We start from the raw sequence: 72,089 nt of genomic DNA, 5'->3' as shown, positions 1-72,089 counted from the left end.
CCTTAAAAGGGAAACATAGAGCCTGAGAAGCCAAGCTCCTGCGCTTTGCCGCAGCTCTCGGGGAGCTGGTTATTTTCCTCCTGAAAGAGGATGCTTCCACAATTATTCATACACTGGGAGGGATTACCAAAGACAGGAGTCCAGTTTCACCACAGGGCATGGGCCAGGCTCTGCAGACTTCATGCCAACATAGTTGAGACTGTTTAAGCTACCAGTCATTGCAAGGCGCCCAAGCCTACACTTCTCAACCATCTCAAGCAGGATGACTCAGCCAAAAACACATGGCTCCTACCTTGTGGTAATGTGGTGGCCACCTCATGCCCGGCACAAGACTCAACGAGAAGAGACAGCTATGTCTGTAGGCAGGGGGCAGGGAAGACCAGGTATTTTAAGAACGCCAAAACAAGTTCATCCTGTGTCAGTATTTGAGGCTTCCTGAAAGTGTGTTTGCCCTGGCTGTAGCGAGGCAGAAGTACACAAATGCTCTTGTGCAAATATCCATAGTCCCGTCTGGCAGAGGCAGCTGGGCAGGATGTGACATATGTTTGGCGAGGCGGCTCAAGTGGAGACGGCAGAGACATCCGACTGGTTTAAAAAAATACACACACCCATGAGGTAATTTACTACTTGCTGACGTTGAGCTGGACTAGAAGTCACCCGTTCACACACACAGAGGCAGTGCAGGGAGCTGCCAGTCCAATGTGTCCAGGAATTGTACATTTATGACTGGGGAAGTAGTAAAGTCTAACAGGACCAAACTGGACCTTTAATCTCTACCACATGGGTGGACAGACTGCTGGGAGCACCGACACGCCACCATAGATTTGGCCATTCACAGTCAAACCCAGAAATCCTAGTTACTTAGACTTAACTGAAGGGTTGCAGGGCATGTGGGGAGCCTGAGCTATTTCAGGCCCATTTTAAGAGCCTCTTTGCAGGGGCAGTGAGGCTTGAGTGAGGCCTGTCTGCAGAGAGAAGAAGGGCGATGCTGTAGTTATATTAATTTTCTTTCCCTTTTGGTTCTGTGCTACAGCTTGGTGCCCCTCCAGGGTCTCCCACCAAAGAGTGTGTGTGTTTGGCATACAGTGGCCATCCAGGCGCAACATCTCCAGGTTACTACTCCAATTTATTTCTGTGTGCTAATATACATGTTTAGCAGGGTTCTCTGGTGAATGAGACCGGTTCCCCAAAACAAGCCGTGTTTACAAAACGTGTGTTGAGCCACACTGAGGCACTGAAGTGCTCATTTGTAATGGCTGCATCTATCCTGGCTAATTAGGTTTGACTCAGCACAACGGGAGATTGAGAAGGCAGGCAACAAGTAAAAACTGCCGATTGAGGCACAAAACCTGGCACAAAAATTTCACAAATATCCAGAGATACTAATCAGCATGGCTTTTAGGTGAGCCTACCAGAAAGACCAGGGTTAGAGAGCACTGTCAGCACACAACTAGCCTGTAGCTTCACATCCAAACACGCTGCAGGACATAGGCCTACAAGTACTAGCTAGTTCTCTCCCCTTCTGGCTAACATCCCTGTTCTGCTCCTCCAGGGGTAAGGTTTTATGATATGGCCAAGTTGATGAGAAGAAATACAAGTAAAGCAGGACATATAGGAGTTGACCTAAACATGCAGAAGGTCAGAGGTGAGAGTTCAAGCCTCCCCTCCCTTACCCCCATCCCGACAGTAAGCAGTCGCAGCTCAGGACAAAGGTGTTCTTTCGCATGTTTGGCTATTTGAAGTGAAAATACTAACACTGTGTTCTAAAACCAATCCCTACTAGATATGGGGTATTTCAACATCAACAGGGGAATGCCAAATACTGGACTTTGTTCATGAGGAGTGGTGTGCACATACGTGCATGATAAGGCAAGTCATACCTCTGACAAGTTTGAGAACCTGGCCAGTGTTGATTTCAACTACGGTCTCTGTACACTCATGAGTCCAGCTTTGAGGCCCAACGTTCAGGGTTTTGGAGTTGGGAGAGCAGTCATGGCCAATCCTAAGACCTAGCCTCAACAACAGACAATGGCTGCCAGGGCTGCTCTGTTAAAACCATACTACACTGTGTCCAGATAACTGCCTGGAAATAAGACAGAGGGAACACACACACACACACACAACAACGTTAAAACTCAGACCCTCGATCTCAAACACAAAACAATTACACATGCCATAGAGCCATAGCTATTTTTAAAAAGTGTATATTTCCGGTGATTAGTCTATGTTGCAATGGTGATACGGCTAAAAACACTGGCTGTGTCTGCAGGAGAGGAGGGGGGATACTGGACGCAAGAGTGTAGACACATGTTATTCTGAAGCTCAAAGCAAAGACTGGAAAATATGGAAGAGAGAGCCGAGCTACTGAGAGGAGAGGTCAGTCCCATTTGAGCTTTAGTAATATGGCTGGGGGAGGGTAAAGTGAGTGGGGCTCTAAAAACAACAGGCTGGACTGTGTTGTTTCAGTCCGGGCTGCCACTGTGTGTCTGCGGCCTGGCCCGTGGCTTGTGCGAACATGCAGGCTTATGTGGAGCACCAGTGCATTGTGGGATTACAGCGGAGGCAGGAGGTCTAATGGTCGCCCGAGGGCTTGCACAGCCATCCTTTATCGTGCCTCTTTTCTGCCCCCCCCCCCCCCTCCCCCTCTATTCTGCTCCCCAGGGCATCGGATTAGAGGAAGCGCCACCATTTTCACAATCTGGTCAGCTCCATTTATCTGGGAAATCTGAACGATGAGGCAGACCCACCCCCTTCCCTTCTTTCCCTGTGTACCTGGGTTACAGAGCACCTCTCCAGTTCTCTCTGGCTGCCCTATCGAGAACACATCTGACGGAGCTGACAGCAGCCTGGGACTGGGACACTAGCTCCGACCTTTGTCTGAACACTGAACAAGCATCACAGAGCAGACACGGACACAGGGGGACAGGGAGAGTCTGCACTGCTCACCTACAGAGCAGCATGCACACAGACAGCATTTCCCTTAGTTCCATTTTTTTGTGGGCGGGGCACCAAGCTGTTCAGGGTGGCGTTGTTATTCAACACTTGTTTGAAGAGTGCATTTCAAATCTGTCCCAAAATACAAGTATTACTAAATAGAATACAGGAATAGACCTACTGTTGTGAATTATTCTTGAAAACAATATGTTAACCAAGTTACCCAAATAGCTGGAGTGTTGTGTACCAGGGAAGAATATTACACATTTCCAGTAGGATCTAAAACAGCAGGAGCTCTGTAAACCCAAACTGAAAACAATGAGACTAAATGGCAATTCGGGTTTCCGTTATTTGGATCAGTTGTGTTAATACCGTGAATGATTCACTAGACCAAACACACAACAAGCTCTTACAGTTTCACTTCAGAATTGGACGTTCAGCCATGTTTCTCAAACGTCAAATTTCAAAGTGTAAGGTTAAGTTTTGGCATTAACGCCGAATGGTTAAGGGTTAAGGTTTGGGGTAGGCTTGACTACAATCTCAAAAACAACTTTCTATCTGGATTTGAACATGCAAACTCTGGATTCAGAGGCAAATGCTTACATGCATCCGCCATCCCAGTCCACAACGACCTAGCTAAACCCACTTGAAGGTAACAGCGCCGAAGGCTGCCCCCGTGGCCGAGTTACATGTAACCTCCTGACGTCCTCAGACATGGAGAGACGTCTTATACTGGTTTGTATTACGTGTGAGCTGGCTGCAAAAACGAGTAGGAGTTCAAAGCAATTCAAAACATGATAAATAAGTAGTACGGCATGGGTGTGTGAAAGGAATCATTTGTGTGTTGGCAGCCTGCTATCCTAGCAATCCTCATTTTTTAACATTGGTGCACACAGCGCCGTGTCTTGGCTTCCATTCGTTCACAAAAGCTTAGCCTCCATCTACCCCCTTTGACGAGACACAGGCACTTACTATCGAGACAGGGGTCGCGTAAGAGATCAGAAAGCAGCATTTTTGATAGGCAGACCAAAAAAAAAAAAAAAGTTGAACCCATTTCAACCTGCATTTTATATTGAAAGTCAGTGGGGTTTTTTGCTGATCAGGGGGGTGCAACTAAACTTTTCCACAGAAAATACATCAGTGCAGCACATTCAGAAAACAGCTTCATTTTCATCAGATGACAGAAGCGCACCGCTATTTGGCCAGGAGACACACAAGTAAATGAGCATAAAATGAAAAAGCAAGGTCTTTTTTGCAAAAACTATGCATGGTCATCATATTTTTTTAAAGAAATCATCATAGAAGAAAATGCAGCCAGCTATATTTCTTAATGTTTTGCTTTAAGTTAATCTAGCATTTTACCAGAGAAAAGTAGACGACTTCACCGAGAAAAGTACAGGAGAAAATTAGCTACACACATCTGTGTGCAGTCTCGTGATCGAATACTCATTAGTGAATTCTCAGAGTCCCGTTATAGAATACTCATTAGTAAATTCTCAAGAGTGGAGCACAAGATGCGTCTGATACCGAACAGATATTACAATAAGCATTTTAGATCTGCGTTTACAAAACGCAGCAAGACATTTCTGCGTGACAAATGACCCCTGTGAGAGCTGATATGTAAACAAGGGGTGCATGTTATTTTCCACCTTATCCAATATCTCACCCTGTCCGCCTCTCAAAGCCCCACTAACAATAACAGCTCTGAACAACCGCAGCTTAATATGACTGACGCGAGAGTCCAGTGGCAGCCTGCAATATTTCAAGCATCAAGTATCAGCTGCACGCTTATTTTAATATCTTACAGAGGAAAATTAGATTCAGCCATCCCATCTGTCCTCCATTGGAGAGGAACCTGACACTGCCACCTGAGGGGGGAGGGGTAGAGGGAAGGAGGGATGTGTGCGGCATGTGAGAGAGACCTGCACACTGCCCCTCTTCAAAAACATCTACATTATTGATCAGGCTGGCTCCTGCATGCCAAACCACCTCACTGCCAGCCCAGGCAGGCGAGGCTGCAGAGAAGCAGTCAGGCAGGCAGGGGGACTGAGAACAGAGCCAACACCACAGGCACAAACACTCCTTGCTGTTTTTCACTCATGTGCACATCCATGTTTTGTATTCTAAAGACTGCAGTGAACTGGGAAATGACTTAACATTTACTGATTATTCATGAACAATAACATATGCCCCATCGTTTCTTACATCATGGCCTTCAACAAGGTACTTAAAGCTACACACTGAAATAGGGCTAACTTTTAGTCCTGAACATGATATTGATGACAGAGTTTGACTACTGAAAAAAAATATATTATATACAATCATTTTTAAAAAGCTATTTGCATATGGAAAAGATAAGCTTGTGCCTTCAACTAGGCCCCCATAACAGGCATTCCTGCAAAATGAACATTGCACTTTGACCACAGTTCAGACATATGGATCTCATTGACTTCTAAACTGGAATCCAATTCAATACAATTTTGAACCTCCCCAAAACAAGCGATGTCATAAGAAATGCCAATGTCCATCTGAAGGGATGTGCATTATTACCCCAGGCCCACGTAGAGAAGGCCTCTAACATGGCCAGGGTAGGTTAAGGATAGTCCTACGGGACAACCACATCCCCTCTGCATTCTATCTTAAGACGAATGCTCGAACTGTAAGTCGCTCTGGATAAGAGCGTTTGCTAAATCACCAGAATGTAAAATGGGATGAGGAACAATTATGAAGGAAAGATGGGCAGAGTGATGCAACCAGATGGTGAGGAGAAGAAGTTAGAAAATAAAAAAGGACGAAATTAAGAGATTTTATCAAATGAAGGAAGAGAGCCAGGAAGGAGAGGGGAGGGTTGACTTGAGAATCAGCACCATTCCTGACACAGTGACCAGTACTTGTTTGTTCAGCACAGCCATACCGGGCTCACACACTCGATCAGCAAAACACCCAACATTCTGCTGTTGTCAAGGTAACCATTTCTCCATACTGCGAAACCCACATTCCCACTGGCCCGAATCCAAAACGTGTGCTTTTAACGTATGTGTGCTTTCTCCTGGAGAGTTTCTGCTTCCTTTTTAAAGAAATAAGAAAACCCTTCACAGAATTCAAGAGGAAACATGAGTATGATAAATGAGTGCGTTGTGGACGAGGAGGTCAAAAGGAAATCCAACCTCACCTATGGGGGGGCAGACATCCCTGGTCTCCTGTTGATACGGTCTTCTGAAATAACAGACAATAAAACTGCCATTTCAAAATGGCCCCTAATTAAACCATAAAGACTTTCTAAATGTCAGGCAGGCAGCAGACATGCACACACATCTTCACTACCATGGCTGAGTGCTTGTTTGTGACTGACTAGCTCACAGACACGATGGGAGGGGTTGATGCCCCGCCCCCGACTGTCTACCACATACACATGCCCTAGTGCAACAGCAGAGGTGGATTAAGGGTCAGCCTGAGAACACAGATTTAACAACCACCCCCCCACCCCCCCATTACGTTTTAGAAGACCCAAAAATGGAGACGTCAGAAAACGCACAAAAAAAAAATTCTAAACCAACCCCATAGTCTTCCCTAATCTAAAACGAATTTCTCAGTACCAAGACCAACCCCATCTCATTCTACAGCCCATCATCGCCATCACCACGGTGATGTGTACATTGATATTACATTTACACTCCTCTGCAGAAGCAAATCGGAGGCTGAATGCCAGGTTGTCAGAATGCCTGCGCAGATTTAGCCATGACATTTAAGAAATATTATTTTCCGATTTTACCGTATTATTCATTGGAGAACAGCAGTAGATAGGAAGATGGTTTTAATTTTTATTTCACCTTTATTTAAACAAGGTAGGCCAGCTGTAAATGAGAACTTGTTCTCAGTATTTACAATGCTAGTTTAGATTGCTAATATACTTGTTCTCATTTACAACTGTGACTTGGCTACGATAAAACAAAGCAGTCTGAGAAAAACAAAAGTTACACATGGGATAAACAAATGTACAGTCAATGGGTGTTGCTATGGTGACCAGTGAGCTGAGATAAGGCGGGGCTTTACCTAGCAAAGACTTATAGATGACCTGGAGCCAGTGGGTTTGGCAACAAATATGAAGCGAGGGCCAGCCAATGAGAGCATACAGTTTGCAGTGTTGGGTAGCATATGGGGCTTTGGTGACAAAATGGATGGCACTGTGATAGACTACATCCAATTTATTGAGTAGGGAATTGGAGGCTATTTTGTAAATGATATCGCTGAAGTCAAGGATCGGTAGGATAGTCAGTTTTACGAGGGTATGTTTGGCAGCATGGGTGAAAGAGGCTTTGTTGTGAAATAGGAAGCCAAATCTAAATTTGGATTATAGATGCTTAATGTGAGTCTGGAAGGAGAGTTTACAGTCTAGCCAGACACCTAGGTATTTGTAGTTGTCCATATATTCTAAGTTAAAACCGTCCAGAGTAGTGATGCTAGCCGGGCGGCCGGGTGAGGGTAGAGATCGGTTGAAACGCATGCATTTAGTTTAACTAGCATTTAAGAGCAGACGGAGGCCACGGAAGGAGTGCTGTATGGCATTGAAGCTCATTTGGAGGTTTGTTACACAGTGTCCAAAGAAGGATCAGAAGTATACAGAATGGTGTCGTCTGCATGGAGGTGGATCAGAGAATCACCAGCAGCAAGAACGACGTCATTGATATATACAGAGAAAAGAGTCTATTCGATGCTAATGCATTATGCCACAGGATGTTTTTGTGCTGGTCAAGGGCAGTCAGGTCTGGAGTGAACCAAGGGCTATCTGCTCTTATTTTTTTTTTAAATAAAAATGAATAGGGCATGCTTATTTAAGATGAGGGAGAGCACTTTTGAAGAATAACCAGGCATCCTCTACTGACAGGATGAGTTCAATATTCTTCCAGGATACCCGGGCCAGATCGATTAGAAAGGCCTGCTAGCAGAAGTGTTTTAGGGAGCGTTTGACAGTGATTAGGGGTGGTCGTTTGACCACGGACCCATTACGGATGCAGGCAATGAGGCAGTGATCGCCGAGATTCTGGTTGAAGACAGAAGAGGTGTATTTAGAGGGCAGGTTGGTCGGGATGATATCTATGAGGGTGCCCGTATTTACGGATTTGGCGTTGTACCTGATAGGTTCCTTGATCATTTGTGTGAGATTGAGGGCATCTGGCTTAGATTGTAGGATGGCCGGGGTGTTAAGCATGTCCCACATTTAGGCCACCTAACAGTACGAACCATAAATGGGGGGGAAATCAATACGCATATGGAGTCCAGGGCACAACTGGGGGTGAGGGGGGGGTCTGTAGCAAGCAGCAACAGTGAGAGACTTATTTCTGGAAAGGTGGATTTGTAGAAGTAGAAGCTCGAATTGTTTGGGCACAGACCTGGATAGCATGACATAACTCTGCAGGAGATTGCAACCCCTTTGGCAGTTCTATCTTGGAGGAGAATGTTGTAGTTGGAAATGTTTGAATTTTTGGTGGCCTTCCTAAGCCAGGATTCAGACATGGCTAGGTCATCCGGGTTGGCGGAGTGTGCTAAAGCAGTGAAATCAATAAAACAAACTTAGGGAAGAGGCGTCTTATGTTAACATGCATGAAACAAAGGCTTTTACGGTTACAGAAGTCAACAAATGATAGTGCCTGGGGAATAGGTGTGGTACCCGGGGTCCACAGGGCATGGGTTAACCTCTACATCACCAGAGGAACAGACGAGGAGTAGGATAAGGGTATGGCTAAAGGCTATAAGAACTGGTCGTCTAATGCTTTGGGAACAGAGAATAAAAGATTTCTGGGAGTGGTAGAATAAATTCAGGGCATAACGTACAGACAAGGGTTTGGTAGGATGGGAGTGCAGTGAAGGTAAACCTAGGCTTTGAGTGACAGAGGTTTCGCCTCTGGTGGGACCAGTTAAGCCAGGTGAGGTCTCTGCATGTGTGGGGGGTGGGACAAAAGAGATCTACGGCAAGGTGAGGGGGACTGAGGGCTCTACAGCGAAATAAAACAATAAGGACTAGCCGAGACAGCAGTAGACAAGCCATGATGACATTAGGGAGAGGCATAAAGCAGTCACATATGCTGATCGGGAGAGCTAAGACAACAACAAGTAAATGGCAATGAACGGCAGAGCGGGTCAGTTAGGTACATACAGGACCTGAGTTAGAGGCTGGGGCCGACAGAAACAAAATTAGGTACTGTGTTATTGAAACAGTCAAGGGGGCATCAGCTGTGTAGCCGAGTGATCATCGGGTCCAAAGAACAGCAATAGGTGAGTTAGGGAGCTGTTCAGTAGTCAGTACTACGCTAGGCGAGTGGGAGACACTGCGCGTAGAAAGATAGCGGGCCGGGCAAGAAGATGGTCGCCCATTGAGACGACATCGGGCGACCACGTTGGCGGACCAGTTGTGATGGATCGGCAGGTGAAGACCGCTAGCCGTGGCTAACAAAGACTAGTAGTTAGTTAGCTGGCTAGCTCCTGACAGAGGTTCCAGTTATAAGGAATAAAAACAGCAGATCTGTACCACATTGGGTGAGGCGGGTTGCAGGAAAGTATATTTAGTTCATAGATAGAAAGTGAGATTAAAATGTATACAAGATTATTTTTTTTTTAAGTGGCTACTTACACGGGATAAGAAACACACGACCGACTGTTACGCCATCTTGGAACGAAAAGTTGACTAATAATCCAAAGGGCACTTCTCCCATAGAAAAATATTCAATGTCTTGACAGGATGGATGGGTAGCTCTTTACATTAACAATTAAGGGGTTTAAATCCATTTGAACCCCAGGAAAGAGAGAGGTGTATCAGAATAATTAACACTACCATTACCACCAACATTTCTTCATTTGACATTGATATGCCCAGAGGAAACCAATAGGTAGAACACACCTGGTAAGAGAGGCTACATGTGTGTGAGAAAACATTTTAAAATGAGCATTATCCTCCACCCATCTCCAGCCCCCTCATGTTGGAGCTGTGATGGCTGCACTGAAATAATGAAGTAAACAACATCTGACTGAGTCACAGCAGAAATGGAGGCAGGGAAGGGAACAGCGCTGTGTTTCTGTGGAGCAGCTCACTGCATAAGCAGCCTCACGCACTTAACATTCTGAGACGAACAGGGCTGCAGGAGCCTTGGCTGGTGCACTGACACGGTCTTCGAATGCAGAGAGAAATGGCAGCGAGAGACCAAGAGAGAAACAGAAAGAGCGGTGATTAAAAATGGAATGGAAAACATGGTTGAGGAGATTTACTAGAGGACGAGCCCTGGGGGGGTAAAGGCATCAGCATGCTTCAATTCGGCTGGTACCTAGCCGAACTGTGCTTGCATTCTCCCTTAAAAGACCTTTGCTTGAAAAACAAGAAAAGGGCGGCTAGGATGTTTGATGCAGTATTTCTCAAGTTAAAACATTTGCATGAGGACGAGTTGTCTCTCGTTGAATGACTACACACACTTTGCTGAAGACTCCCTACAGAGTATAGCTTGCATCGAGAAAAATGTGACCGAACAGCCGGAAAAAAACCCCTATCGAAGTCCAAAACGAAGAAAAACATTGAAATGTAGTCGTAATATATGCAAACTCTTCTGAACAGTATCGGCTGGGAAGCATGCGGACGGACGCCTTAAGAGTGACATTATGATGAGAAAGAAAAGTGACGGAGGGAAACTGTGACAAGCTTCTCAGAAACCCATAAGATGACCTCAGTATCGTAGGTTATATTAGCAGCAACGACTCCCCTCACCCAAGTATATAAGAACTAAGGTGGCCAATTACCCTAGAGACAGCAAAGTAAAAAAAAAAAAAAAAATGTTTTTAAAGAAGATTATTCCTCAAAGTCAAAGATGTCATTTTCTCACTGATGTAAGATCTGCTGCTAGAGAGCCTACCTGACCGTTTCAAGGACCATTTTGTTAGTCATTTCCTGTTCCCATGGCAGCAAAGGCAGAGGGGTTTCAATGATGGCGAGTGAATCTGAAGATGGGAGGGAGGGAGGTGCAGGAAGCAGCCCATGGCACATCATCCCCCATACAGCCACCCTAAATCAATTCTGCATTAAGACGGCCCATAGCCATCCACCCACTCACTCACCAGCTCGCTCTCAGCCTGGCAGCCAGACACAACCGATTCATCTAATCTGCTGCTACACCAGCTGACTTACAGGACATGGACATAATACCTGTGGTGCAGAAACCAATGACTGTTATGGTTGTTTAAGCACAGTCAACACTCTTCTCCCTCATCAAGGCAGTATGGGTCATGTGGTAATGTGCTCTGAAGGGGATTTCCATTCCCATAGCTTTGAGAGGCACGCCGTCCCTGAACAGGGGCCTTCACTGTAACGGTAGCTGACCACCATGGCTATTGGCTAGCTGTCAGGTGTGTGTGGGGCGGAGGTGGTATTTCAGAGGATCTCTGTCCTCTGTCACTTCCAATCCTCCCCCATCAGCCAGGAGCCAAACTACCAGCCACCAACCCCCCACCCTCCACCTCTAACAGACACAGTCCCTCTGATTTCTCATTTTCTCCTCATCGGAAACCTGTCTGCCCAGGAGAAGTGGATATGCATGAATTAAGGCTGGGCAGAAATGACTGCCAAGTCCACAGAGGGGATGGGGAACATTTGTGTGGCAGTATGCGTGTACATGCTTGTGTGTGAAAGTCTGTGTGTGGTCACTAGTGAAGGGTATATTTAGTTCTGCTTCCCAAATACCACCTGGAAGATGAAGCATTGAAAACATCACAGATTGCAGCTATAGCCAGCCTTAACTTCTATGGGGTAGGGGGCAGTATTTTCATGTCCGGATGAAAAGAGTAAACGGCCTGCTACAAAGCCATAAAAGCTAGAAAAGGAATATTATTAGTAGATTTGGATAGAAACTCTAAAGTTTCTAAAAAACGGTTTGAATGATGTCTGAGTATAACAGAAATCATATGCCAGGCAAAAACCTGAGAAAAATATCCAGCCAGGAAGTGGGAAATCTGAGGATGCTCGATTTTCTACTCAGCTCCAATTGAAGATAGTGGGATATTGGTAATGTTGCACTTCCTAAGGCTTCCACTAGATGTCAACAGTCTAAAACCTTGTGTGATGCTTCTACTGTGAAGTGGGGCCAAAGGAGAAGGGAATGAGTAAGGTCTGCCATGAGCTGACCATGCGCGTTCACATGAGAGGGAGCTCTGTTCCATCGCACTTCTGAAGACAATGGAATTCTCCGGTTGGAACATTATTGAAGGTTTATGTTAAAAACATCCTAAAGATGGATTCAATACATCGTTTGACATGTTTTTACTGACTGTTACGGAACTTTGACATTTCGTCTGCTTTTAGTGAACGCGCTTCGTGACTTTGGATTTGTTTACCAAACGCGCTAACAAAAGTAACTATTTGGACATAAATGATGGACATTACCAAACATTTCTTGTGGGAGTCCTGGGAGTGCATTCCGACGAGGATCAGCAAAGGTAAGTGAAGATTTATAATGCTATTTATGACTTTTGTTGACTGCATAGTATGGCGGATATATGCGTGTCTTGATTGGGCTCTGAGCGCCGACTCAGATTATTGCATGGTTAGCTTTTTCCGTTATTTTTTAAAATATTTTTTTAATTTTAAAATCTGACACAGCGGTTGCATTAAGGAGAAGTGGATCTAAAATTCCATGCATAACAGTTGTATCTTTTAACAATGTTTATTATGAGTATTCCTGTAAATTGATGTGGCTCTCCGCAAAATCAAAGGATGTTTTGGAACTTCTGGACGTAAGGCGCCAATGTAAACTCTGATTTTTAGATATAAATATGAACTTTACCGAACAAAACATACATGTATTGTGTAACATGAAGTCTTCTGTAATATGAGTGTCATCTCATGAAGAGCATCAAAGGTTAGTGATTCATTTGATCTATATTTCTGCTTTTTGTGAATCCTCTCTTTGGCTGGAAAAATGGCTGTGTTATTCTGTGAATAGGCACTCACCTAACAATCGTTTGGTTTGCTTTCGTCGTAAAGCCTTTTTGAAATCAGACACCGTGGCTGGATTTACAACAAGTGTATCTTTAAAACGGTGTAAAATACATGTTTGAGGAATTTTAATTATGGGATTTCTGTTGTTTTGAATTTGACGCCCTGCAGTTTTACTGGCTGTTGAAGAGGTGGGACGCTACCATCTCACGTACCCTAGAGAGGTTAACAGAGCTCAGAACAACACGATGTGCGGAGGTGTTACCAAACAAACACTCATTCACACACAGACATAGAATCATACAGGATTCTAACAGGTAGAGGCCACGCTTAAGGCTGTGGTGGTCACTCTCACTTCACCACTAGAGCACTGATGGTGCTGGGCATGGGGCCTGGTTGTGGGAAAGATGCATCAACTTCCTGTTCTTACAGGCAGGGCTGGCATGCAGCGCTGTACAAAACACTACAGCTAGGTCGGACAGGTTGTCATTAGGGAACGCAATAACCCTTCATAACAACCCTCTCCACTATCATTCTGTACTCATACTGCCTCGCTCTCTCTTTTAAGGGCACACGCACATTCAGATTAATACACGTTTAAGCTTGAATCGTATGTCAACATGATGTTCCTTTTTTAGATTAGAGAGAAATCAGTGGTGACAAAAAAGGCAGGAGAACAGCATGTCTACTCCTGTAAAAAAAGAGCTTTAGCCTATTTAAAATCTTGGCAATGTTGCAGTGGATCTGTCTTTTTAAGTGGTAAGAATCAGTATCACACGACAGTGTCAAATGAAAAGCGAAGAGCTCACAGCAGCTAGCAGGCCGACCATTCTGCCCTGAAGAGTCATTTGATTCAGAATCCAAGTCCATGCATATGTTATCAGCATTACCATTAGCCCTTCTTCTAACCTTCCACTGCCAGGAAACACACACACACCGAGAATCACCCCCCCGAGCACAGATGAATCTGAAGTTGGAGCATGTTGGCTAAAAAAGCACTTAAAGGAGTGCTTAATGAAGTGCATGCTGCAGAGGCTTTGATCACACAGATTAAAAAAGAGCGATGTCTCTCCACCTCCTGCCTTACATTCGAGGTACTGCATACCTGGCATTCTCTCACTGAAGGAGAAGTGAACTTCCACAACAGCCTTCATTCACTCAGAATTGACATGTTGCAGAGACACTGTAGGAAACCTATGACTTGGCAAACAAACTTTGCAGAAACAGTGGGGATGGGAAAACCGCTGGTACCGCATAGCCCCTCTCCCAAACACAGACACGCTAAAATGTGTCAGTGATTTACTCAATGAAGGAAACGAGGCAAACAGTTAGCTCCAACGCCCTTTACTTCCGGTGAACAGCGTTTCCTGAAGAACTCGAGCTATGCATAGGTAGAGTGCCTTGCCAACTGTGTGAGGAAGTATAGCAGCACTTTAAGCAGAGACACAATCTAGCGAGACCATCCTGAGCAGAAAAGTTGTTTGCAGTGATGTGACTCCAAGTATCGATTTGTAAAAAGCTATTTGGTAGCTTTAGTCAGCTGTACCTGTGTCAAGAGTGTCAAGAGTGCAGTAGCTTTCATCCTATAACTAGTTTTTTTTAATAGTAAGCCAACATGTCTCCAGAACTTATTTCCATGACTGTTCAAAACTAATTTTCTCATTCTCTCTCGTGCCTATATAGCAGCCATGCACTACTGGTCACCTACTCATTCAAGAGAGTCTCTTTATTTTTACTAATTTCTACATTGTAGAACACTAATAGACTTCAAAACTATGAAATAACACAATCATGTACTAACCAACAACAACAACAAAAAGTGTTGAACAAATAGCCACCATTTGCCTTGACGACAACTCTTGGCATTCTCTCAACCAGCTTCATGAGGTAGTCACCTGGAACGCATTTCAATTAACATGTGTGCCTTGTTAAAAAGTTAGTGTTGGACAAGGTAGAGGGGACATTGAGGATAGCCCTATTTGATAGTTCATTAGAGTTACCAGCCTCAGAAATTGCAGCCCAAATAAATGCTTCAGAGTTCATGTAACATCAACTGTTCAGAGACTGCGTGAATCAGGCCTTCATGGTCAAATTGCTGCCAAGAAACCACTACTAAAGGACACCAATAAGAAAAAGACTTGCTTGGGCCAAGAAACACAAGCAATGGACATTAAACCAGTAGAAATTTGAGATGTTTGATTCCAACCGTGTTGTCTTGTGTGGGTGAACGGATGATCTCCGCATGTGTATTTCCCAACGTGAAGCATGGCGGTGGTGGTGCTTTGCTGGTGACACTGATTTATTTAGAATTCAGGGCACACTTAACCAGCATGGCTACCACAGCATTCTGCAGCGATACGCCATCCCATCTGGTTTACGTGACTATCATTTGTTTTTCAACAGGACAATGACCCAAAACACATCTCCAGGGTGTGTAAGAGCTATTTGACCAAGAAGAAGAGTGATGGAGTGATGGAGTGCTGCATAAGATGACCTAGCCTCCACAATCACCCGACCTCAACCAAAATTGAGATGGTTTGGGATGAGTCGGACCGCAGAGTGAAGGAAAAGCAGCCAACAAGTGCTCAACATATGTGGAAACTCCTTCAAGACAGTTGGAAAAGCATTCCAGGTGAAGCTGGTTGAGAAAATGCCAAGAGTGTGGAAAGCGGTCATCAAGGCAAAGAGTGGCTATATGAAGAATCTCTAATATAAAATATATTTTGATTTGTTGAACACGTTTTGGGTTACTACATGATTCCATAGTTTTGATGTCTTCACTATTAGTCTACAATGTAGAACAGTCAAACTCAAAACCCTTGAATGAGTAGGTGTACTAAAACTTTTGACCGGTAGTCTATAGTGAGCAATACATTTGGAAGATCAAATCACCATTTTTTTTTTTAGTTTTTTTTACGTTTTTTTGATATTGCAGAATCGAAATACATATAGAATCATGAGAATCGCAATATCTTATTGTGAGGTCCCTGGCAATTCCCAGCCCTAGTTGTTTGTGTGGGTGTATGTGTGGTTCAGGAGGGTGTTTGTTTAGCTAGCATGACTGTGCATGACATGGCCACACCTGGCTGTGCTGGGGCCAGCCAGGAATGCAGATAAGCATGACTGACTGACAGTAGCAAGAAGGGGCACAGCAGGCCTCAACCCTGTGAAGTTTCTCAGCGTGTGGCTGGTCAGCGCTCTTACTTGCACTTTCAAGTGCTCCAAAAATAACCCTGTTACACACAATTGAATAATTCATAATGTAAAACATTCATAATAGAACAGCAATAGCCTTAAATAGATTTCAATGTGGACCCTGCAACTGGAATGGTTCTCTGAAAGTGCACCGCAAGTTCCACATGAAATTGAAAACCGGCACCTTCAGACCATAGGATTAGCCAAGATTTTCAAAATCTCCTGTGCTACGTTGAAAACGAGACATCATTCCGGGAAATTAGCGTGGAATTTCAAACCTACGGCAGAGTACAGGCACGTTAGGCTTTCAACATGGAAAATAACATCTGTGCCATAATTGTAGGTGAAAAATGGCGTTGGAAGCATACGTAATTAGCAAGTAATAAATTGTTCTGTCCTACTTACATACTCACTCAAGCAAGATAAGGCTGGCGTGTTTCTATAAAAAGCAACACTACCGAGTGGAGTTTGACACACGTAGGACAAATAATGAAAGTAGGCCAACATTTGGCAGTAGGATGATTAACATTCTCAACATCAAAACAGCTTAAGGACTAGCATGATAAGTAGCTAAACTGGTGTTTAGGTTATCTGAATATTATATTGATACTTTGACTCCCAAGTACCAATTTTGCTAGGTAGCATTAGCTAGCGCTAGTTGGCTGTTTAACACAGCTGTAGTAGTGATCAGCTCCACTCAAGGTTTTGCCTTTAGAATGAGAAAATTAACAACTAAGGACATCGTTTTTTTTTTTTACTTCTCCCATTGACTTACCAAACACCAATTTGGTTTGTCGAGTCGATGTTGCGCCTGAGAGTATGAAAACACCTTCAACACTGAGTTTTCCCCCAAGCGGACCATTCCAGTTAACTGCAGGAGGTACAGTGCATTCGGAAAGTATTCAGACTCCTTCCCTTCCCAATTTGTGTTACGTTACAGCCTTACTCTAAAATGTATTAAAACACATGTTTTTCCTCATTCATTTACACACACACACACACACACACACACACAATGCCACATAATGACAAAGAAAAAAACATGTTTAGAATTTACATAAGTATTCGAACCCTTTGCTATGAGACTCGAAATTGAGCTCAGGTTAATCCCGTTTCAATTGATCATCCTTCAGATATTTCTACAACTGGATTGGAGTCCACCTGTGGTAAATTCAATTGATTGGACATCATTTGGAAAGGCACACACTATATAAGGTCCCACAAAGCCATGAGGTTGAAGGAATAGTCTGTAGAGACAGATCTGGGGAAGGGTACCAAAACATTTCTGCAGCATTGAAGGTCCCCAACGACACAGTGGCCTCCATCATTGTTAAATGGAAATAGTTTAGAACCACCAAGACTCTTCCTAGAGCAGGCCGCCCGGACAAACTGAGCAATCGGGGGAGAAGGGCCTTTGTCAGGGAGGTGACCAAGAACCCAATGGTCACTGTGGAGATGGGAGAACCTTCCAGAAGGACAACCATCTCTGCAGCACTGGCCAAATGGAAGTCACTCCTCAGTAAAAGGCACAACAGCCCTCTGGGAGTTTGCCAAGTAACCTAAAGGACTCAGACCATGATAAACAAGATCCTTTGGTCTGATGAAACCAAGACTGAACTCTTTGGCCTAAATGCCAAGCGTCACATCTGGAGGAAACCAGGCACAGCTCATCACCTGGCCAACACCATCCTTAAGGTGAAGCATTATGGTGGCAGCATCATGCTGTTGGGAACCTTTTCAGCTGCAGGAAACTAGGAGACTAGTCATGATTGAGACAATGATGAACGAAGCAAAGTACATAGAGATCCTTGATGAAAACCTGCTCCGGAGACATCAGGACCTCAGACTGAAGCAAAGGTTTCCCTTCCAACAGGACAACGACCCTAAGCATACAGCCAAGACAACACATGAGTGGCTTCGAGACAAGTCTCTGAATGTCCTTGAGGGGCCAAGATCAAAACATCTCTGGAGAGATCTGAAAATAGCTGTGTAGCAACGCTCTCCATCCAACCTGACAGAGCTTGAGAGGATCTGCAGAGAAGCTCCCCAAATACAGGTGTGCCAAGCTTGTAGCGTCATACCCAAGAATACGCTGGCTGTAATCGCTGCCAAAAAAGGTGCTCCAACACAGTACTGAGAAAAGAGTCTGAATACTTATGCAAGTGTGATATGTTTTTAATATGTGCAACATTTTCTACAAACCTGTTTTTTCTTTGTCATTATGGGGTATTGACGAGGAAAAGTTTAAACAATTTTAGGAAAAGGCTGTAACTTAACAAAATGTGGAAAAGATCATGGGGTCTGAAAACTTTCCGAATGCACGGTATGAGACACTTTAGGAAAAGCAGGTGTCAACCAGCCAGCAGGAGTTGACTATCTATAGTCTCAAACACCACAAACTAGTTTGAAGGGCAGTTGGCTTGGCTTCAAGAGGAAACAGTATTTGGGTGCAAAACAAACTGAAGCATGCTTTAACCTTAGAATGAACTATGCAAGGCCATCCCAACAGTTAGGTGAAGGTGCCCACAGGGTAAGTACGACAAACATAAACCTGTCCAAATGAACAGCATGTAGAATAACAACCCACCGCCCCACCAGACAGAGCCTCTAAATCAGTGTCACACTTCACAAAGGAGCTTCAAGCAATCCTGGAAAGCTAGCTAAACGAACCTAGCCATGACACAGTGGCCTCATTTGTCTGAAACACAGTTGTCTATCAAGCCCTAATGAGTAACAGAAAGTTCCTGTGTGCAGGCTTAGTTTAACATCCAAGATCACAGTGTGACACCCATTAGACCTGGCAACGAGAAGGTCTGAATGCAATGCATAATAACAACCAGAGTATAGGCTAGTGGAAACAAGCCAGGGAATATGGTGGAAACAATGTGATGAAAGAATCCTAACTAATGTGTGGTTAAAATACATTGGCAATGTGCAAAGCGCAAAAGCAAACAAAAACTTCAGCTGCTAATTGTTGGAAAGAGAATGACCAACAAACAAACTCCACAAATCAAAGCGTGGTTGTATATAAAAAAAAAATGTAAAAAAAGAATAGCTGAGTGGTGAAAATGTCCTTGGTGGTCAAAGGAGGGTGCTTACGGCCTTTGTGTGATGTATATGGCACCACGGCTGATGAAAACAAAGCGTCATAGCCCCGTGGTGGACGTCCTCTTTGGTTAGGTCTGCTTTTCTGTCACGCACTGCCCCACCCCCCCACCCCCTTCCTGTCGCTGCATTTCAATGTAAATGGCCCAATTGAATGGCTGCAGCTGCCCCGTCAAAAGGACAGCAGAGCTGAAGGCCCCAGTGATTGAGATTCAGCCAGTTCAAGCTCCCCCACCAACCCCATCACAGGGGACATACGAGCCCACGACAACCCACAGGAAATTCAACTGGCTACTGCTCTAATTCTCTGGCACATCTCTAGCCGGTAGCCTAAACCCATTTCTAAAATGGCAGTCCTCCTCTTCCCAAGCATATTTTTTTGTATGTGATCGAGAGGCATTTCAAATCTATGGATAAAACTCTGCTCACTTAGAACTCGAGCAACAGAGGGAGAGGAGAAAAAAAGAAAGACTAAAACATTTACGAGTGTGGAGGAGTGATTGAAGCAAGGCAAGCAAGTCCATGTGAGCTGAGCTCGGCCTCTTTCGGCCCAGACAGCAGTAGAGGACACATCAGAGCTCTCCTCTTTCAGGGGCTCACAGGCAGTGTCTGAAGAACTGGCCGGACAGGCCAGCTACAAAAGGACATTCTCAGTGCCACGTATGGATAAAACACCACGCAGTGCTCTACACATCCAATCAAAACACCAACTGTTGTCTTCAGGTTTACATGACCACCCCCCCCACTCCCCCCTATGATCCTTCCCAGCTCACATCTGCCCACGTTAGCAACGCTGTAGTCTCCCCCACACGCGACAGTAACTGCTCTCTCATACGCAAACAACTTCTTGAACATAAAGTGCTGGACTTTTTGGGAGGAAATACACAAAAGTACAACAGTAACCATCTGTAAACAAGGAAGCAAAAGCCCATCATTAAAGCATTTGCGTCATGACTTTTGGAAAACAATGTATTGGTCTCTGAAAAATAACACTGCGTGCCTCTCACCTAAAAGCAATAACAAAATGTTCTACTTCAAGTGTCCCCTTACCAAAAGATCAAAAACAAAACTGTTAAAAGTTATGTTTTAAAAATGCAGCAAACCAGAAGATGGGAGACCCGTTCCCTTTAATCTAAGAGTCAGGGAAGACATTATCAAAAGTGCTGCAGTGGAAGACGTGAGCAAAACCTGTGACCAGTAGAGGAGGCATCAGACACAGGACTACCCAAACCCCAAATGAGGCTTCCCCAGAGCAAGGAGAATGGGACACAGCCATGTTGTTATGTGTGTGTGTGTGTGTGTGTGAGAGAGAGATGGGAACCAATTTCAAAGAGGTTTAAATGGCATTTGACGGTCCAGGGATTGCACTAGCTGGGAGAAAGCTATAAAAGATTGACACTGCCAAGAAAAAAGGGAAGCAAAAGAGAAGCAGGAGCAGACATCCTTGTTTGCAACAGACCAACACTCAACACTGGGAGAGAGTTTGGTAGAAAGAAGCCAGACCGTGTGAGGACTTTCGGCTGTATTCTCCCTGTGCCTACACACGATGGGTTCTTCTTTCCCATTTCAACTAGAATAAGTAGGTTACCGCAACACACGCACCCCTACTGCTGCTTGGTAAGCATTTCACTGTTGTATTCGGCACACGTGACAAATAAAATTTGATCAACAAATGTAAAAGCTCCATTCGGTGGGCACAGAAGCTTTTGATAGCCAGTGTTCCACATTGGCCATACCTAAATGCTGTCCACAGTATTGGTGGGGCCAGCTAAATGACTGGGTTTCTCATCATAACAAAACCTTCCTTCCCACATTCAAACATGTGGCCTGGAACCAGAGTAAACAGAAATAAAAAACATTGTGATTCAAGAGCCAAAACCTTGTCAGAGCTATGACCCAAGTCAATGGAAACGGTTGCCTGTGTACAAACATTGTTAATCTTTAGGTGAGCAGTTTCTCAGCCCTGCATGCCACAACAAGTGTGGGGGCAATGCAGCTACTGCACACTGACCCCAGGGCAAAAGCATAGAGAGGATGTGGTGGGACGAACCACAGACAGTCGCAGTTCTGATGTTTTGCTGTGTCTTTCCTGCACTGCAGGTTTAGATAGTCGCACAGAGCAACAACGTAAACACAGTAGAGGGCTGCAAGACAGAGGAAGTACAGACTTGCGGAAGCCACGCCACTCTCCTCTACACAAGATATAACATGCCAAACTGAGCAAGGCCATCCAATCCAGACTGCCAGAGGGGCATTGTGAGGTACACTCATTGTTCCCCACTGCGATTTGTATTTGTGCCCATTATTAGCCTGCCTGATAGTGCTGAAGGTGTCACGTTACACACTGTAGGCAGGAGAGGGCACAGTGGGACCATGTCAAATAGTGGCACTGCCATGACCACAAACAGGCTAAACGCTCAGAAGACTTGGGCCAGGACACAACAGGAATCACGGTCTCTGAACCTGAGTAAAAGAAGAGGTTCACTTAGGCAGCTGAAGACGGGGCACACAGGACGGCACAGAATGGCTGCCTTGAACAGGAAATCGTTCTGAGAAATCCCAGCTCTCAACACAGCTCCTGACCTCACTGACCCAGGCAGGACACAATTTCCTGTCTTAGGCTTACACACTACAACAGGAGACACTGGTGAAAATCTAGGCTATAAAGTTCTCCAAAAGGGGAGTGTACCAAGCGTATACATCAAGTAACGTGTGTTGGACAAGGGTACTAGGGCTACATATTGCAGAAAGTTGATTTAATACATCCAACACAGAGCCTTGGTGTATTTACATCAAAAATGAAGGGGGAAGAAGTTGCAAAATAACAACAGAAACTTAGAGACATGAAATTGGCGCTTCCAACATCTTGACAAAGGTGGTGGGGGATTACATGCATTGCTGTGTCTGCAATGAATTTCAATGTGAACGCCCAACAAGCTGAAGAGCTCAGAGAATCTCTGTAAGAAAATACAGCCAGCAGCTCCACTGCAGTGTTTTCAACAGAACTGATACTGCACCAAAACGTTATCAACCACAGTCTACTCCAAGTAGAGTGGTTGTTCGTTAGGAACCTTGCCCTTCTTTTCATGCTCTCCCACAACCAGAAGTCAAAGCCTTACTGTTGTGACTTATTGTTGACTTGAAATATTCATACCATTCCACAGCCTCTCAAATGATAGAGCCTGTCAAGCAATGGAATGATATTGGCACTAATATAGGAACTAATTTGAAAACACTGCACACCTGTGTTACTTTAACGACAACCATAATGACGTTCTTGTTAGGACAGAGTAAATGACACATTTCACAGTAACTGTGTTAATACATTACAGTAAAATATTCTAATCAAAATACCAATCCTGGATCCATGGACCCATGAGTCGAACAGGAAAATGGCAAAATCGAGGAGAAGTCAAGCAACTTCGGAGAGCACGTCTTAGTTGATCTCACCACTGCATTACACATCAACATAACCAATTATTTCATCCCATCTGTGTCTTTTCCAAAAATAAATAAGCAGTTGAGTTGTATGAAATAACGTCACTGGCAGTGATACAACATCCCCTTGAACACATGGTGTTATTCTTTTTTTTACAAAATACATCAGCCTCTTCGCCTGAAGGATGGCACTGAAGCCTTTCAAATACATTTGTGAGTATATCCTAAACACCTATGCAACTAAATATCTAGCTATAACATTAACAGGATCTGTAGGTCAACAAACGACTCGCAGGCTAGTTTTTAGCTAGTATGCCACACTTTTCGCCTAAATTAAGTCCTTATACCTGTCATCTTGCTAGTTAAACGCGTACGCAGTTAGAATGCTGGGTCGGGGGGAGGGTCAGCTAGCTTCATAACACATTTATTCGACTCGAGCATGAAGCCATGTTATCTAGTTAGCTTAACAGCTAAGGCTAACGGTATAACAAGCTAAGCATATCTAGTTCGTTAACGTTTTTCGCCTAACAAACACAGCCAGCTAGCCAACTAATGTTATTTCGTCTTACCTTCAACAGAATCTGAGTTACGTCGACAAGCTTATCCCAGATATTCCTGTCCGATGCTTGTTTTTCCCATTTGAGGCCCTCTGGTTCAGCAATCTGCCGTCCGTAGACATTCGATAAATGCTGCAAACATCTCAGTTGATAATCAGACTATTGGAAGCTAACGTTAGCAAGCTAGGCTGGCTAGTATTTCTAGGCTAGTGCTAACTAGCTTGCTAATTCCTGAACACCAACAACCGACAGAGAACGCTTAAAATCTCCTCGAAAACGTCCGTGTACACTTTTTATTTTGTCACCATGGTCTAAATTGAAGATTTGTATGCTCAGTAATCAAAACTGGAGCCTTGAAAGGTAAACTTAATGTAGCTAAAAACGATATTTTGTTACCGGCTTAATCTTATTTAACGACCCCTTGCAAACTGTTTCCAGACGGGCTTTAGCTTCGATATGCGTCTGAAGGAAAGAGGCCAAATGAAACACTGATTGTGGTTGGCTCTTGAATGTGGGCGGGTACTATTTGTGCACCGACGAAACTGGCGCCATTATGGATCAAATCAAAGTACTAAATCTACATTGTACAATAATATGAAGGCGCGAACATGGTTGACCGAGTACTTCAGTTTCCATGGTTGGGGACCCATCTCCATTACACAGTTGGGAGAGCAAGCAAAGGAAATGGAGTACGAAAGGTTGGGTGCACTTGACTTACCTCGCTCAGCGTGATGGAGTGAGACACCTCATATCGTATTATTATTATTCACGTGAACAAACATATTATTGCATACTTGAATATTATCGTAGTCCAACTCATGATGTCAGTATAACCAAAGCACCTTTACAGGTAACTAGCACCCTAGTTTGACCCAAATGTCCAGATCACAGGTAGGTCCGAATAGCCTATTTCACTTCCAAAACACTTTTACTCGGTGCTTTCATCAATACATGATTTCCTACCGTTGACAACTACAGTCTCAATATCATAATGTTGTTGATGGTGATCTCTGCACACTTTGAAAGTCAGACGGGGGCCTGTTGCACAAAACTAGGATAAGGGATTAAGCCAGGATATCTTGGTGATCCTGGCTCAATTGATCCGTAATCCGGTTGCACTAAAGATGGATAGGGGGCAGGAGGATATGTTATGGTATAAATTACCATGGAGATTTATTCTGTGGAGCTAGCCTGCTCCAGACCAGGCTAAATTCCAGGATCTATTTAATCTCATCCCTAATGTCAGTCAGCAGTCACCACAAATGGAAACCAATAGTTATTTCACTGCTCACTATACATTGTTATCACATATAACTAGACCCACTGTTATTTAAACGTTTGTGATCATTAATTTCAATGATTTTGGATAAAAAATGATTTTTAGATGATGTTGCTATCATTAGATAATTTACAGTTTCCCATAGACTATAAGGCTATATATAAAATGCTAGAATATTAGGGCCACAGAGGGGAAAAAAACACAAGTCATAATATTGTAACCAGTTGTTTTAAAGGAGGACAGTTGTTAAAATGACAGATGTGGGGCATTTCGTGAAATTGTACTTCAGTATGGTTTCATAAACAAAGACATGCTGATGTGCCAGAATATTAAGTATCACATTGTCATAAGTATCAAAACTGTAAAAACAATATGTAGCTTTTCTGCAGAAAGAACCAGCCTCATAAATTTATGACTTTATCCTTTTTCTTCAGTGTGGCCCTAGTACTCTGTCATATAAACAAATACACATTCCATATGAATATAAAAACACAATGTGTAACATTATGTTCCTTTATTGAATAAGGACAAAACAAAGCAGGTAAACCATCAGCTCCTTTCAAAACTGAAGTCACAGTGACTCTACAAGATGGAAAGCACAGAATCTAAGCATATTATACAAAATGATACATATACAGACCTTTGAATGTGTATAACACACCCTGCATGTCTGCACACTAAAATAAATGCAGGACAAATCCATACACATCAACTGAACAGACAAATGAATGGATGCAGTAGCCTCCCTGCAGCCTTGTATTACACACAGTATACCGCACAAACATCATAAGAGGCCAAATTCGTCAAAAAACGAACCCAAAAAAAACCAAATTCCTCTGCCACCGCAGGACATATTTAACCAAAATTGAAAGCACACATACTAACTAAAATAATTCAACACATATTGGTCCCTCAGCAGCCGACCACTGTCGTCATCAGGGAAGATTGCCGGATTGTCCCAGTCCATGGCTGGTGAAGACCCCACAATATATGCTTGTGCTTTGTTAAATATTAGTCAGGGACCATACCATTCTGCAGAATGTTCTTGTATTTGATTTTGACCTGCTGCCATGTCCGTTTTGGCCCGTTCATGTTTAACACACACACACACACACACACACACACACACACACACACATTTAATGGAGTCACACTGCAAAAAAATTACTTGGTATTTTTGTCTTGTTTTCAGTAAAAATATCAAAAAATGTATCATAGCTTTATACAGTGTGATGGAGTTACTTTACACAATTTCACTCATATCTGCAGTGCATTTCAATAAAAAATTTAACCGTTTCATAATTACAGTACAACTGCATTTTTGGAGATGTGAATTAAATATTTGAATTGTAATTGTGATGTTTCAGCGGAGCGGTGAGTGTGTAATTGTGCACTACTTACGCATTCAGGCGGTCTGCAATACTTTGCCACGCTTTTTCTCTTTGCTTTATCACATTGGCGGTGTTGCCTTTCTTCTTAATTATATCTTTTACCTCCTCGTATGCCTCCATGAGGATTTGTGCTTCCGACGGGGAAAAGTACGCGGCTCTAGTTGCCATGGTAAATCAGTTAATCTGTGATCTGTGGCGGGGTCTATTTGAGTGAGCCGTGAGCGCGCACCTATCCAGGATTGGTTTCACCTGGTTTAATGAATCCGTGTCTGCTCATCCTGGCTTGGTCTTTGTGCAACCAATTAAGCCTGGACGCACATGTTTTGGCTTCATTGAGCTCAGCTGAGTCATTTATCCCGGATGTCTTAATTCTACTTTTGTGCAACAGGCCCCGGGTTTGGGTTGTTTGGTAATGCATATCGATTGCACCCATGACTAGCGGCCTCTGCTGGGCGACAAAATGACATGCACGGAGATGTAAGAAGAGCTATTATTGGTTAAGATAGTATTTTTTTATTGAATCTGTTTCCTCATTGGCTTATTTAAATGTTCGTCACGGTGATGGGATGGGCCTTTATTTGGACTTTCTAAACATTATTTGTTTTGAGGTCCTCTACCATATTAAATGGACATAAACGTTGTACTGCATGCTTTCAGGATATTTTTTTTGTGTGTGACATGCTTCGTAAACAACAGGTGTGGACTAACAGTGAAATGCTTACTTTACGGGCCCTTCCCAACAATGCAGAGAGAAAGAACATGGAAAAATAATTGTAAATAGTAAAGTAAAACACATAATAATATTAGATACACAATAAGTAACAACAAAAAATAACTTGGCTATATAGAAGTGGTACCAGTACTGAGTCCATGTGCAGGGGTACAAGGTAATTGAGGTAGATATGTACATATAACTAGAAATAAAGTGACAGATAATAAACAATAGCAGCAGTGTATGTAAATCAAAAAAGTTTGTGCAAAATGGGTAAATGCAGATATTTGGTTAACTATTTAACGAATCTGTACCTCTATATGGTTAACTATTTAACTAATTGTTACCGCTTGCCATGCGGTAGCAGGAGAGAACACTTTGACAATTTTCAGGGCTTTCCTCTGACACCACCTAGTATAGAGGTCCTGGATGGCAGGGAGCTTGACTCCAGTGATGTACTGGGCCACACGCACTACCCTCTGTAACACCTTGCGGACAGATGCCTAGCAGTTGCCATACCAAGCAGTGATGGAGCTATGGAACTTTTTGAGGATCTGAAAGGCCCATTGCAAATTATTTTCAGCCTCCTGGGGGGGGAGAGGTGTTGTCGTGACCTCTTCACAATTGTGTTGGGAAGCACTCAAACTGCTCCACTTCAGTCTTGTACCAGAGAGTATATCATTTTTGGTATTGTCTACCAGGTTACTTTTTATTTATTTAACCTACATTTAAGGACAAATTCTTATTTACAATGACGGCCTGCACCAGCCAAACCCGGACGACGCTGGGCCAATTGCGCGCCTCCCTATGGGACTCCCAATCACAGCCAGTTTGATACAGCCTGGAATCGAACCAGGGTGTCTGTAGTGACACCTCAAGCACTGAGATGCAGTTCCTTAGACCGCTGCTCCACTCAGGAGCCTCCAAACAATCAGATTTTCTCTGATATTTTTTAGGCAGGGCAGCTTTTACAATCACAATGTCATGCACAAACCTTTATGAACAAGAAAACAAGAAAACTTTCCAAGCTGTTTTTCACCATGATTTTACGGATAAAAGTATTAGAAATTATTTTGTTTTTTTCAAAATATAAACACAATGAATGCTCGATGCCATAGCTACCTCTGGTGGCTACTTTTGTAACTACAGCAAAGAAGTCCATAGAGACATTATTTAGCATACACAAGAGGCAGATACAGTAAAATACAATGATGTTATAGCGCACAAGCACATTGTCAATAATACGTGTATTTTAGTATTTTATTACAGTTAGCATCTATTCTATGTGCCATTTTTATCTCAAGGAACGTGTTTCCTGGATGTGAAAATCCTGCGCAGATAGAACGCTCATGAAGCAACATCGTGACGTAATCCGACAAGGGTCAAAGGGCCGTGCAGTACTGAATATTCTCTTTTGTGTACTGTAGCTACTGTAACTGTGAGCAACCGGAAAAGGTCCTAGTCTAATATTAGTTTATTGACAATAAATTATATATTTTCCGCAATTTGAAAGTTATGTCTATCTCAGCGTGAACATAGAATCAAATCAAATATATAGATAATCTTTGGTCAAGGGACACGTATCTCTTGGGGTTAAAGTTCGGGGTTCAGCAAACACTTTTTAAGTGCGTCAGGATATGTATGTGCTTATTTGCTCTCGTGGTCAGCTTAACAAGGGATTGTACCTATTTAATTCACTGACCTTGCTTCAATTATACAAATTCGTTACCAAAACAGAATGATGGGTACATTACATTTCAGAGCATATCAAAGGATTTGTGAACGAAATCTTGTTGTTTACGATACATAGACAGTTGTACATGTACTGAGGACTTTTCGTTGTAAGGAGTGAAATGTCTTTAATGTAGCATACCATCTTTATTATTCTTGTCATGTTGAATAACAACAGCTAACGATGTAGTTCGCTTTTTTTTATAACAAAATACCGCGCTGACCACTGCTGCAATCTCAAGGTCGAAGCCTATTGTCATTACTGACGTTTGCTAGCCAGGTAGTGAATGCACTGTTAATGGTGACCATGTCAGTTTTATTAGCTAGCCAGCTGTACTGTATTTGTATCTAACCTGTGCGAATGTTCGGTAGTCTAGCAGGCAGGGAAATGGCAGCTCTGCGACGTGCCAGTTCTTGTAGAAAGTACAAGACCATAATATGGACCGCGTCGGGACGCAACAACTGTCAATTTGTCAACAAGCGTCCAAACAACGATGGCGCCAAACTGCAGCAATCGACATGTATGAACTGTAAAATATTATCATGCTCACTTCGTCCTTTTGTGACTCAACCACATAATGGCCTCAACCATGGGCTCATTCAGGTTAGTTGCCTGTCTTTGTTTCCACCATGACAATAGCTGACCGTCATTCAAATCACAATGGTCACGCCACTCCTCTGTTATGTACTTAGCTCCTGTAACTGTGAGCAACAGGAAAAGGTCCTGGTCTAATATTATACTACCACTTCTTTCTCCAGCAACTGCTACACAGACCCATGAGTCCCAGATTGACTGCAATAAGTAAGCTAATGATCAAGAACAGCTTGTTCAAAAACCCTGTTGACCTGTGGAATATTTTAGGTAAGCAGTCACTTCCCCCCCCACCCACTAATTTGAAGATGATCTAATATTTCCCAGTCTGACACTGACTCGTACCCTATCATTGCAGGTTCCACAAATTATTTCAGCACATCTCAGTCTAAACAACAAGATCAAAAGAACAGTGATGGACCCAAGGGAAAAACTCCAGAGGAAGATGAAGGTCAGTAAGAAACCTCAACACAGCTTTGCATTCAGGCTACAGTCCTTTTATACTAGCTATCTTGTGCCATGAATACACAGGTGAGCTGTTAGCTGCACCTCTTAATTCCCCATTGTCTTTCAGAGGAGAAGAAGCGGCGGGAGCAAGAGGATCAGATGTACAGGGAACGTCTGCGCACTCTCTTCATCATCGCCCTGGTCATGAGCCTCCTCAACTCCATCAATACCAGCGGGGGAAACATCTCCTGGAATGACTTTGTCAATGAGATGCTGGCCAAGGGTGAGGTGTCTCGTGTGCAGGTGGTCCCGGAGAGCGACATCGTGGAAATCTACCTCCACCCTGGAGCAGTCATCTTCGGAAGGCCTGTACGTTCCTTTTCCTCATTCTAGAATCTGGACACTGATGTACAGTATACTACAAAGCAGAAACTGGTTAACCCCTTGATGACTTGCCTAAATATTCAGTTATTTTTTTTGAAAGATGAGCTTGGTCTAATTGATTCAACAAATGAAAACACGTATCTACATTTAGCTTTTTAATGAACCAGAAAATCAATAGTTATTTTGGGTTGCTTATCAATGTTAGCTGGCTAACTCATTGATCCTACTTTGTAGTATGCCCCTCAGCTTTTAGTGTTGATACATTCCATCCCCACTTATGTTGTGATGGCCATGTCACCTATTTATAAGCACAGGAATCTAGATGATGTTCAGTGAAATATGCCCCCCTTCACACGCTTCCTCCGTCCGTCTGTGTGCAGAGGCTGGCTCTGATGTACCGTATGCAGGTGGCCAACATTGACAAATTTGAGGAGAAGCTCAGAGCTGCAGAAGAGGAGCTGAACATTGACGCCAAGGACAGGATCCCAGTCTCCTACAAGCGCACTGGCTTCTTTGGAAAGTGAGTACCTGACTCTCAACCAACAGCTGTATCTGTGATGTGATCATGCAAGAATGAATATCACATGGATGCCATGGTTAGGTAATATGATTATACCTCAATAACATGTCATATGTTTATACCTCAACATGTAATATGTGTTTCCATGACATTGGTACAATATTGCTTTTGTCTCTTTCTGTCACAGTGCACTTTATGCCCTTGGAATGGCTGCCATTGGGGTGGCAATCCTGTGGTATATTTTCCGCCTGGCTGGCATGGGTGGAAAAGAGGGTGGCTTCAGTGCATTTGTAAGTAGAACTGTTTTCCCTTTACTAGTCTTAGCCATTTTGTTGTGTTTCTCATGCTCGTCTGTGATGTGCTCAACAGAACCAGCTGAAAATGGCCAAGTTCACTATTGTGAATGGCAAGTCTGGGAAGGGTGTGAGTTTCAAAGATGTGGCGGGCATGCACGAGGCAAAGATGGAGGTGAAGGAGTTTGTTGACTATTTGAAGGTAAGAGGGCAAATGTAAAGAGGTGATTTGTGTGACAGTTATTAGCAATGTCAACAGATGTCTTGCTGACTCCTGATTTCTCTTGGCAGTGCCCAGACAGGTACCTCAACCTGGGGGCCAAAGTCCCTAAGGGCTCCCTGCTGCTGGGGCCCCCAGGCTGTGGAAAGACTCTGCTGGCCAAGGCTGTGGCCACAGAGGCACAGGTGCCCTTCCTGGCCATGGCAGGCTCCGAGTTTGTGGAAGTCATTGGGGGTAAGATTTGCACTGTTTCCAATCAGAAGTCCTATCCGTTAAGTTGTCCAAAGAAGACTGCAAGGTGGACAGCAAGTCAAAGCAATAATAATGTATATTTTGTCTGTAAGTGCAGGTCTTGGTGCTGCCAGGGTGAGGAGTCTGTTCAAAGAGGCGCGTGCTCGAGCCCCCTGCATCGTCTACATAGATGAGATTGATGCTGTGGGAAAGAAGCGTTCCAATAACATGTCTGGCTTCTCGAACACCGAGGAAGAGCAGACCCTCAATCAACTGCTGGTGGAGATGGACGGTGAGGAGGGGGTTTGTTTTGAGTTAACCGAGATTAGGGTTACACAAATAATAGCTTTCCGTTACTTCGTCACGGTTATCAATCTCTTTATCATAACTGACGTGAAGGTTTTAAGTATTTTTTGGGGGAACATAATACATGTATCTCGTGTCTTTTTTTGGCTATTCAGCAACATTGTTTGCACTTATATACTGTTCATTACCGTTCTCCCAATAGGAATGGGCACTACTGACCATGTGATAGTCCTGGCCTCCACAAACCGGGCGGACATTTTGGACAATGCTCTCATGAGACCAGGGAGACTGGACAGGCACATATTTATCGACTTCCCCACTCTGCAGGTACAGTGCCCTGTCCTCTGAAAGTATCTATGTCCTGAAGATCTCCAATGTATTAAGTGTGCATGAGCTGTTTCCTTCTTGTGCATTTCAGGAGAGGAAGGAGATCTACGAGCAGCACCTGAAGATACTCAAGCTCACCCACCCAGCCAGCAGCTATTCCCTGCGTCTGGCAGAGCTCACCCCAGGGTTCAGTGGTATGTACACACATGGCTGAAGTTACTCAGTGGTTCGAGCCCTGAATGCTTATTTGGCTGACAGCCATGGTATATCAGACTGTATACCACAGGTATGACAAAACCTTTACGTTGGTAACCAATTTGTAACAGCAATAAGGCACCTTGGGGGTTTGTGATATATGGCCAATATACCATGGCTAAGGGCTGTGTCCAGACCCTTAGCCGTGGTATATTGGCCATATGCCACACCTCCTCGGGCCTTATTGCTTAAATAGCACCCCTCTAAAACAACTGTATATTCACCTTCTTGTATGCTGTCACTGAACATAGTAAACCAGTGTATTCTAAAAACTGTGAGCCTAACGGGATTGTGTATTACTCTCTCAGGGGCAGACATTGCCAATATCTGTAACGAAGCAGCCCTGCATGCTGCCAGGGAAGGCTACAAATCCATCGACACCTTCAACTTTGAGTACGCTGTGGAGAGAGTCCTAGCTGGTACGAGGTCATTACGATGTCTATGAATGTCTGCCACCTTGGAACTCACTCGCCAAATTTCTTGTGGTAGAGATTGATTTCTGGTCCCTTATTGACTTTCTCCGTTTGTATCCAGGAAGTGTGAAGAAAAGTAAGATCCTGTCCAAAGAGGAGCAGAGGATTGTCGCGTTCCATGAGTCTGGCCATGCCCTGGTTGGATGGCTGTTAGAGCACACAGAGGCACTCATGAAGGTGACACCACCTCCATAGCTGTACATCCACTAATGTCAGTGGGTCTTTGCTCAATGCGATATTGTTGAATACTATGGAGAAATGAACAGGACCAAAAACATAGTAGATGACCATATATTGTACAATGTTGATATATTCGCTGGTTGTCTTGTTTGCCAGGTGTCCATTGCCCCCAGGACCAACGCTGCCCTCGGCTTTGCCCAGATCCTGCCCAGAGACCAGTACCTGTTCTCCAAAGAACAGCTGTTTGAGAGGATGTGTATGGCTTTAGGAGGAAGAGCCTCGGAGGCCATCACCTTCAACAAGGTCACCACAGGTAGGCTGTCTGACCATTCATCACAACATACACACACCTATAGCATTCAGTCTGTGAGACGTTTGTCTTTGCGCTAGGTGCCCAAGATGACCTGCGGAAGGTGACTCGTGTGGCCTACTCCATGGTGAAGCAGTATGGCATGTCCTCCAGTGTGGGTCAGGTGTCCTTCCCTGAGACAGAGGAGCAGGGAGCTGTCGGACGCAGGCCCTTCAGCCAGGGCCTCCAGCAGCAGATGGACCACGTAAGTCTGCACCCGCAAAACATTACGAGTAGAAGATTCCCCTGTTGTAAGTTTACCTGTAGTTCTGTTCATTGGAGATAACCTTGTGAAGGATGGCTTGTATTTTGGTTCTTGCAGGAAGCGAAGCTGTTGATAGCACGCGCCTACAGACAGACAGAGAAACTGCTTCTGGATAACAGAGACAAGCTGATAATGGTAAGACCCTCATTCCAGACTTGTTAGCCATATTTTTGTGTGACGTGGCGTCTACATAGCTACCATATTTAAACACTCATCATGCATTGTATTCCATTGTCAAACAATTTTGCGTTCACAGTTGGCTAACCGTCTTTCTCTGTGTATATTTTCAGTTGGCCAATGCTCTTCTGGAGCGGGAAGTAGTGAACTATGAGGACATCGAGGCTCTGCTGGGACCCCCTCCCCACGGGCCCAAGAAGATGATCGCCCCTCAAAGCTGGATCGAAGCAGAGAAGGACAAGCAGGACACAGGGGAGGATGATGAGCCACGCCCACCTCCTCGTAGGAAGGACAATAATGATGAACATCTGAACCTGAGGCCTGTATGACCCGGTCAGTCTCAACACTCCTCTGCAAGAATCTGTACACACACTCCTCCAGCAATATAATGTAGGAGGGCCAGAGCGCCTCTCTGTGGTTGCAAGTTTCCAGTACACAAATCACCATAAACAGTGAAGTGCCACCTCACCTGCTTTTCCTGGTGGATATCAGTTCAGTTTGTTGATAAATGTCCATTCACTACAGTGAGGTGTAACTAGACGAGGTGTATCTGTTAGTGGTGAGGAACAGTGAACTCATAGACCTTTTAGGACCAAGGGTCCTCTTTCACTTCCTTAGAGGGAACATTTGTTGGTCCTTTTTTAGGTTTTCAGAGTATTTTAACCATACTCTGGGTAAGTGGCACCTGGTCTGGGTCAGCCTTAGCATGGCATAAATGGTGTACCAATAAAGGTTGTTTATTGCTGCAGTGGATATGCAGTTCATTGTGTTATGGGCAGAAGCCTACCTTGAGTTGTAAAATGGTGATTTGCTCCAAAATCCCTGTGATGCTCAGGGGTGTTTAAATAAAGCTTTATTTCAACTGTCATTGAGTTGCCAGCGCCATCTTGTGTTCTGTTTACCAAACTTGAAATATGACTTCAAGAAAATGTCCTCTATTTTGAGTATTTATAAATGAATAGTAATATGAGAACTGCTTTGAAACATTTTTATGTATTATGTAAAGTAATTTATACATGTCAATCAAGAAAACAAAAATGTCACATCCAAACCATTGGTTCTCACAGGAGTTTGAGTATTGCTTTATGTTGGAAGGAAAACTGTCCACCAAGCCATATCTCCTCAAATGTAATAGCATTGGTTATTGGCTTCAAATGTTTTAATTGTAGGTGTCAAACTGAAGGAGAATTATCAAAGTGTATAGACCTCCCAAGTGGAGTTTGTTTTAGGAGTTGAGGATTAATGTAATGTTAGGGGAAAACTAAATTAAAGAAATGGAAAAAATATGTACAAAATATTTATAAAAAAAGGAAAACGTAACAGCATTTAGAAAATCAAAATGTTTTCATATGGTAGAGGTCACAAAGTATTTTAAAAGTTAATACCAGACATGGGTACAATTCCACAGACGTTCTGTTTCCCTTTATAGCATGCTTAGCCCTTTTTGCCATCACTGTTTAAGTACATGGTCAACCTTTCTCTACATTCCTCTCACATAAAAAGCTTTCTACAAAACACAAACCAAAAAATGATTAGAGAAACCTTCAAGACGACACACCTGACTGGCAAGGCCACTGGTTTTAAGTGGCTCTATGGACTGACTGACTGGAGGACTACAGTGCATATTTCTCTTCTCTCATTGGTATGCTCTACCATGTGTTTCCTTCCCTCCCTTCGCCATTCACACGCATACCACTCAGCACAAGGTGAACCATTCATATGTTGCAGAGTGCTGTGTGGTTGTCTCTTCAAGCCGGTCAGAAAGTCGCTGAACTGGGAGGAGAATATCAACATTACCCATGATAGTCCTGAAAATGACAACGGTGACCTTTTACAGTTGCAAAGAGAGGGATTGGAGGAGGACAATAGTGTCAAAAGAGCCTAAAGAATTGAGCTAATGCACTGCCGGAGACAATTGGAAACATAAAGGAATAGGAACACAGAGATCCACTCTAAACCTCTGCCAACTAGTCAAAATCCTACCCTGTCCTACACTGAGGATGATCTCAGGTTCTAGCTACAAGAAGAGGGAGGATGTATGATGAAGAATATGGAGTTGGGTGGAGTTTAGGAGAAAATAGATGGCATCTGAGGATAAAGCTACGGTAAATGTACTGGTAGCTAAATAACCAGGCAGTCTCCTTAGCGTGGGTCGTACATGTTGGCCAGTTTCTTAAAGCGTGGTCCCCAGTCGTTGAGGTAGTCATAGTCCTGGTCGCCGTCTGAGCTGGCTGAGGCGATGGAGCTCAGGCTGCCTGCCAGGGAGCCATCACCCTCGTAGTCATAGATCAGAGCTGTGTCATAGGGAGGGATGTTGGGGTCATGGTCTGCTGCCTCCAGGCCCTGTGGAGACACAAATAGGCAAGAAATACATTCGTTTCTCTCTAGGGATTTGGACCGTTCTTATTTCAACGGACTAAAACAATAGGCCAGGGCCATGATGGAATCCTTTCTCACATCATTGATGAAGTCCTCAATGTCAGTGGGGTCCGCTGGGGGTTTCCGTGGATACGAGGGGGAGGGCAGGTTGTCTGGGTAGTCTTTCCTGAGTGGCTGCTTTCCCCTGGGGATGCCAGAGACGGGAGGGTAGTAGGATATTGGGAGTGGTCCCACATCCGTTGGGTTCCTCAGTAGGTCAATGTTGAAGGCATTCTAGTGAGAGTAAAGGATGAGGAATATGAAGTGTCTATAGGACAAGAGAGGCGATGTCACCAGAACTTGGTTCTGCCAGCTGTAACGTGTTATAATGTCTAACCTCATCCTCCTCTCCACCACCCTGCTCGTCATAGTTCAGGACGTTGTCACGGATGTCTTCGTCTGAATCCCCCACCAACAGACCTTCTCCTTTCTTCATATGATGCCGTCTGCAGTTACCCACGGCTACAGCCAGGAGTAGCAACACTGAGAACACAGAGACCCATCTCACTGCACAGAAACATTTGGGAAAATGTGTGTGTTCATGTAGCGATGTGCTTTGTTCAGGTGTTGTGAGGGTTTACATGAGGTATAGCTTACACAGCAGGAGTGCGATGCTGGCCATGATGACCAGTAAGGCGATGAAGCTGACACCAACTCGTGTTCCGAATATGGCAGCAGCTTCGGTCTTACATTCACCGTCTTTCCCACACGGACACACCGTCACATTGACCTGAGCATATGCACTGAGACTTGGGGTGCCAGAGTCAGTCACCAACACAGTGACACCATATTCCCCTGTCTCCAGCTCTACCAGGGGTCGCAGCACTGCATGTGTCTCTGGAGAGAGAGAGAGTGACACAAACACAGATAGAGGGAGTTGGAATGAGAAGACATAACATATGTCTTGGACGATAGGTGTATCTAATTCTGTCCTTACCATTGACCTGTATGATGGTCCAGTTGGCAGACACATTAATGTCTTGCAGGTGGAAGGTGAAGGGTTCAGCGTGAGGGGGCAGGTCCTCATCCACAGCAGTCAGGAACAGACCAGATGCCTTCCGGCCTGACTCGCTGCACACCGTCCCCATCAAGGGGAACAGCTGAGGGAGGAAGTCATTGGTCTCCCACAACGTGATCACCAGAGACGCTGTGGTCGAGATTCCACCAGCGTCTAGGAGGAAATGGTATCATTATTTACTGTCACTTCCTGCTTGACCTGACGCCTCAAGTTACGTGAGGTGAAGCAGTGGCTAACTCGGGATACTCACCTGTGTCTGTGACTCTGATGACTGCATTGTAAATGTTGTTCTTGACGTGAGGGGAGAGGACATTGAACGGTTTCCTGGCTGCGATTTCTCCAGTCTCGTGATTGATTATAAGCCATCCCTCAGGATCTCTGAGTATGTCATACCTGATTGAAATGACAGCAATGTTTTAATTTCCTTATAGACACAGATAGTATATAAATGTATATTCTTATATATTCCGTGTAAACACAAATGAAAGAGTTCTCCAGTGCACCAATCTTACTTGAGTTTTGCATTATCGGGATCGTAGGCGATGTTACTGGCCAGCACGGTGCCAGGGTCCACAGACTCAGGAACCAAGATCTCTATGGGGTCTTTAATAAAGCGTGGGGCCTCGTTCTCATTCACCACGGTCACCACCACTGTGGCACTGCTTACAGGGTTCTTGGGGGCCTTGATGCTGAGAGGGTTCACATTCTCCACTGTCAGAGTCAGAGTATACACCTCTTGGGACTCGTAGTCCAGAGCCTGCAATAACAAACAAAAAAGGCAGAGGTTTTGAAAGACAACTTGGATAGTTAGTCACCACTAGATGGGGTAACAGTGTCATGTATCAAGGCCTGGCTCTGACTGTGTGTGAACACATGCTCTATACTCTATATAGGCTTTATATAAACTGGATTAACTGATTGTCATGTTTGTCATTCTAACATGGAGCCAGAATGTCCCCCACACATTCCCTCCCGTCCTCTTGCCGGATGGAGAATAACTTACCTTCACCACTGACAGAATACCCTCGTTGGTCACAGGGTCTGTGCGAATGGCAAAGTTCCTAGAGGGGTTGCCCTTGGCGATGGTGTATTTTGTCTCCCAGTTTCCTGTCCCTGGCTCATCATTGTCTGTGGCGTTGACCCAGCCAATCACAAAGTCTATTTTGTTCTCCACAGCTGACATAGTGTACTGTATTCAGGAAACAGAGACACAACGCAGTTGTGTTGTGTTTAGTTCATATAAACATATGTGAATGTGCATGTCTATATTTTGAAGCTGGCCTGAATGATGTGTCCATATCGTTTATATCATCTGATAAAAGTAAATTAATGGAAGGGAGCTAACCGCTTCTGAGAGATTAAACAGTGAAACTCACCAGGTCTGGGGAGAATCGTGGGGGGTTGTTGTTGATGTCAGTCACATGTATGACTGCATTCGCAAGACTGGTTAACCCCATGCCTGACATGTCAGCAACCTGCAGTTTCAACCTAAAGCCTTTAACCACCTGTAAGGAATGCACAGACGTTCACAGTCATTTATGGCACATACGGCATATTATTTTACATGAATTAGTTTTTCCTTTCAAACACCTGTCAAAATATTGTGCCTCTGTTGAACCAGAAAGGGCATGACCTAAATAATGGGTCAATGAAAAGACAAAGGAAGAGCCCCTACCTCCCAGTCTAGACCCACGTCTCGTGTGTAAATGGCCCCTGTCTCGTTGTTGATGCCAAACATGGTCTTGTTGATGCGGAGAGGCGGGATGCTCTCCTGGCCAATGATGGAGTAGCTCAGGATAGCGTTGTCTGTGGTTGGGTCGTCAGCATCAGTCGCAGTCACAGACATCACAGATGTGCCTGTTAAAACAACAACAATCACTCTCTCAGTTCACTACCCAATCAGTTGGCATTTTGTGTACCGACTGTGTGTGTACATCCACAGCGTGTGTAGGTGATGCATCTGTTTACCTGGTACGGAGAATTCATAAACGGATCCAGCAAACTCTTTCTGGGAGAAGTTGGGCCGGTTATCATTTTGATCCAGCACTACGATCTCAATGGTGGAGGGATTCTCCAGTCTCTCTCCACTGGGCGACAGGGCAAAGGCTTTCAGCTGTAGAGAACAGAAACGGGACATTACTCTTATGTTTCTCGACATCCTCTTTTCATTCATAGTGTTTGCTGTTCTTACACAATTCTCAGCTTATTGACTGTGATTTGTGATTTGGGTCTATACTCAGCTGCTCATGTAGACCTGCGAAGAAAACAACCCACTATAGTAACATACTTCCCTTCTCACTCAACCAAGACAGTCAATTTAACAAAATCGCATTGGTAGACGTTCAGTTGAAAAACATTGGATGACATGCTAACATTGAATAACATGCTATTATGTCATGTGACATTCCTTGTTACCCAAACAAAAGAAGGGTTCTGGCTGACCTGCAGTGACATAGTATAATTTATGTGTCAAATGCAATAGTGCTAATGTCTCTCCTGTGAGTTGTACCGTGAAGCTTCTGTATTTCTCTCTGTCCAGGGGAATCATGCTCCTGATCCAGCCTGTTTTATCATCTATCTCAAACAGGTCCTTAGGGTCCTGGTCAACCCCTGGTCCTTCCAGCTTGTAGATCACTTCTCCAGTGAAAATCTTGTCTGATTTGATCTGGAGGAACAAACAACACAGGAGGATGGCTGGGTGAGAATCTCATTAGAAGGGTGAGAGGAGAGTGAACTGAACAGAACATAGTATAATATAGAGTACATAGAGCACATAGAGTACCAGATGTGAATGTGTTCACTGATGGGAACAGAGAGGGAGAGCAACAGCACATAACTGGTTAGTGGTTCTGGAGGTCAGAGAGGCCAGCGTGGCTCTTTCATGCTCAGTTTAAATGGCTGTCTGTCTGGACAATAGCCATGTTCACTTTAGTCTGAGAGCAGTAGGTTGTCTTGATCACACGTGACTGATCTTACATACCATGTTTGGTAAGATCAATTTCACTGGACCAAAAAGTGTCAGTGTTACCCTAACATTTACGTTGTAGTCACTTAGCCAACACTCTCATTAGTTAATGTGTACAATATAGAGGCCCTAACATCAGTATAGATGAGATGACGTGATTCAGTACCTGGACCAGGTTTTCAGGGACTTGCTTGCTGTTCTCCAGCACCCTGATTGGAGGGATGATCCAGTCCCTCTTCACCCTGCTCAGACCCCCACTGCTCCTCTGTCTCCATGGATACAGGGCCGCTGGGTTCAGGTCCTCCCTGCCCGCTTGGCCACTGCTCCCGACCTGGGACAGAATGGGGTTCATTTAGACCATTTAGATGCTCTGAGTGAGGGCCATACATTTCTGGATGAATGAAGTCGTTTAAATCATGATTCACATTCTTCATGTCAAGGAGTACAGAACCCAAATACATTTGTATATTTTTGGTAGTCGTGTTGTGGCTACTAATATCAGTTGGTGAGGGATGCAGCAGCTGGCCTCTCTCTGCGGCCTGGTGGTTGTTGAATGGTGACCCCCCCTGCCCCGTCCCTAAAGTGGGTGAGGGGGTGGAGAGGCATGGGTTCAGGTTTCACACACTACATCTCCAGTGCTTAATTTGTAAATTGGGAGGTGCTGGAAACAAAAAGTGAGCCCGAGAGGGGGGTGCTCTGGGGGGGGGGGTGCTCTGAAGTACCAGAACGTATGAAAATAAATCACAATTGTAATAAAGAAATGGTGCTTGCATAAGTTGCACACATGGGGACAATTATTTTGTAGCCTAGCGTCCAGGGAAAAAATTAGATGACTGGAGACTTTACCTCACAAATGATCTAAATGACAGGCTACTTTTACAATGACAGACAGAATCTGAGATCAATAAAAAAAACGACATGGTCTTGAATCCCTCAATAGCCACGGTGTGGGGAGACATACACTGAGTATACCAAACATTAGGAACACATCCCACAGGGATGCTGGCCCATGTTGACTGCAATGCTTTCCACAGTTGTGTCAAGTTGTCTGGATGTCCTTTGGGTGGTGGACCATTTTTGATACACAAGGGAAAGTGTTGAGTGTGAAAAACCCAGCAGTGTTGCAGTTCTTGACACAAACCGGTTTCTCCTGGCACCTACTATCCAGCCTGGTCTCGTAGACTAAGTAAATGTAAATCCTGGACGGTCAAATTAGTATGATGTGTTACGTTTGGCAGATAGTTACTTAAGGCAAAAACAAAAGTAGGGTGGTTGGATGGGTGGAACAACCTTAGCATTTTCGCTAATTAGCAACTTTTCAACTACTTACTACTTTTTATCTACTTTACAACTACTTAGCATGTTAGCTAACCCTTCCCCTAACCTTAACACTTTTAGTTATCCCTAACCCTAACATTAACCTAACACCTAAACCTAACCCTAACATTAACCCCTAACCCTAACCCCTAGCCAATCTAATGTTAGTCAGCAAGCTAACATTGGCAACCTAGCTAGAATTTGTATATCATTATATCATATGTTTTGCAAATTCGTAGCATATACAGTTGAAGTTGGACATTTATATACACTCAGTTTTTCACAATTGCTGACATTTAGTCCTAGTAAAACATTTCCTGTCTTAGGTCAGTTAGGATCACCAATTTATTTTAAGAACGTGAAATGTCAGGATAATAGTTGAGAGAGTGATTTATTTCAGCTTTTATTTCTTTCATCACATTCCCAGTTGGTCAGAAGTTTACATACACTCAATTAGTATTTGGTAGCATTGACTTTAAATTGTTTAACTTGGGTCAAACATTTTGGGTAGCCTTCCACAAGCTTCCCACAATAAGTTGGGTGAATTTTGGCCTATTCCTCCTGACAGAGCTGGTGTAACTGAGTCGGGTTTGTAGGCCTCCTTGCTCGCACACGCTTTTCAGTTCTGCCCACACATTTTCTATAGGATTGAGGTCAGGGCTTGGTGATGGCCACTCCAATACCTTGACTTTGTTGTCCTTAAGCCATTTTGCCCCAACTTTGGAAGTATGCTTGGGGTCGTTGTCCATTTGGAAGACCCATTTGCGACCAAGTTTTAACTTCCTGATTGTCTTGAGATGTTGCTTCAATATATCCACATAATTTTCTTGCCTCATGATGCCATCTATTTTGTGAAGTGCACCAGTCCCTCCTGCAGCAAAACATCCCCACAACATGATGCTGCCCTCACCCTCATGCTTCACGGTTGGGATTAAAAAAAAAAAATGTTTTACCTTTATTTAACCAGGCAAGTCAGTTAAGAACAAATTCTTATTTTCAATGACGGCCTGGGAACAGTGGGTTAACTGCCTGTTCAGGGGCAGAACAACTGATTTGTACCTTGTCAGCTCGGGGGTTTGAACTCGCAGCTTTCCGGTTACTAGTCCAACGCTCTAACCACTAGGCTACCCTGCCGCCCCATGGATGATGTTCTTCGGCATGCAAGCCTCTCCCTTTTTCCTCCAAACATAACGATGGTCATTATTGCCAAACAGTTCTATTTTTGTTTAATCAGACCAGAGGACATTTCTCCAAAAAAGTACGATCTTTGTCCCGATGTGCAGTTGCAAACCATAGTCTGTCTTTTTTATGGCTGTTTCGGAGCAGTGGCTTCAACCTTGTCGATATAGCACTCGTTTTACTGTGGATATAGATACTTTTGTACCCGTTTCCTCCAGCATCTTCACAAGGTCTTTTGCTATTGTTCTGGAATTTATTTGCACTTTTCGCACCAAAGTACGTTCATCTCTAGGAGACAGAACGCATCTCCTTCCTGAGCGGTATGATGGTTGCGTGGTCCCATGGTGTTTATACTTTCGTACTATTGTTTTTGCAGATGAACGTAGTACCTTCTGGCGTTTGGAAATTGCTCCCAAGGTTGAACCAGACTTGTGAAGGTCTACATTTGTTTTCCTGAGGTCTTGGCTGATTTATTTTGATTTTCCCATGATGTCACGCAAAGAGGCACTGAGTTTGAAGGTAGGCCTTGAAATACGTCCACAGGTACAACTTAGTGTATGTAAACTTCTGACACACTGGAATTGTGATACAGTGAATTATAGGTGAAATAATCTGTCTGTAAACAATTGTTGGAAAAATGACTTGTGTCATGCACAAAGTAGATGTCCTAACTGACTTGCCAAAACTATAGTTTGTTAACACGAAATGTGTGGAGTGGTTGAAAAACGAGTTTTAATGACTCCAACCCAAGTGTACGTAAACTTCCAACTTCAACTGTAGTATGTTTTGCAAATTCATAACATATTGTACGTTTTTAAAATTCGTAACATATAATATTAATTATATTTCATAACATGTCTACAAAATAGGTGATGGACATCCACAAGTGAATACATACCATACGAAACGTAATATACCATACTAAATGGAGTATCTCGGATTCACGTACAGAATAATATGAAATGGTCTTAGACCAGGTTGTACTACCTTGCCCCATTCAAAAGCACTTAAATCTGCTATCTTCCCCATTCAGCCATTGAATGGCACACATACAAGCCATGTCTCAAGGCTTAAAAATCCTTCTTTAACCTCTCTCCTCCCCTTCAACCACACTGATTGGAGTGGATTTATTAAGTGATGTCAATAAGGGATCCATTCACCTGGATTCACCTGGTCAGTCTATCTCATGGAAAGAGCAGGTGTTCTTAATGTTTTGTATACTCAGTGAATATTGTACACAGAACAAAAATATAAACGCAACATGCAACAATTTCAAAGATTTTACTGAGTTACAGTTCATATAAGGAAATCAGTCAATGTAAATACATTCATTAGACCCTAATCTATGGATTTCACATGACTGGGAATACAGATACAGTATGCATATAGTGCCGTGAAAAAGTATTAGCCCCCTTTCTGATTTTCTGTACTTTTGTATATTTTTGATACTGTATGTTATCAGATCTTCAACCATAACCTAATATTAGATAAAAGGAACCTGAGTTTATAAAAATATGATACTTATTTTATTTATTTAATTAACAGCTATGCAACACTCAATTCCCTGTGTGAAAAAGTAATTGCCCCCTTACTCTAAAGAACTGGTTGTGCCACCTTTTAGCTGCAATCCCTGCAGCCAAACGCTTCCTGTAGTTGTTGATCAGTCTCTCACGTCGCTGTGGTGGACATTTTGTCCACTCTTCCATACAGAACTGCTTTAACTAAGCGACAGGGTTTTCAAGCATATACTGCTTGTTTCAAGTCCTGCCACAACATCTCAATTGGGATTAGGTCTGGACTTTGACTAGGCCATTCCTAAACCGCAAATTTGTTGCTTTTTAGCCATTTTCATGTAGAATTTATTGTATTTTGGATCGTTGTCTTCCTGTATGACCCAGCTGCGCTTCAGGTTCAGCTCACAGATGGATGGCCTAACATTCTCCTATAGAATTATCTGATACAGAGCAGAATTCATGGCTCATGGTTCATGGTTATTCATGGTTCCTTCTATTAAGACAAGTCGTCCAGGTCCTGAGGCAGCAAAGCATCCCCAAACCATCACACTACCACCACCACCATGCTTGACCGTTGGTATGAGGTTCTTACTGTTGAATGCAGTGTTTGGTTTTCACCAGACATAATGGGACCCATCTCATCCAAAAAGTTGACTCAAGTTTGCCAAAAAGCACCTGGAAGCACCTGGATGATCATCAAGACTCTTGGAAGAATGTTCTATGTTCCAATGAGTCAAAAGTATAACTTTTTGGATGACATGGGTCCCATCATGCCTGCCAAAAAACAATTACTCTCGTGTTCATTCTCATTCTCTATCACGCACGCTCTGCCTTTATCTCAAGCACACACTCAGACACACTCAGACACACTCACACCAGCTGTCACCTATGGATTTAGTTCCCGTGATTTCCCACCCTCTCTCTTTCTCACACTTACAGACTCCCCTTTATGTTCAACTTTGCACCTGACTAGGGGTTGGGGGTCACCTTACGAATCCGCTCTGATGACAGAATTCCTCACACACACATTCAAACACACATTCCTTAAGAAAGACACCACCTGTCATCACTCTTCAGAAGAAAAAGCTCAGCATTTAGTGGTAACAACATGATCACGGTCATTGGCAGATAAGTATTGTCTATATAAAAATAACACTTTTTGTTCTCATTCAGCTTTTCATCGTCAATCATAAAGTCTGTAGTAACAACGTGTAATTTCAGAGTAATAACATGTTAACACAACTAAACAGAATATGGAACATTGACCATAGCCCATTCCTCACGTGACTCTTTCCATACATAAAGACACTGATATGCGGAATACATTATTAGATTGAATCACTATTGTATATTGGGACATGGTGGCCCTTCCCTGTCCCTTAGGCCTGGAGATATGGCACACTGGCACTTTGTTACGCTGCTGTAGCGTACAGTCTGAGGAGAATGTCAACTATGTGCAGGCTGAGTTAGGAGCAGACTAATCTTAGAGTGCTCTATATTCCTGACCCCGACCCTAAGCCACTGGTGTGGCCCTGCCTACGCTCATACAGAGATGTTTACACTCACATACCAGTCTAGACAGCAAATCCTTCTCACCTTCCACTACCGCTCTGATCACAGATCAGAGATCAAGCTACGGCCAGTCAGAGGCCAAAGGCCCTGTTCAATCAAAATCTGTAACTGGATGATACGGTTAAGACTGAAACTGCATTCCTGTTGAATTCCTGATTCAACCGCTCTACTCAGCAACTTGTGAATTCAAACAGGTTTTTTGTTGTTGTGGGGTTACTGGTTTTGATTGAATACAACAACAGCTCAGGAAGAATATCTCAAGTAAAATAATAGCATATACTATCAGAATTAGAGAAATAGATGCTGAGGTCTAGCCTTGTGAACTAAAACTGAACACTGTGCTCCTGTTTAGTTTTGTGAGATCAGGTTGTTGAATGGGGCTAGAGGTCTAATTTGGAAAGAGCCTGCTACATTCTGAAGAGAATCGGTAAACAGACACAGTTAAAATCATTGTGTTGATCTCCTGTGGTCTCAACTCCATCTGGGTGGCAAACAAAACCAGGAGGGCTCTGTAATGTCTTCATCTCTTTTCCAGTTCAGCAGTGACTGGGCTACACCTAGGAGTCATCTTACCAATTAGCACCAGTCACCTCTGACAGCTAGGGTGAAGGACAGCAGGCCTCCTCTTTCTTCTCACCAACATGAACTGTTTTAGGGACTTTTTCCCCAGATACTTTTACACCTTGGCCTCTCACCCCGTGGCCAGCAGTTGCCTGGTGTCTCTTGGGGGTCAACACCCCCATTAACACAGTGAGGTGTACTGTGCTCTGAAGTAGGTAGGTAGGACTGCGCTCTGAAGTAGGTAGGTAGGACTGCACTCTGAGGTAGGTAGGTAGGACTGCACTCTGAGGTAGGTAGGTAGGGTAAGGAATCTTTTTCTATGAGTCTGCTGTTGACATAAAGTGTCTCGCTGTACCAAACCAGATCATACTTTATACACAACCTTTCAATTGTTTATTTGTGTTGATTTGCAGCCTGGTTAATGACGCGGCCAAGAGGAGGGAATAAGCTGGCAAACGTATTGGGAAAGTTAAAGTCAAGGTATCAGAACAGATGTGTTATTGCGGTCAGCGTTGCTGATATCAAGGTCAACGCCAAGCTTGATATACAACTATGCAGAGTATCTCAATAAATTGTATTTCAAAATCACTATGTATTTCACAATCAAAACATCCATGATCTTATTCGCGGTGTGTGATAACGTTTACTGTCAAAAGGTTTGCGGCAACGTTTCCACGTATTAAGCGGTTGCTGTGACGAAAATACTGCTCAGACTGACCCCACACTGAGGAGCTGAAGCGAGACTGTCATGGGTAGTGCCAGCAGCAAGGACCCTTGGCAACTCTCTCGGTTGTCTCTAAAAATAGCTTTGAAAGTGTGCCAATCTCTCAGACTCATTTAGATGCTGCATTTTGTGAATGAAACTTAGCTGCTAAGAGACCAACATCTGTCCCATGGAGTGGACAATTATTTACTGAAGCTTGGTCGATATAACAGTATGCCGTTGTCTACTATAGTATCCAAGGATGAAATTATTCAAATTCATGCTGTTGAGTCAAGGATGCTCAGTCAGGGGAGGGATTTCAAATGATAAACAACAACAAAAAACAAGTGCCTTGAAAATGAGTGAGAGAAAAAAAAGTTACATGGTGGGGGAGCATGACTGATACCCTTCCCTTATATCTTCAGAGCTGTTGCAAGCTTGCACCAACTATATGAGGTATGTCATGAGAGTAGTAACTCTGTTTGAAATATGTATTTGTGGTTTACAGTAGTAGCTGCTGTGTGATAAAACAACTAGATTTGCTTAATTCACTCCATTTACCGCAGCTGGTCATAGGGTCATCAGTGCAAGAGACACAGATATTTACCATCACTCATACATATCTAGACAGAAACATAAGGCTTTTACAATTACAGTATGCTCTTGCTAGAGTTCCAATTCTATGTCTGCTTTGTTACGGATTCGAACAGTAAGTCATAACTTTAGAGACTTGCCTCTCTAAAATAGAATATAAAATAGACCCCTGAGTCAGCCATGTGCTAGCTGAGTGGAGGTACAGTCTGTGTATGTGAACTGGCCAGAGTGCCACAGCATGAGCAGGAGGGGAAGAAGGAGAGAATGCAGGCAGCATGCCTGACAATCCCTCTGGTCATGGGGTGGAGGGTCAGACAGGTGCCCCTGTTCCCCTCATGTTCCCCCTCCGTCACTGTTCCAAAGGCTCATTCATTGTCTTGTAATGAGCACCTATCTACCTCGCTTCCCAACCACTCAGCTATGGCTTCTTGGGCATCCTATTTTTGAGGGTACGAGCCAGGGTTTCACAAAAGCAGATGTCTGAGCTTCATGAATGCTGACCTAGTGGGGACGGCGAGAGTTACTTAGGACTCCGCTCCCAGAGTGTGGGAGTGAAAATAGCACTTGTTAATTTGGAGTGGAATTTTATTAAAACCTGAGGGAGGTTGTACCAGGACCAAAACCACTTCCTCAGCTCATGATGTCACCTTTATTTCTCTCTCCCAGCTCTGGCTCAGGAGTCTTCCCACCACCACCTTTACCACCACCACCCTCACCACCACAACCATCCCTAACACCACCACCACCCTTACCACCATCCACCCCTACCACCACCCCCTCCACCACTACCCCTTCTTCGCTCCAGGGTCAGTCCTCTTTCAGCGGGTCATGATAGAAGTCCAAGGAGAGACCATTACCGTGCCCATTAACACTGCTGTTTTTGTTCCATCGGCCTTGTCTGCCACTGCCATTCCCTTATCTCATTCGAAAGAAAATACATTACCTTTTGTGTCAGAGAGAAAACATCCTTTGATGCAAGGCATCAGGTGCTCTGAATGAGATGGGATAACAAGTGTCCCATTTCAAAAATGTATTTTCCTGTTCCTTTCCATGTAATGTTTGTCACATCTGTTGTGAATGGAACATGAACACAAAGACTAAATGGAACCTGTTTTCTAACAACATGAAGAGAGAGACCCTATCCTTTGAAGGGTCACTAATTGGTCAATGACTCAGCTGGTGAAAAGGGAGGTAACACCAAAGCCTGTTACAACATTGTCTCTTTCCTAATTTGTCTTTCCTTCATCTTCGTGTCCTTTCTCCTCACCTCACATTGGAGGGGAAGATCCAAGGCCTCTCCACTCAGATCTTTGAGAAAGAGGTGAGGAGAGTGGATGCCAGCAATCAAGGAAATATGAATTGGGAAAGAGCCATTGGGAAAGATAATCTCTAGTAACAGTGCATTGGCATGGTGGTTTTAATGTTGATTCTGCCCCTGTAGTGGAGGCCCTTCCTGTTCCTGAAACCCAAGTCTGTGTAAAACAGAAAGCATCCACACAGACAGAACAGGCCTGTGATTCAGACGCTGAGCAGCTGTACTGAGTGATTTCTTCCAATGAGCATGAACTCAGCACCGGCTGCTGCTTTATGGACGGATTTGTCCCTGATTTCATGGTTTAGGGAGTGGCCGACTCCTCTTTCCGCTGCGGGGATTACTGAGCAGGACAAATGGCATCAAGTACGCATCTGGGAACAGCTGCTGGCCAACATGACCGTCTCTATGAAGAGAGCCCATGCTCTGTAGGCAACACAACCCTCTTTCTTTCCCAGGGATATTCTCAAAAACAACACAGCCTTTCTCCCATTGGGGTAGATGTAGTAGGTGTTTGTGAAATCTCGCCAGCCACTTTCCACTCACTGGGTTGTAACACCTCAAACTCACATAGGTTAAACTTACACACAGAGCTACAATAGTTATCTGATGTGCTGTATGTAACCTGAGTAACTAGGATCCTCAGGTATCAAGGATCTTGTTCTGTGGTTTTAGGTCTCTCACATCGGTCCACTCACAGATAGATTACTGAAATAGATTACATAATTCTATCCTCCCGATTCCTGCCCACAAGCAAAAATTAAAGCAGGAAGCACCAGTGACTCTGTCAATAAAAAAGTGGTCAGATGAAGCAGATGCTAAGCTACAGGACTGTTTTGCTAGCACAGACTGGAATATGTTCAGGGATTCTTCTGATGGCATTGAGGAGTACACCACATCAGTCATTGGCTTCATCAATAAGTGCATCGATGACATTGTCCCCACAGTGACCGTACGTACATACCCCAACCAGAAGCCATGGATTACAGGCTACATCCGCACTGAGCTAAAGGCTAGAGCGGCAGCTTTCAAGGAGCGGGACTCTAACCCGGAAGCTCATAAGAAATCCCGCTATGCCCTCCGACGATCCATCAGCAAATAACACTGAAACATGCATGAGAGCACAAGCTGTTCTGGACGACTGTGGGATCACTCTCTCTGCAGCCAATGTGAGTAAAACCTTTAAACAGGTCAACATTTACAAGGCCACAGGGCCAGACTGATTACCAGGACGTGTACTGCGAGCATGCGCTGACCAACTGGCAAGTGTCTTCACTGACATTTTCAACCTCTCCCTGTCCGAGTCTGTAATACCAACATGTTTTAAGCAGACCACCATAGTCCCTGTGCCCAAGAACACTAAAGTAACCTGCCTAAACAACTTCCGACCCATAGCACTCACGTCTGTAGCCATGAAGTGCTTTGAAAGGCTGGTCATGGCGCACATCAACACCATTATTCCATAGACCCACTCCAATTTGCATACCGCCCTAACAGATCCACAGATGATGTAATCTCTATTGCACTCCACACTGCCCATTCCCACCTGTACAAAAGGAACACCTATGTGAGAATGCTATTCACTGACTACAGCTCAGCGTTCAACACCATAGTGCCCTCAAAGCTCATCAACAAGCTGAGGACCCTGGGACTAAACACCTCACTCTACAACTGGATCCTGGACTTCCCGACTGGCTGCCCCCAGGTGGTAAGGGTAGGTAACAACACATCTGCCACGCTGATCCTCAACACAGGGGCCCCTCAGGGGTGCGTGCTCAGTCCCCTCTTATACTCCCTGTTCACTCATGACTGCACGGCCAGGCACGACTCCAACACCATCATTAAGTTTGCCGATGACACAACAGTGGTAGGCCTGATCAACGATGAGACAGCCTATAAGGAGGAGGTCAGAGACCTGGCCGTGTGGTGCCAGGACAACAACCTCTCCCTCAACATGATCAAGACAAAGGAGATGATTGTGGACTACAGGAAAAGGAGGACCGAGCACACCCCCATTCTCATCAATGGGGCTGTAGTGGAGCAGGTTGAGAGCTTCAAGTTCCTTGGTGTCCAGATTCAAGTTCCTTGGTGTCCAACAAACTAACATGGTCAAAGCACACCAAGACAGTTGTGAAGAGGGCACGACAAAACCTATTCCCCCTCATGAGACTGAAAAGATTTGGCATGGGTCGTCAGATCTTCAAAAGGTTCTACAGCTGCACCATCGAGAGTATCCTGACTGGTTGCATCACTGCCTGGTATGGCAACTGCTCAGCCTCCGATGCAAGGCACTACAGAGGGTAGTGCGTACGGCCCAGTACATCACTGGGGCCAAGTTTCCTGCCATCCAGAACCTCTATACCAGGGGGTGTCAGAGGAAGGCCCTAAAAATGCTCAAAGTCTACAGCCGCCGTAGTCATAGACTGTTCTCTCTGCTACCACACGGCAAGCAGTACCGGTGTGCCAAGTCTAGGTCCAAGAGGCTTCTAAACAGCTTCTATCCCCAAGCCATAAGACTCCTGAACATCTAATCAAATGGCTACCCAGACTATTTTCATTGCCCACCCCCTCTTTTACACTGCTGCTACTCTCTGTTATTATCTATGCATAGTCACTTTAATAACTCTACCTACATGTACATATTATCTCAATTACCTCAACTAACCGGTGCCCTCACACATTGACTCTGTACCGGTACACCCTGTATATAGTCTCATTATTGTTATTGTACTGCTGCTCTTTAATGACTTGTTCCTTTAATTTCTTATTCGTATTTTTTAAACTGCATTGTTGGTTAGGTGCTTGTAAGTGAGCATTTCACTATTGTATTTGACTCATGTGACTAATTAAATGTGATTTGAAGTGTATGGATAATCCAAATCATTTGTATGTATGGGCCTTCAAGTGTAGAGTGGGCATTGGGCTATAGTCTATTGTTGATGGTCCCGGTGTTCATGTTCTTTGGTATGTGTTTGTACTTAAAGTGTATTACTTTCAGATTACACATTTTGTGATGCAAGCTAAGCCCCATAGGTTGCGTCATCACATACCTGTTCCTCTAAATCACAGTAAGACACATGGCCGATGGCTGGCGGCAAACTGTGACTGACTGGCATTCCCCGCGGCAATGATCTATTACGACCATCTTCTACAGCTGATGTCGTTTACCATGTGGTTCTCGAAATGGATACACTAATAAAGAAAATGTGACTCAGATAGTTGCCCTTACCCATTTCAGAACTATCTCATTATAAAAATATACAGTAGGCTACACACTTTGCCATCATCAATTCAAAGCCATTGCTTTAAAAAAAAAATGAAATCTTGCTATCCATACTTTTGGAAATGAATTAGCTGCAAACCTGCAACATCCATAATGATTTCAGGCCATTCAACAGAAGAGGTTACTGAGGGCCAATTGTCTAAGTCTCCAACCTAGGTTCCATTACATGTATAAACAGCCCTAGTGACTGAATGAGTTTTGAAGTTATGTTAGTAAAATGTCTGTTTACAATGTCATCCATTATGTGTCTTATAATGGTGTTGATGACAAGCCTGCTAACAGTCGAGCCCCGATTTCCGCCTGATGTATAAAACATCAGCATTCGTTGGTCATTTACAAGAGTATTCATCATCTGATCTACAACGGTTCTGAAATGTTTAGATTAGCCAATAGCCACGTTCACCTCTTCACATGATGTTTATCACTTGTATTGATGAAAATCAGTTTGTTATGTTAAACATAGCTTATTTCATCAATTCAAACATAAACCATAGATTGACTAAATAAACAGCTAAAAGTTTGTCCCACCACAGCTAACCCCTAACTCCTGCACTGTGGAAATATAGAACAAACACAGCTAAAACAACTTAAATCACATTTAAACTGCTTTAAATAACACATATACATCAAATTAAAAGTCTTGACAAGCATACTGTGAGAAAATATCAAATGGATCCATTTGTAGCTCAGTTGGTAGAGCATGGTGCTTGTAATGCCACTGCAGTGGGTTTGATTCCCAGGACCAGCCATATGTAAAATGTATGCACGCATGACTGTAAGTCATTTTGGATAAAAGTGTCTTCTAAATGGCATATATATTATAGCCTGAAGTTGAAATGGTTCCAATTCTGTGTGATTTAAGAAAGTGTAGGGCATGAAGTCTATAGAGTGACACCACAGTACTCAAAGTAGTATGATATTTCCTACCTGACCAAGGCCAGCCACCAGCACACACAGCACTGCCAACCCCCTTGATGCCATCTCCTGTGCCAGCATGCGATCTTCTCAACAAACCCCAACACGTACTGTACCCAATGACCACGGTGGATCCTCTTTCTCAAACCAGTTTTAAGAGAAGCTCAGGGTTCCTGACAGTACTGGGCAATGGAACCAAATGTCTCAAATCCAAACCCCCTGTGTGTCTCTCTCCCTCTCTTTCTCTGGGCAGTGAGTGCAGGGGCGATTGAGTGACAGCACATGTGCACTGGGGTGCATGGGAGGGCTGAAGTCTGAAATTCTAACCCCTTAGCCCTCCGAGTCTCCAACTGGGACACACCCCTATGCTATGGGTAGGGAGATTGGGGGGGGGGGGGTCACTGGATGCAGAGAGAGAGAGATAGGGAGAGAGAAAAGGCGAGAGAGAGAAAGATGGATATATAGAGAGGATTGAGATAGCAAGAAAGAGAGCGAGAGACAGAGAGAAAGAAAATGTAAAGAGAGGGACAGAGGGAAGAGTAAATGAGAAATGGAGTGAAACATAAAGGTAGAAAGAGAGCGAGATAGTGAGGGAACGAGAGAGAAAGAGGAAAATAAAGGAGTGTGGAGAGGAGAGCAGAAGAGCAGCTGGTGGCTGTACTGTGTGGAGAGAGCCCTGGGGAAGGTCAGTCCTCAGCAGCAGTGTTCAGTCGGTCACTGCTCTGCTCTGGCCGGCCTGCTGTCCCTGATCCTGGACCACACAGCCCAGGAGGAGCCTCTACTGTATGTACACACTCGCACTCAACACTGCACTCACCCTCAACGTTCTAATAAAATATTAATTGTCGCAAACAGAACACATGTCCAAAACTAGGTCATCTGACAATTCCCTAAATTCAGTTAGAGAAGGTCCTCTCTCTACAGTTCTGAACAGGTCATCTGCTTTTCACTAACTCTGGCACAGACACAAGCCTGTTGCCCAGTTGGAGGTAATTACATGTCCTAAGGGTGCATATGTAACCTTTACTGTCCATGCAGTTCTGTTATGTGTATGTTGGGTCCTCAGAAATACAGACCATTTTCCCAACACCCTTTCATCTTCAGCTGTTTGGAACACCATGTTAAAACAGCGGGTGAAGATCTTACTGCTCTCTGTGCATTATAGTATGGCACTTCTTTTAAGGCAGTGGGGAATCTTTCAATGTGCTGTATGTCTCAAAATGCACCCTTGAATGGTGCCTGACTCTGCTGTTGTGAGGAGTCTTTAAAGAGCAGAGAGGAGGAGGTAGTGTTAAGTTTGTGGAGATGTGGAGCTAGGCCTCTCACCCAGTCCAGACTGTTGTTTTTCTCCTCAGAGAGTGCTGCTCACTTACTGATCTCTGTTTTTCACCCTCTGTGCTGACTGCTGATTGATATGAGGCGGCCAGAGGTGAGGGAGAGGGGAGACTGAGGGGAGAACGGGGGAGCCGCGGAGGATCTGAAAACCAGACTGTTCTCTACGCTACTCTCAATGTTCATCACCCCTGTCTCTGAGTGTTCTCTAGGGTCAGACGTTAAAATTAGTAGCTGGGAGTAAACACATTATACCTTTACACCAGGCACTTGCACAGATAGTAGTCAACCTGTGCCCAGCACATGCCCCCTTGTCCTCACACTCACCCTTTTGGGTGGTGGTCTAATTTTTTCGTATAAAGTTTTGTTGTTGTTGTTCTGAACCCATTGCCCACAAATCGTTGTGGCGTTGTAAAGTTCGTAACCCCCCACCCACTGCTACGCAAGCCGGCTGGTCATTTGTTCTATCGGTTTGGTTGCTAGAGACAAGACCCAGTCGTTCAGTCTTTTTGTTCTGTATCTATGGACGTGACCTAGTTGTTCGTTCTAAATGTTCCATTGCTATACTGGCTGGAAACGTTCTTATCCCTTGCTTGCTAGCTAGCCAACTACGGCTAATTTTCAGTCACGTCAAAATGTGCAGCCGGAATTACAGCAAAGTAGCTGCATTTGCATTTGTATAAGCGGTTTTCTAGTGACATTTATTTGGATACATCCATAACAATGAGCTAATGAGGCGCGATTCCGCCTGGCATAGAAAATGTGCTCTCTCGTCAGTCAGGACACTGTTGTTCAGAGGAGCTAGCCATCAACACAACTAACACAATCAGTTCAAACTGAAGCTGGAAAGACTGCAAACTAGCTGCACTTTGTTTCGTTTGACCTTTTTTCAATTGACATTTCTTTGTATATATTCATAAACATTATGCCAGCTGATTCATGATTTCGCCTGGCTGAGAAATGCTGCCTGCCTGTCTGTTTTATCCCGACTCTCGACACATTCATTACTATGGACAACTGGAGATTGAATTTGAAAATTGAAACAATGTTGCAAATGTTGGAGAGACAGACAGTAAGGTTTATACAAATATCCACTGTTGAAAACTAAAAGTTAGTCTAAAATAAATTTGATAGAATGTCTAGATTTTTATAGTGGAGATCAAGTTTATAACTTCCCTGCCTGGGCTGGATGAGACAGTGGATTGCGCAATCAGATGGAACAGAGTAAATTGGCATTTTAACGTCATAGATTTAGCCAGTGGTAACTTGTGGAATAGACAGATACCAGCTGGAATGTGGTTTTAACCAATCAGCATTCAGGATTAGACCCACCAGTTGTATAACATTTGATTAACGCTTAATATACTGTACATCATCATGAATATTCGGTCTGATTTGCTGATATGTGCAGCAGAGAGTACCAGAACGACCAGCCTGGTCTCATAGACTAGATGTAACATTCTAAATGTAAATCTGGGACAGTCAAATTAGTATCATATGTTATGTTTGGTATGGTTATATACTAAGACAGAAGGTTACTTCATTTACTGCAGCAAGGTAAATCATGGTCATACAAAGTGTTTATTGGTAGTCTTAAACAAATCTACTTGGAAACAAAAGTAAACACCTTACACTCATGGTTATGGGCAACAACAACAAAAAAGAAGACACTTGTACCATGTCAGATATAGAGTTGAAATCTATTCAATTTGGAGTTTGCATCCCAATGTAACACTCTATATTACATCGCAGAAGACTGAAATATAACTAAACCGTTTGACATATAAACACTGGATTTTCAGAGTAAAAAAAAAAAAAAAAGTTTATTAATTTGGAACAAATTCATAACATTCTACCTATGAGGCAAATAGAGGGCAATTTGGTCATTTGACTGCAAGAAAGAGCAACAGCAAAAATGAAAGGTGGGTGGTTGGTGGGCATATATATCATACATATTGCAAATTCGTAACATATTGTACGAATTGTAATTCCTTATATATCATACGAAATGGATGATGGACATCCACAAATTAATACATAACATACGAAACGTAAAATATCAAACAAAATGGAGGCAGACAGATTTACATTTACTATGTTACATTTACACCTGAGTCCAGGTTCCAGCGACAGAGGGGAGTGGCTGCATCAACGACCCTCCCTCCGACCCAACTCCTTCCTCAGTCGGCAGCAGCAACACATGTAGGCCTATTCTATACTAAAATATCCACACGAGCCACTAGCCAGCCAGCCATTTATCTTGAGTTAGAAGTTATGAATATTAAATGATGAAGTTATTATTTAAAAGCTCTGAAGATAAATTACAAAACAAATAGGCGTATGCCCTTTTTTCCGTTTGAGCACCTGTCCCCTGAAAGGTCTGTGCACGGCATGTTTCCCAATGTACTAAAGCTGTCCTTCCAACATGGTTCTGGGAGGCAAGATCCACAGTTACACTGTGGTTTAAAAGTTGTTTAAATCTACTTGTTTGGGGTAATGGAGTTATTATGGAAGTAATAAGGTGATTTGTAGAAAAAGTGTGAAACAGACTATTGAAACTAATGTAACAGTTTAAGTGTGTTAAAGTTGAAGTATATACTCACTGGGCACACACTGGTTGAATCAATGTTGTTTCCACAACATTTAAATTCAATTTCTTTGAGCCAACGTTCTATTTCTTTGAATAGACGTTGAATTGACTTTTGTGCCCAGTGGGTACAGAAGGCCTATAACAAGAGTGAAAATAGCTGGTGTGTTTGTTGGCTAACCCTGGTATGTGCGATGAATGAATGTCTGTCCATGAATGTGTCTCTGTGTGTGTCTGTGGAAGTTCCTGGGCTGACTGAGGGATGAATTGTCAGCACCTGTCTCTGTCACGTTAGGGGAGCAGCTGGCAGGAGTGTCCCATTCCCTGCTCCTCCGCCCCCGCATGCCCTTCATCACACCCGCAACACAAACTCCATCCCCCCATTCCTCAGCCAGACCCCGGGGGGTGGAGAGGAGGTGGTTGGATTCCCCTCTGAACACAGGGAAATAGTCTACTGCCCACTTCTGGCCATCCATGATCACACGCCAACTCTACATTTTGCGTTAGACTAGCTGAGTTCCATTGTTTTCTCATTGTACAAAGTATAACCCCAATATGCCATTTTTTTGGTAAGCAATACAAAAATAAGCTGTTCTTGTCACAGATTATTTAAAAAATATACAGTACCAGTCTGAAGTTTGGACACACCTACTCATTCAGGGTTTTTCTTTATTTTTACTATTTTCTACATTGTAGAATACTAGTCAAGACATCAAAACAATGAAATAACACATATGGAATCATGTAGTAACTTAAAAAGGGTTAAACAACAAATATATTTTTGATTCTTCAAAGTAGCCACCCTTTGCCTTGATGACAGCTTTGCACACTCTTGGCATTCTCTCAACCAGTTTCAACTGGAATGCTTTTCCAACAGTCTTGAAGGATTTCCCACACTTGTTGGCTGCTTTTCCTTCACTCTGCGGTCCAACTCATCCCAAACCATCACAATTGGGTTGAGGTCTGGTGATTGTGGAGGCCTGGTCTTTTGATGCAGCACTCCATCACTCTCCTTCTTGGTCAAATAGCCCTTACACAGCCTGGAGGCGTGTTGGGTTATTGTCCTGTTGAAAAACAAAGGATAGTCCCACTAAGCGCAAACCAGATGGGATGGTGTATTGCTGCAGAATGCTGTGGTAGCCATGCTGGTTAAGTGTGCCTTGAATTCTAAATAAATCACAGACCGTGTCACCAACAAAGCACCATCACACCTCCTCCTCCATGCTTCACGGTGGGAACCACAAGTGCAGAGATCATCCGTTCACCTACTCTGCGTCTCACAAAGACACGGCGGTTGGAGCCAAAAATCTCAAATTTGGACTCATCAGACCAAAGGACAGATTTCCAACAGTCTAATGTCCATTGCTTGTGTTTCTTGGCCTAAGCAAGTCTCTTCTTATTATTGGTGTTCTTTAGTAGAGGTTTCTTTGCAGCAATTGGACCTTGAAGGCCTGATTCACGTAGTCTCCTCTGAACAGTTGATGTTGAGATGTGTCTGTTATTTGAACTCTGTGAAGCATTCATTTGGGCTGCAATCTGAGGTGCAGTTAACTCTATTGAACTTGTCCTCTGGGTCTTCCTTCCCTGTGGCGGTCCTCATGAGAGCCAGTTTCATCATAGCGCTTGATGGTTTTTGGAATTTTCCATATTGACTGACCTTCATGTCTTAAAGTATTGATGGACTGTCGTTTCTCTTTGCTTATTTGAGCTGTTCTTGCCATGATATGGACTTGGTCTTTTACCAAATAGGGCTATCTTCTGTATACCACCCCTACCTTGTCACAACACTACTGATAGTCTCAAACACATTAATAAGGAAAGGAATTCCATGAATTAACAAGGCGCACCTGTTAATTGAAATGCATTCTAGGTGACTACCTCATGAAGCTGCTTGAGAGAATGCCAAGAGTGTGTAAAGCTGTCATCAAGGCAAAGAGTGGCTACTTTAAAGAATCTCAAACATAAAATATATTTTGATTTGTTTATCATTTTGTTGGTTACTACATGATTCCATATGACATTTTTAATAGTGTCACGCCCTGACCTGAGATATCTCTGTTTTCTTTATATTTTGGTTAGGTCAGGGTGTGACTAGGGTGGGTATGCTAGTTTTTGTATTGTCTAGGGCTTTTTGTATGTCAGGGTTTTTGTAGGTCTAGGTGATTTGTATGTCTATGGTGGCCTGATATAGTACCCAATCAGAGGCAGCTGTTTATCGTTGTCTCTGATTGGGGATCATATTTAGGTAGCCATTTCCCTTTGGTGTTTGTGGGAGCTTGTCTATGTGCAGTTGCCTGTCAGCATGTCTTTGTATCGAATCACGGTTCATTTTGTTAGTTTGTTCAATGTTCATTCTTTTAATAAATAAGAATGTATGCATACCACGCTGCGCCTTGGGCCGATCCTTATAACGAACGTGACAAATAGTTTTGATGTCTTCACTATTATTCTACAATGTAAAAAATTGTAAAAAATAAAGAAAAACCCTGAATGAGTAGGTGTGTCCAAACTTCAGACTGGTACTGTATGTATTAGGGAAGAAGTAGTCAAGCATTTGAGAAGAACAGAAAAAGTCCAAAAAGCTACAGAGAAAATGTCAAGCAGCAACGATGAGAGCAGGGTTTGTGGTGTTACTCATGCTAGAGATCTCTATTAAGAGTATGGCTCACCTCTACTCTCATCTGTCCTTGTAGAGCTCTTACATTCAATGCCTATGGAGGTGATAATAGTAAGAGCAGCCTGTGGTGGTTTGGGGCTCATTCTCTATGTCATTTTACTCTGCCGGGGTGACATGTGACTCTGACCATTCTGAAGCAGCAATAAGAACAGTAGCAAGCATAGCAACCTTTCTCCCCATCGGGCCCAGAGATAATGAGACAGACAGTACAGGGGTGTGTCATTAGGAACACACTCTGGGTGTCCTCATTATAATTATACTGCCTTAGGTGGATATGATGGTGCTGGAAATAAGAAGGCTATGTGAATGGACACTACGGTTCTGTGTCTGCTCTCTGGATTGATCTCTAGCAATTGTTCAATTCAACATGTCTATTCGGCTTCGAAAGTATTTTACGTTCTCCCATCGCTGTATATTTGTGTGACCAATTCATATTCTGTGTTATGATTAGGGGAGTTTGTCTTTGTCGTTGGCATGTAAATAATAAAGGAGTTCATTCTCACCAGAAGAGGGCAGTAGTAGACTATCTAACAGACACATTGGGCTTCAGAGACGCTCCTTCACTGGTCCTAACAAATCTCCTGCCTCCTACTGCTTATCTTTAAAACATATATTTCACATGATCTTGATCTTCTTATTCCCCCCTCTCTTTCTCAGTGGCTATGAAGGATAACGTTAATCAGTGGTAATCTTCATCACCCCGTTTAGTTTATTGTATCACCTCAACTATGAGATACAATATCCAGGTTCAGCAAATCCCATTTAGGATGAATGATGTGACCATTCTTCCAGAGCCTGTTGTAGGCATATAGCCTAATGATCCTATTTGCAATCAACTGCAGATACAATAGAGCAGCGTTACTCAAGTAGGGGAGACCGGAGATGGTTGGAACACTTTTAGATTTCTCCAAGATTGTTTGAGTTACCACTTTCAAAATGTGATAGGAACAACCTCCATCTGCCTGCTACAAAGTCCTATTGGTATTATCTCTCTAAATGTGATGGGAACAACCTCCATCTGCCTGCTACAAAGTCCTATTGGTATTATCTCTCTAAATCAAACAGACACAGTGTGACTTTGTCTCAAATAGAAGGAGTGAAATGTTACAATTTACCCCACCTCCCGGGTCAGTTGGAACAGGGCTTGGGGTGAAATGTAACAGTTTAGAATCCTGCTTAAATCATGCTTAAATCATGACATGCAACAAGATACTGAAAGCCTTTATTGAAAACATGAGAACAACACTGCCATGTTTAACATTTTGTGTTGCATATATAATAAAGTCATAATACAAATAATTGTGAGTGAGTGAGTGAGTGAGTGAGTGAGTGAGTGAGTGAGTGAGTGAGTGAGTGAGTGAGTGAGTATGTGAATGTTGGACATGTTCACTCAATCAGTCACAGTTGTGACAGTGTAATGGTAGTCCTGGGATTCAGGTTTGGTGGGCCCATCATTTGTATTCCCAGCACTACACCCAGACCTCATTAGGCTTACAACTAAACCTGACCCTTGTGGCCATTAGCTAGCTTCAATTTTAGCTACGCTACAAATTTAGCCCCAAAAATTACTCTCTTACTTCAAAATCAGATTTTTGTCAATAAAATCTGCAGTTTATCAAAGGGTCTTGCTTCTTCACATGAGGGTTGAGGACTAAACTGAGCATGTGCACAGTGAGTCACATGATTTTAGCTTGTTCCTGATGGGAGATATTGAGAGTGTTACAACTATTCCGTGTTACAACCATCCTCTGTCTCCCCTACAGTTCTATTTGTGAAGGTCCGGTCACATACATTTCCCAGGTGGCAGAGGTCCGAATCTATCGGCATAGTAACAAACCCCCCACCACGCAACCCATGTGACCCCAAACTGTTCACACCTCTTTTGTTGGCAGAGAGAACAGCTTGCAGATTTAAAACAAATGTCCTGCAATTCTACACATTTTCCATGGGGCAGAGATTTATTTAGCTGTTTTAAAGCTCATATCCGGCAATTCTACAAGTTTTCCATGTCTTATGTGTGTTTATATGATACTAGGGGTCAAAGCCTGACCAAGTTTCTGTAGTCGGGAACATCGGTCCATATTGACCCCGTTCAGCCATATGAGTATGGAGGCAATAGAGATATGATAGCTCACCAATAAATTCAGTTTGAGATTATTGGCATCACCCAAAAGTTTAAAAAAATAACAATAAAGTGTTAGAATTCTGCAGTTTCATGTTGTTGAAGTTGAGTCCATTCTAAGGTTTCCAGGAAAATCTCCCCGTTGATACTTATCTTTGTTATGAGAGCCGATTTAGGTCTATGGCCCTGAATGAGCTTAGCCGAGGTGCTTTCAATGTCTTTGTTAGATTCCCTTTTAGAAATGAACAAACGTTACAACATCTGTCCGCATTATACATAATTATCATTATCAGCATTAAGATGAATATGGTCTGTCATTAGATTTTTTTCTCCAATAATTGTATGATTTTATAACAGGATAATAAAGACTAAAAAGGTATAACAAAATATAAAATAACAAAATATCGTATGCCTCAGATCTTCAATTTAAAATATATTATTGATAACTAGAGGAGCCTCCAGTTATGGGGAATAATTCATAAACAAATTTCAAATCAATACTGCTCTGTGAAGAGTCAAATCCAGTGTGGGTGTGGGGCAGGAAAAAAATATGGTTTCTAGCAGTGATTAAAGTCTGTTTGTTCTGCTCCCTCTTTTTGATTCATCTCCTGCCTTCTCTGTATTCCATCTCTCTCTCTCTCACTCTTTATAAGACAGACAAGCCTATACTTTAAGGGGTCTGAGGGTAGCCTACCCATCAGACCCCCTCTATCCCAGCGCACACACACAGACCAACCACAACACAAACGGAGCACAGACGGAACACAGAGACGGGTGTTTCTAGACTGGCGAGGGTTAAAACCTACAGCCACCTGTTCAACCAGACATGTCCATTCTTCCTCCTTTAATGACCTCCCTGAACAGGAGAAGAGCGGAGTGAGAAAGGAATAGAGACACCCAGACCCAGGAAAGATCAGTCCATTCTGACATGAATCACTACCTATCTGAATAAGATCAGTCAGGATCAGGAGGGTCAAACAGCTATGGGAATTAAACACATGTAAAGCCAAACTATTAACAATGACATGGGATGAAGCTGTGAGTTTTGAAGAGGGCTCACTGTATTATTGAGAGACAGTGGTGGGCAGACAGACAGGGGAGGTTGAGCTAGCTGGAGCTCCACTAGCTAGAGCCAATTAGAGCTAACACGTATGACACAATTGACTCCCCCGTTTGAACCGTGGGCAGGGATAATGGGCCTCTTCCTGCAGCTCAATCGATGACACCGAGTCCCTGGACGGACATCTACCTCACTACACCACCAAAACACAGAACACCGCCGCATCTACCGCCTGTCAGGAAGGCAAATGTCAGCTCTCGCTTGTACACGCGCACACAATCAATCAAATTCAATCAAATGTATTTATAAAGCCCTTTTTACATCATTAGATGTCACAAAGTGCTATACCGAAACCCAGCCTAAAACCCCCAACAGCAAGCAACGGACGGACGGACGGATAAACATACACGAATAACACAAGAGCCTTTCAGAAAGATGTTCCATTCTACAGCCAGCCATAAGCAACAAAGCATGCCTCCATCTATCCCCAGGGGGGTTCCTGGACTGTCTGAGGGCAGCCGTGTCATGGGGATTACACACATATTAATGCATATGTAATATACTGTATATAAGCCCACTGCTATAGAAAGGCCTCTATCTGTGAGATACAGTTACTGACTGGGATCAGATACCTCTCTGCAGTTATTAGTCAAGACGTCAAGACGCCGTCATATGGTAATGAAGCACTATAGAGTAACCATACCATGCATACTCATGAGTAATTTTGAAATAGGCAAAATTAGAAGAAAATCCAAGGTACATTTTTCCACAGTAACTTCAGTGCTGGCTAACAGTGTTGTGAGAGCAATGTGACAGAAGAGTTGGTTTGCGACTGAGGGTGTGTGTGTGTGTGTGTGTGTGTGTGTGTGTGTGTGTGTGTGTGTGTGTGTGTGTGTGTGTGTGTGTGTGTGTGTGTGTGTGTGTGTGTGTGTGTGTGTGTGTCCTTCAAAAATGAAGGAGAAGCAAGAGAGAAAGAGAGCTAGATATACAGTGCCTTGCGAAAGTATTCGGCCCCCTTGAACTTTGCGACCTTTTGCCACATTTCAGGCTTCAAACATAAAGATATAAAACTGTATTTTTTTGTGAAGAATCAACAACAAGTGGGACACAATCATGAAGTGGAACGACATTTATCGGATATTTCAAACTTTTTTAACAAATCAAAAACTGAAAAATTGGGCGTGCAAAATTATTCAGCCCCCTTAAGTTACTTTGTAGCGCCACCTTTTGCTGCGATTACAGCTGTAAGTCGCTTGGGGTATGTCTCTATCAGTTTTGCACATCGAGAGACTGAATTTTTTTCCCATTCCTCCTTGCAAAACAGCTCGAGCTCAGTGAGGTTGGATGGAGAGCATTTGTGAACAGCAGTTTTCAGTTCTTTCCACAGATTCTCGATTGGATTCAGGTCTGGACTTTGACTTGGCCATTCTAACACCTGGATATGTTTATTTTTGAACCATTCCATTGTAGATTTTGCTTTATGTTTTGGATCATTGTCTTGTTGGAAGACAAATCTCCGTCCCAGTCTCAGGTCTTTTGCAGACTCCATCATTCTTCCAGAATGGTCCTGTATTTGGCTCCATCCATCTTCCCATCAATTTTAACCATCTTCCCTGTCCCTGCTGAAGAAAAGCAGGCCCAAACCATGATGCTGCCACCACCATGTTTGACAGTGGGGATGGTGTGTTCAGCTGTGTTGCTTTTACGCCAAACATAACGTTTTGCATTGTTGCCAAAAAGTTCCATTTTGGTTTCATCTGACCAGAGCACCTTCTTCCACATGTTTGGTGTGTCTCCCAGGTGGCTTGTGGCAAACTTTAAACAACACTTTTTATGGATATCTTTAAGAAATGGCTTTCTTCTTGCCACTCTTCCATAAAGGCCAGATTTGTGCAATATACGACTGATTGTTGTCCTATGGACAGAGTCTCCCACCTCAGCTGTAGATCTCTGCAGTTCATCCAGAGTGATCATGGGCCTCTTGGCTGCATCTCTGATCAGTATTCTCCTTGTATGAGCTGAAAGTTTAGAGGGACGGCCAGGTCTTGGTAGATTTGCAGTGGTCTGATACTCCTTCCATTTCAATATTATCGCTTGCACAGTGCTCCTTCGGATGTTTAAAGCTTGGGAAATCTTTTTGTATCCAAATCCGGCTTTAAACTTCTTCACAACAGTATCTCGGACCTGCCTGGTGTGTTCCTTGTTCTTCATGATGCTCTCTGCGCTTTTTACGGACCTCTGAGACTATCACAGTGCAGGTGCATTTATACGGAGACTTGATTACACACAGGTGGATTGTATTTATCATCATTAGTCATTTAGGTCAACATTGGATCATTCAGAGATCCTCACTGAACTTCTGGAGAGAGTTTGCTGCACTGAAAGTAAAGGGGCTGAATAATTTTGCACGCCCAATTTTTCAGTTTTTGATTTGTTAAAAAAAGTTTGAAATATCCAATAAATGTCGTTCCACTTCATGATTGTGTCCCACTTGTTGTTGATTCTTCACAAAAAAATACAGTTTTATATCTTTATGTTTGAAGCCTGAAATGTGGCAAAAGGTCGCAAAGTTCAAGGGGGCCGAATATTTTCGTAAGGCACTGTATTTCTTTGTACTTTCACTTACTTAGCTAGGGAATGCAGCTAGCTCATTTAGCCTACTCAAACACCCGGCTCATACAGAGAGGGATGCTATGTTAGCTAGCTGGCTGTGGCTATCCAACACTGGAACAACTTTCTGTTGAAAAACATTTCTTAAAGGGAAACAAACGGAACAAAACAGGGATAAACATACCTGCATTTGTCCAATAGACAATAGACTCTTGTTTGCAACTGTTTTGACTAATGATTACACCCTAGATCAACTAGATGCAGGGAAAAGTGTGCAAGACGGTATTGAATGTGTTACTGTCTGTTACCTTGATTACTACAATTTTTTTCTTGACCTGTGCACTTACGTTGTAAACTTTTATTCTTATTGTAGCAACCTCATGATGGGTTTAGGGAAATTAGAGTATAATGTAGTAACCTAAACCTATCCATGTTAGATTGAGCTGGGTGAGTGGAATATGAATGACGGTCATCAAATATGCTATTATAGAAATAAGGCCATGCTCGTGTGTGTGTGTGTGTGTGTGTGTGTGTGTGTGTGTGTGTGTGTGTGTGTGTGTGTGTGTGTGTGTGTGTGTGTGTGTGTGTGTGTGTGTGTCCTTCAAAAATGAAGGAGAAGCAAGAGAGAAAGAGAGCTAGATATACAGTGCCTTGCGAAAGTATTCGGCCCCCTTGAACTTTGCGACTTTGCGTGTGTGATCAGTCACTGACTCTTGCAAGCCTAGAGACTGCCAACTTATATTTAAATGATCAGCATGCCTTGTTATTTTGCCATCATCTCTATTTATGAGAGCCTTTCACTCAAGTGAGCTGTGTTACACTGATTACATTCGCCTAATTTCTGACATCCTCACGTGTGAAATTGAATTGCATTAACTATTTGTTCACTTTCATGGTGCGCTGTGAACTCCCAGATAGACATGAACTACATTGACTTGAGTCCGCTTGTGCCAATTCCATATCACCTCCTCCCTCCCCAAACTAATTGCTAAACACGCCTCAGAACTATAGTTAAAAGGAACTGGAACTTATCTTCAGGCATCATTCGAACGTCCACATCGTTTTGCTGCTGCTCATCTCCGTCCGCTGTTGGAAAAAGACACCAATCACAACGCTCTCTACAGCACTACTAAAGGAAAGTGCTTGTTTCAAACGTCTGAGTGTCACTCCAATTGTTGGTCAGTACATGCTGTAATTTGATGTTTTGTGTCCCCCATGGCTGCAAACACAGGGGAAATACCTAATGGAGCTGCGAGAGGCTACATCCAACACTACAACCCAGCAGGCCTGGCGCAAATCGAGAGACAGACCAGCAAGCAGCAACCGATCCAAGCTGCCAAGAGCTCAACTCTTAAAATGCTCTCCATAGCACTACTAAAGGAAAGTGCATATTTCCAGTGAGTGAGTGTGACTCAAATTTTTGGCCAGTACATCCTCTAATTGTATGTTTTGTGTCCCCCGCCACTACACACCACACGCCCGACGCAGCTAGTGTGGAGCGAAGGACAGCCGGCAACCTGCCATTGACCACCGAACCAGCTATCGACTAACGACCCCTGTTCGGAAGGAAGAACCGAACCCTGCTCGGGTAGAGCCGAACGAACGAACCCTGCTCAGAAAGAGATGAATGAACTAATATTGGCCACTGCTCAGTGAGTGAATCAACCGTTGCGTTAATTTTCCCCAGTGCTCATAGTTACCCTATAGCCCCAAATCCTAGCCCCTCACCGAAGCAATACGGAGTGCCTGGATACAGCCCTTAGCCGTAGTATATTGGCCATATACCACAAACCCCCGAGATGCCTTATTGCTATTATAAAAGTTGTTACCAACGTAATTAGAGCAGTAAAAATAAAAGTGTTGTCATATCCATGGTATATGGTCTGATATAGCACGGCTGTCAGCCTATCAGAATTCAGGGCTCAACCCCCCCAGTTTATAATTGTATACAGTGCCTTCACACCCCTTGACCTTTTCCACATTTTGTTGTTACAACCAGAATTTAAAATTTAATAAATGCAGATTTTTTTGGTCACTGGCCTACACACAATACCCCATAATGTCAAAATGGAATGATGTTTGTTTGTAATGTTTACGAATTAATTACATTTAAAGCTGAAATGTCTTGAGTCAAGTATTCAACCCCTTTGTTATGACAAGCCTAAATAAGTTCAGGAGTAAAAATTTGTTTAACAAGTCACATGAGTTGCATGTGCAATAATAGTGTTTAACATGATTTTTGAATGACTACCTCATCTCTGTACCCCACACATACAATTATCTGTAAACTACCTCAGTCGAGCAGTGAATTTCACACAGATTCAACCACAAAGACCAGGGAGGTTTTCCAATGCCTCGCAAAGAAGGGAACCTATTGGTAGGTAGGTTAACATTATTTATTTTTTAAAGCAGACATTGAATATCCCTTTTGAGCATGGTGAAGTAATTAATTGCACTTTGGATGGCGTATCAATTTACCCAGCCACTACAAAGATACAGGTGTCCTTCCTAACTCCGTTGCCGGAGAGGAAGGAAACCGCCCCAAGATTTCACCTTGAGGCCAATGATGACTTAAACAGTTAAGTTTAAGTTTAAGAGTTTAATCGCTGTGATAGGAGAAAACTGAGGATGGATCAACAACATTGTAGTTACTCATAATACTAACCTAATTGACAGTGAAAAGAAGGAAGCCTGTACAGAATAAAAAATATTCCATAACATGAATCCTGTTTGCAACAAGGCACTAAAGTAAAACTGCAAAAAAAAATTGACAAAGCAATTCACTTTTTGTCCTGAATACATAGTGTTATGTTTGGTGCAAATCCAACACATTACTGAGTACCCCTTTCCATATTTTCATGCATAGTGGCGGCTGCATCATATTATGGGTATGCGTGTAATCGATAAGGACTGGGGAGTTTTCAGGATGAAAAAAAGAAACGGAATGTAGCTAAGCGCAGGCAAGCCTGGTTCAGTGTGCTTTGCACCAGACACTGGAAGATGACTTCACCTTTCAGCAGGACATTAACCTAAAACACAAGGCCAAATCTAGACGAGTTGCTTGCCAAGAATACAATGAATGTTCCTGGGAGGCCTAGTAACAGTTTTGACTTAAATATACGTCAATCTATGGCAAGATCTGAAAATGGTTGTCTAGCAATGATCAACAACCAATTTGACAGAGCTTGAATAATTTGGAAAAGAATAATGGGCGAATGTTGGAAAGTTCTTAAAGACTTACCCAGAAAGACTCACAGCTGTAATCACTGCCAAAAGTGCTTCTACAAAGTATTGACTCCGGGATGTGAATACTTATGTAAATGAGATTTCTGTATTTCATTTTCAATACATTTGTAAAAATTATGGGGTATTGTGGGAGGACAAAATCCTCTATTTAATCCATTTTGAATTCAGGCTGTAACACAAAATGTGGAATAAGTCAAGGGGTGTGAATACTTTCTGAAGGCCCTGTAAGTGTGTGGCTGCCTGCGTGCTGAAATGGGGAGACAGAAGACAGTTTGGGGGTCAGTGCACACCCCTCCCATCTCGCTGCAGGGCAGGTGGAGGGGGCAGCGAGCGGCTTTTTGGGGTTGACAGTTGCCAGCGAGCGTGAGCCTAATCTCCTCCATCAGCTGTCAGAGCACGGGACGTCAGGGCCAGGGAGGCTCCACTCCTCGCCTCTCCTCACTCTCTCACTCCACCGGCAATGTCATGTTGTCAGCCCACATATGCTCGTCTGCACTGGGGGAGATGTGGGGGAGACATGGGGACACGGGTAGCTTCCGTCTTTTTCCTGTCGCTCCGAACTCATCTCTATGCTCAAACACGGCTGTTCGCTCTCGCCTTTAACCCCTACTACTCTCCCCCTCTCATGTTCTATCTGCCCCTCTCTCCCACTCTCTGTCCAAAAACACTTACATTCATGCTAGAATAGTTCCTCTGCCATTCATTTTACAGTGCCAAAGTAAAACAAAAAATGCATTTCAAAATCACCCTGATACCAGCTTTTCTGATAACAGTCCTAGGTTTTTCACACAATGTGAATAAACGGTAGGTCTGTGTCCTAAATAACAGGAAGGCCCATATGCCAAGGACAGCAGAAGGGCATATGTCTGTGTTATTTGACTAAGGCTGGCCCAGTGAACTGCCCCCCAGCACCAACCACAGGGTTGCTAAGGGACGCAGTGTCAATCACACATAACACATGCAGGGCCCCTCCCTCAGTGCACAGGGCATTGGTGACTCATTATATATGAGCCTGGGATAGAGACACACATATGCCCTGATAATGTCTGTGGCCGTATGTAGCGCATATGTGCCTACCGGAGCGCACAACATCTCTGTCTCAACATGCATGTTGAAATAAGTAATCCCATGCAGCGTGCGCGTAGGGAAAATGCAGTGTAGCGTGTCACTGTACATGCTGTTATCATGCTCCTCTGCAGCAGTGCATGGGTCACGCCCTTGTCTAGGACAATTCACATTCATGTGGTGTTTTCGATGTTAACCAATATTTGTTCAACTATCACACCACCAAGCCTAGACAGCTCAATGGCATTCTTCTGGAAAGGAAGGAGAGGTCTTCATTCTAGACGTCATTCTACAGCATCTACCCATCTCACTTTCATATTGTGATATGGTTGACAGAACTTAGCAGTACATGAATAAACCCGACCTTTTACAGTTTTTCATCAACAACCGTGCACAGTTAGACAGTCATACAAAGCAAGGTTATTATCTTAATATACAGTGCCTTGCGAAAGTATTCGGCCCCCTTGAACTTTGCGACCTTTTGCCACATTTCAGGCTTCAAACATAAAGATATAAAACTGTATTTTTCTGTGAAGAATCAACAACAAGTGGGACACAATCATGAAGTGGAACGACATTTATTGGATATTTCAAACTTTTTTAACAAATCAAAAACTGAAAAATTGGGCGTGCAAAATTATTCAGCCCCCTTAAGTTAATACTTTGTAGCGCCACCTTTTGCTGCGATTACAGCTGTAAGTCGCTTGGGGTATGTCTCTATCAGTTTTGCACATCGAGAGACTGACATTTTTTCCCATTCCTCCTTGCAAAATAGCTCGAGCTCAGTGAGGTTGGATGGAGAGCATTTGTGAACAGCAGTTTTCAGTTCTTTCCACAGATTCTCGATTGGATTCAGGTCTGGACTTTGACTTGGCCATTCTAACACCTGGATATGTTTATTTTTGAACCATTCCATTGTAGATTTTGCTTTATGTTTTGGATCATTGTCTTGTTGGAAGACAAATCTCCGTCCCAGTCTCAGGTCTTTTGCAGACTCCATCAGGTTTTCTTCCAGAATGGTCCTGTATTTGGCTCCATCCATCTTCCCATCAATTTGAACCATCTTCCCTGTCCCTGCTGAAGAAAAGCAGGCCCAAACCATGATGCTGCCACCACCATGTTTGACAGTGGGGATGGTGTGTTCAGCTGTGTTGCTTTTACGCCAAACAAAACGTTTTGCATTGTTGCCAAAAAGTTCCATTTTGGTTTAATCTGACCAGAGCACCTTCTTCCACATGTTTGGTGTGTCTCCCAGATGGCTTGTGGCAAACTTTAAACAACACCTTTTATGGCTATCTTTAAGAAATGGCTTTCTTCTTGCCACTCTTCCATAAAGGCCAGATTTGTGCAATATACGACTGATTGTTGTCCTATGGACAGAGTCTCCCACCTCAGCTGTAGATCTCTGCAGTTCATCCAGAGTGATCATGGGCCTCTTGGCTGCATCTCTGATCAGTCTTCTCCTTGTATGAGCTGAAAGTTTAGAGGGACGGCCAGGTCTTGGTAGATTTGCAGTGGTCTGATACTCCTTCCATTTCAATATTATCGCTTGCACAGTGCTCCTTGGGATGTTTAAAGCTTGGGAAATCTTTTTGTATCCAAATCCGGCTTTAAACTTCTTCACAACAGTATCTCGGACCTGCCTGGTGTGTTCCTTGTTCTTCATGATGCTCTCTGCGCTTTTAACGGACCTCTGAGACTATCACAGTGCAGGTGCATTTATACGGAGACTTGATTACACACAGGTGGATTGTATTTATCATCATTAGTCATTTAGGTCAACATTGGATCATTCAGAGATCCTCACTGAACTTCTGGAGAGAGTTTGCTGCACTGAAAGTAAAGGGGCTGAATAATTTTGCACGCCCAATTTTTTTTTCAGTTTGTGATTTGTTAAAAAAGTTTGAAATATCCAATAAATGTCGTTTCACTTCATGATTGTGTCCCACTTGTTGTTGATTCTTCACAAAAAAATACAGTTTTATATCTTTATGTTTGAAGCCTGAAATGTGGCAAAAGGTCGCAAAGTTCAAGGGGGCCGAATACTTTCGCAAGGCACTGTATATATATTTTTTTATTCTAATAGTTTGAAGATGTTTATTAGAATTTTTTTTTTTGGTATGGTATGTTAATTAAGAATCCAATTCATACACAATTTTACACATTTTCTGTGCTTAAGATGCCGGACGTCATTTTTAAAGGACCCCAACCCAGAGGAAGTTGCCGCCACTATTTCAACATAATTTCCTGTCCTAGATTAAATGCACGTTTAGGTTCCACTCCTCCGAAGAATGACAAAGGCTACTTATACATATTCAACAACTGGGTGTGAGAATTCCACATGGTGTTGATGAACATCACAAATAGGGCACTGACGGCTGTCAGTATGGCTAGCTAGCTATCTTGCTAACCTTATCTAGCTAGCTAATGTTATCTGTAGTTACTGTTGTACACTGTATTCAAAAGATTAGCCAGCTGGCTATGGCTGATTCTGGAGCTGGATTTGTTGTAAGCATTGATTTGGGGAAAACTTCCTCCGACACAGATGGAAACCACTGGCCTATCTTTGACTTCGCCATCTATTGTTATCTCCAAAGTTTTGGCATCTTCCAGAAATTGCGGCCGCAAATCCGCCATAGAAATAGTTAGAAAGAATAAGATGAAGCTCTGATAATATGGATAATTATAAAGATGGCTGATATGCATTT

General features: G+C 43.4%; 3 protein-coding genes across 10 annotated transcripts in view; 1 reads left to right on the top strand and 2 right to left on the bottom strand.

Annotated features, from left to right (window-relative positions):
• LOC110526939 (ankyrin repeat domain-containing protein 11) overlaps positions 1-23,680 on the bottom strand; it is a 194,487-nt gene extending 170,807 nt beyond the window's left edge. For all 7 annotated transcript variants that reach the window (XM_036980649.1, XM_036980651.1, XM_036980647.1 and 4 more), the window contains exon 1: positions 23,212-23,680. The gene's annotated coding sequence lies outside the window, so the exon portion shown is untranslated. The remainder of the gene's footprint in view (positions 1-23,211) is intronic.
• A 4,324-nt stretch (positions 23,681-28,004) lies between these two features.
• LOC110526305 (paraplegin) lies at positions 28,005-34,199 on the top strand. Of its 2 annotated transcripts, none has more exons than XM_021607141.2 (17): positions 28,005-28,916; positions 29,072-29,114; positions 29,263-29,355; positions 29,479-29,720; positions 30,116-30,255; positions 30,443-30,545; positions 30,625-30,750; positions 30,840-31,002; positions 31,118-31,291; positions 31,508-31,632; positions 31,724-31,826; positions 32,196-32,306; positions 32,422-32,537; positions 32,697-32,853; positions 32,931-33,094; positions 33,212-33,289; positions 33,445-34,199. In XM_021607141.2, exons 1-17 carry the CDS (start codon positions 28,674-28,676, stop codon positions 33,658-33,660), a joined length of 2,397 nt encoding a protein of 798 aa, XP_021462816.2. In that variant the 5' UTR covers positions 28,005-28,673; the 3' UTR covers positions 33,661-34,199. The 2 variants fall into 2 exon arrangements, with proteins under 2 accessions (XP_021462816.2, XP_021462815.2); XM_021607140.2 differs by having other exon boundaries at positions 28,006-28,916; positions 29,072-29,174.
• Positions 34,200-34,305: 106 nt separating this feature from the next.
• LOC110526307 (cadherin-15) lies at positions 34,306-52,941 on the bottom strand. The gene is made up of 14 exons (XM_021607143.2): positions 52,695-52,941; positions 39,899-40,063; positions 39,277-39,432; positions 38,736-38,880; positions 38,443-38,624; positions 38,144-38,272; positions 37,771-37,956; positions 37,280-37,524; positions 37,018-37,160; positions 36,687-36,920; positions 36,347-36,586; positions 36,087-36,232; positions 35,789-35,983; positions 34,306-35,674 (listed from the first exon to the last, which is right to left on the bottom strand). The coding sequence occupies exons 1-14, from the start codon at positions 52,761-52,763 to the stop codon at positions 35,474-35,476; spliced, it is 2,436 nt and encodes an 811-aa protein (XP_021462818.1). The 5' UTR covers positions 52,764-52,941; the 3' UTR covers positions 34,306-35,473.
• Between the last annotated feature and the right edge of the window lie 19,148 nt (positions 52,942-72,089).

This window comes from Oncorhynchus mykiss, chromosome 6, assembly GCF_013265735.2.
Source record: "Oncorhynchus mykiss isolate Arlee chromosome 6, USDA_OmykA_1.1, whole genome shotgun sequence".
Lineage (NCBI taxonomy): Eukaryota > Metazoa > Chordata > Actinopteri > Salmoniformes > Salmonidae > Oncorhynchus > Oncorhynchus mykiss.
The sequence above is the reverse complement of the archived record's forward strand: the minus strand, read 5'-3'. Positions and strand labels throughout refer to the sequence as shown.

Bases quoted from the DNA above. Each gene is read 5' to 3' on its own strand.
- LOC110526305 (XM_021607140.2), top strand. From the start codon at position 28,674: ATGTTCGGTAGTCTAGCAGGCAGGGAAATGGCAGCTCTGCGACGTGCC. The intron at 30,546-30,624 runs GTAAGTAGAACT...TGTGCTCAACAG, and splicing joins AGGGTGGCTTCAGTGCATTT to AACCAGCTGAAAATGGCCAA. The intron at 31,003-31,117 runs GTAAGATTTGCA...CTGTAAGTGCAG, and splicing joins GTTTGTGGAAGTCATTGGGG to GTCTTGGTGCTGCCAGGGTG.
- LOC110526307 (XM_021607143.2), bottom strand. From the start codon at position 52,763: ATGCTGGCACAGGAGATGGCATCAAGGGGGTTGGCAGTGCTGTGTGTG. The intron at 36,587-36,686 runs GTAAGGACAGAA...CTCTCTCTCCAG, and splicing joins GACCATCATACAGGTCAATG to AGACACATGCAGTGCTGCGA. The intron at 35,984-36,086 runs GTTAGACATTAT...TACTCTCACTAG, and splicing joins GTGGTGGAGAGGAGGATGAG to AATGCCTTCAACATTGACCT.